Source organism: Pyrus communis, chromosome 12 (genome assembly GCF_041283825.1).
Source record: "Pyrus communis isolate YQ-2024b chromosome 12, ASM4128382v1, whole genome shotgun sequence".
In the NCBI taxonomy this organism is placed as follows: domain Eukaryota; kingdom Viridiplantae; phylum Streptophyta; class Magnoliopsida; order Rosales; family Rosaceae; genus Pyrus; species Pyrus communis.
In genome coordinates this window covers 16,123,420-16,190,773 of record NC_142576.1, presented here as the reverse complement: position 1 = coordinate 16,190,773, position 67,354 = coordinate 16,123,420, and the positions used below count along the sequence as shown (strand labels likewise).

Here is a 67,354-nt window from a genome sequence, read left to right as displayed (position 1 = left end):
GAAGGCAGTTTTCCTGGTGTCAAACCTCACAATAACCATCAAGTCTCTCAGTCACATGTTGCTTCTCCTATAGTTCATCACAACACCTTCACTCATTCAGTCATACCTATCCCTCTTCCTCAAGTCTTTGAGCACAATTCCACTGTAACCTCTCTAATTACTCAATCTCAGTCCTTGCTCAGATGGTGACCTTGTCCCTTCTTCCACAAGTACAACTACTTCTTGAAGGCCAGCTTCTATGTCTCCAACAGATATTGAACTACATCCATCTACTGTCACTTCTCAAGCTAATGATCTGAAACTTGTGCCTATTGCATCTCATAATTTACATCTTAAGCAGACACGTTCCAAGTTTGGGGTTTTTAAGAAGAATAAGACTTTTAAGGCTCAAGTTAAGAGTGATAGTATCACAGAACCTCAATCTTTTAGTGTTGCTTCTAAATCTGGTGAATGGCAACAAGTTATGAATGAAGAAATGGCAACCCTTATTCAACAACAAACTTGGACTCTTGTTCCCCTTCCACCAAACAAAAATCTAGTGGGTTGCAAATGGGTTTATAAGGTCAAAAGGCATCATGATGGTTCTATGGCCAAGTATAAGGCCAAACTTGTAGCAAAAGGGTTCTTTCAAGCTGCAGGTTCGGATTACTATGAAATCTTTAGGCTAGTTGGCACACCTACTACAAGCTGGAGGTTCGGATTACAATGAAATCTTTAGGCTAGTTGTCAAACCTAATACAGTTCAATTGATATTATCCTTGGCTACTACTCATGGTTGGAAGTTTAAACAATTGGATGTTAAAAATGCATTTTTGCATGGTTTTTTTGGACGAAGAAGTGTACATGAGTCAACCATAAGGATTCATTGATAAAGCTCATCCAGAGTTTGTGTGTAAACTTCAAAAGTCTCTTTATGGTTTGAAACAAGCCCCAAGGGCTTGGAATGACATGTTTACTAAGTTCTTATTCACTTTGGGGTTCAAGTCTTCTTATGCAAATTCCTCTTTGTTCATCAAACATGATGGGAAATCTACTGTTGTGTTGTTACTCTATGTGGATGATATCATCCTCACTGATGATAGTGATATTGGTGTTCAATCTGTGATTCAACTGTTAACTACATAATTTGATATGAAATACTTGGGGCATCTACGTTATTTCCTTGGCTTGGAAATTGAGTACCAATTGTAGGGTCTTTTTGTTCATCAGTCAAAGTATGTGAAGGACTTACTGCACAAAACATCCATGCTCGAATGTAAGCCTTGTGTCACCCCTTGTCACCCCATTCACAAATTGCTGAATCATAGTAGTCCTCCTTATGTGGACCCGAAAACATATAGAAGTATTGTTAGTGCCTTACAATACTTGACTTTCACTCTGCCTGATATTGCCTACTCTATTAATCAAGTTTGTTAGTTTATGCAAGCTCCTTTGGAATCACATTTTGGTGTGGTTAAGCGGATTCTCAAGTATCTCAAGGGCACTATAGTTTGGGATCTCTATTTTAGACATGGTTTTTTGGATTTGAGAGCCTATACGGATGTCGATTAAGCTGGAGATCCCAAGGATAAGAGGTCTACAACTGGTTTTGTTATCTTTCTTGGACATAATCCAATTTCATGGAGTTCTAAAAAACAACACACTATTAATCGATCTTCTACTGAAGCTGAATATAGGGCAACGGCTACCACAACTGCAAAAGTGGTTTGGCTACAACATCTACTCAAGGACCTCCATATTTCTTGATCTCTTGCACCTATCCTTCATTATGATAACATCTCAGCAATGGCTATTACAACAAATCTGGTTTTACACTCTAAAGCCAAACACATTGAGATTGATTGTCACTTTGTGCAAGAACGAGTTCAACAAGGCACAATTACTTTGCAATTTGTTGCTTTTGAACATCAATATGCATATATCTTCATGAAAGGGCTATGTTCTTCTCTGTTTAGTGATCATTGTTCCAATCTTATGTTAGGGAATTCCCAACATAAGCTTGAGGGGAAATGTTAGGAAGACAAGTTGAAGTATACTGTTAGCCTTGTATTGAGTGATAGGTGTCATTAGGAGATTGGTTGTATTATATCCTAAGGTAGTTACACTGTGAGTATTTATACAGTAGGGAAAAGCCTTGTATTAATCAAGTTGTGAAAAGAAAAGTTTTCCCTCCAAGATTCTCTCTCTCTCTCTCTCCTCGTTGAACATTTCCCCTCTCATTTCTTCTGCATTCTTTTTTTGTTTGGTTTTGTTTTGTAACAAGCTACAGCCGTAGAATATGGATCATGGATCATGGATGGCTCTCGCAGTTTGGCGCTCTTGGTACGACTTTGGATGTCGAAGGAGATAGCATCTCCCGGCCTACTCGAAAAGGAATAGCGAAATGTTATTACAAGAAAGAAAAAAGGGTAAAGTATGATGCGAGATTTATACGCACACAAATTAAACCCTCTTTTTGTCAAATTGTAGTAAGTATGTAAGTAGGGATCGTTCTGGACCGGGGATTAGGAGGGAGTGTTAATCACTTGGATTTGACTCAAAAACGTAAAAACATAATATAAAACACTATACTAGACTCAAAGAATTCAAAAATACTTTAAAACATAAACTAAACAGATTCTAAGCATTAAAGAACAAGAAAGTAAAGGGGGGTTTAGGATTTGACGAAAATTGAAATAACGAAACAAGTTAATAAACTAGACAGAATGTGAATATGAATATGATGAAAGTATGGATGAATGGATGCTAGCCAAGGGGTTCATCTCCACACATGTTACACTTGCATAATAAAACGATTTCCAATTGCATTTCAATAAACCATGAATTCTCAACACCCAGGGTTAATTAGGTCCGCTTAAATTAACCGTCAAGTTTTCCTTAAGTTAATGAATTGGATGATTGCATACGACAACCCAAAGCATTCCCCACAAGTTCCCTACATGAATTGCATAATAGAGATACAAGCAAGAATCATTAAGTTCTTTGAAAACTATAAGTGTTGACGAGGCATTCGTTACTATGATTGCATGAAACTTATGCCAAGAATTTATTTAACGCGATTGTTTAAAAGCAACCTCCACTACTTGTGAATATAAGTTCATAACTATTAGGTGAAACTCACTTATATTCTAGCGTCATATTCATGCATGAAAATTAAGCGTGCACTCTTAATAAACATACATAAATAGGTTATCAATCAAACAGTTAAACAAATTGAATTCACAACTTATGAAACGTAATTAGAAGTAATCAAATCAAAATGCAAGTATAAACATATATTTCGAATCACCCCCTAGCTAAGGGGGGTTTAGTTCTTCATAACATTGAAATCAAAGAAACACCTAAACATTCCAACAACTCAAACTTGAATTGTATGAACGTTTAAGCACTCTTTTCTTCCATTCCTCAAACATACAAAACAAAGAGAATTGAATTTAAACATTGAAATCAAAGAAACACCTAAACATTCCAACAACTCAAACTTGAATTGTATGAACGTTTAGGCCCTCTTCTCTTCCTCTTTATTGTAGCACAAGGTCTAAGGATAGTTTGATGGTGTGAATGGTTTGGGGAGTGATGGAAATGGAAGAGGAGTGGTGTTTGGATTATAAGGGAATGGGAGCTCACGGCAATGAGGGAAGATTGGATGTGTTTGTGGTGTGTTGTGTATGAAAATGAGATGTATATTGAATGGGAATGCAAGGGTTTTTATAGGAGGAATGGAGGGGTATATGGCTGTTTGTTTAAGCATGCATGTGGCTGGAATGTGGTGGAAAAACAGCTAGGAAAGTTGGTGGAAAGCTGGAATTGCACAAGGGAAAAGCTGGAAAGGAAATGGGAACTCACGGCAATGGAGAATGTTATTTGGTGATGAATGCAATGATGAAGAGTGAATGAATAATGCATGTAGGGTTAGCTAGGTTGGAAAGGTGTGGAGGATGGCTGGAATTTAGGGAAAGGAAATAGGTTTAATGCAGAAATAAAAGGGCAAAGTGGCTGCAATGATGAAGAAAAGCTGGAATTGGTGTGGAAGGCACGACAATGGTTGTGTTTGGTGTTGGAAATGCATGTGAATGCATGGCATTGAGTTGGGAATTGAATGATTAAATGTGCATGGCTGGAATGATGAAGAATAAAGGGTGCATGTGGGTTAATGTGAAGGGAATGCATGTGATTGACAACTAGGTTAGTTGGTGGAAATCTGAAAATGGCATAAGGGATGCATGGCACAAGGCTAGTGTTTGGTGATTGGTGCGAGAATTATATGCGCACAAATTAAACCCTCTTTTTGACAATTGTAGTATAAGTATAAGTAAGGATCGTTCTGGACCGGGGATTAGGAGGGATTGCAAATCTCTTGGAAACTGACTCAAAAACGTAAAATAAAGTTTAAAACACTAAACTAGACTCAAAGAATGCAAAATTAAAGTTTAAAACACTAAGACAAACCAAAAACTCAAAATGCTTTAAAAACACAAACTAAATTGAATTCTAACTAAAATGAACATTAAAGCAAAAGGGGGATTGAGGTTTTTACGAAAATTGAAATAACAAAACAAGTTAATAAACTAGACAGAATGTAAATATGAAATTTATGGATGAATGCTAGCTAAGGGGTTCATCTCCATACATGTTACACTTGCATACTGATAGGAGCATATTCATGCGACTTAAATGGCTTGTTCTCGTGCATTTACGTTATGTTTCTCTCGTTATTTTAGTCCTTTATGCTTCTTTTGTGTGTTTTCAGGTTCTAAGGGCCTAGGGAGCAAGAAAGTGCATTTTGAGGCCATTTGGAGCATTTTTGGGCATGGATTGGATAGCTTATCCATGGAGCCAAGAGGATGGACGAATTTGAAGGCCTTGTATGCACTTGAAGACACAAAACAATGGCTCTAGCCCAATCAAACACATTATGCCATACAAACCAACCTATTTTAGGCCCATTCTATGTACTTAAACCCTAGCCCTTTAAACTAATTCATTTATCACTTATCAAACCATTCACTTATCACTCACCACATATCATTCACTTATCACTTAACATATCATTCATTTATTTCACTTCCATACTCCTCTTAATTCCACATGCATTCTCACACATGCACATCATTCACTCACATTTCCACCATTCATTCTTTATTCCTTTCCAAACATCTCACATGCATTTCCACCTTCCTACTTCATCATTTCACCACATTCTCCCTCTTTAACTCACATGCATTCATCATAATTCACAACACAAAACAACTTCATTGCCGTGGGTTCCCATTTCCTTTCCAAACATCTCACATGCATTTCTTCATTATTTCCTAACCCTACATGCATTATTTATTGCATCTTCACATGCATTCACACACACTTTACACATTCAAACCGTGAGCTCCCATTCCTATATGCCATTTTCAGATTTCCACCCACTAACCTAGTCATCAACACATGCACTTCCACCTTTCATCCACAATGATTCATGATTCATTCACTTTGCATCCTTTAAATCACATAATTTTCCATCATTAATTAGCCACTTGCATCTTAAACAAACAACCATATGTTCCCTCCACTACTCCTATAAATACCCTTGCATTCATTCATTCAATTCATATCTCATATTTCCATTCACAATACTTCACACAACACAAATACACATCCATTGCCGCAATTCCCCTTCCATTTTCTGTGCAGTTTTTCTCCTTCATTGCAGCCACTATCCAACCACTTCCCATCCCTCCAAAACACTTCACATAATCCCCAAAGCTCACCTTAGACCTTGTGCTACAACAACGAGGAAGAAAAGAGTGCTTAAACGTTCATACAATTCAAGTTTGAGTTGTTGGAATGTTTAAGTGTTTCTTTGATTTCAAAGTTTAAATTTAATTCTCTTTGTTTTGTACGTATGAGAAGGGAAGAGAAGAGTGCCTAAACGTTCATACAATTCACGTTTGAGTTGTTGGAATGTTTAGGTGTTTCTTTGATTTCAAAGTTATGAGGAACTAAACCCCCCTTTAGCTAGGGGGTGATTCGAAACTATGTTTATATTTGCATTTTGAATTGATTACGTTTGGTTGGAATTTCATAAGTTGTGGATTCAATTCGTTTAACTGTTTGATTGATAACTTATTTATGTATGTTCATTGAGATTGCAAGCTTAATTTTCATGCATAAATATGACGCTAGAATATAAGTGAATTTCACCTAATCGTTATGAACTTATATTCACAAGTAGTAGAGGTTGCTTATAAACAATCTCGTTAAACGAATTCTTGGCATAAGTTTCATGCGTATTCCATAGTAACGAATGCCTCGTCGATGTTTATGATTTCCGTTGAACTTAATGATCTTGGTTAAATGTCTCTATCATGCGTATTCCATAGTTAGGGACTTTGATTAAGAATAATTTGGTTGTAATGCGTATTCCATTCAATCCAACGAATTTAGGGAAATCTGAAAGTTAATCTAAGCGGATCTAATTAACTTGGAGCATTGAGTTTCACAACTTATCGAAAGACCAACTGAGAATCAATTTTGTTTGCAAGTGTAACATGTGTGGAGAAGAACCCCTTGGCTATTCCATCATCCATATTTTCATCACATTCATATTTACATTTTGCCTTTAATTATATTCTGTCTTTTTAATTTAATATCGTCCAAACACAATTCCCCCCCTCTATTTTGTTAAGTTTTAATCATTCGTATGTGTTTTAGTTTTGTATCTTTAAGCTTTTGGAGTCATAAACAATTGCAAATTCGTCTAAATCAAGTTCTAGCTTCTATTTGAGTCAATTTGATTGTTTTAGACAATTTGAGTTTTTCAAAGCCTTTCTGAGTCATAGTAGTCTTGTTAAGAGTATTTTAATTTAGTTTTTATGTTTTTAAGTCAATTTAGAAGGTTTTAGCAAGCCCTCCTAATCCCCGGTCTAGAACGATCCCTCACTTATCCATTCTACTACAATTGTCAAACGAGGGTTTAATTTGAGTGTCAAGTAAATCTCGCATCAAATTTTGGCGCCGTTGCCGGGGATTAGCAACTTTGCTAATCCTTTGTCTTTATTTTTATATTTTGTTTTTCGTGCATTCTTATTTCAAATTCTTAGTTTGTTTGTTTCCTTGTTTTTTTTTAGGTACTGTGTATGACTCGTAGCTCTCGGCCTATTATAGAGAACATCTCCGACTTTGACGGTGATTTTGAACGCACTTTGAGGAGAACGAGGAGTCAACAAGAGCCACCACAACCTCCACCACAACCTGGGCTTGAAGAAGACGAAGTAGGTGTAGAAGAAAAGCCCACGGATCAGATTTTTGAAGAAGAACAAGCCATGGCAGCAGATAATAGAACCATCAAGGAGCTTTCGGCCTCGGGTTTGGATAATGCATTGCCTCTTTGTATCCAATACCCCACGGCTGCAGAGGGGAAGACTGAGGAATTTGAACTCAAATCCAGTTTGTTACACCATATTCCGAAGTTCCATGGCTTGTCTATGGAAGACCCCAACAAACACTTGAAGGAGTTCGAGGTGGTTTGTTCGAGCATGACCCCCGTCAATGTGGATGGGAGTATATTGAAGATGAAGGCCTTTCCATTTTCACTTATGGACAAGGCCAAAGATTGGCTCTACGAACTAGCCCCGGGAACTGTGACTTCGTGGGAGAGTATGAAGCGTGCTTTCTTGGAGAAATTCTTCCCTACTTCGAGAGTGATTCTCCTACGGAAGAAAATTAGTGGTATTCAACAGAATCATGGTGAGACATTCCCGGCTTATTATGAGCGCTTCAAGGGCCTTGTAGCTTCATGTCCTCAACATCAAATGAAGGAGGAACTTCTCCTTCAATATTTCTATGAGGGCCTCCTTCCTATCGAACGTCAAATGCTTGATGCATCAGCGGGAGGAGCATTGGTGGACAAAACACCAAGGGATGCCAAGATTCTCATAGCCAACCGAGCGCTCAACGCTCAACAATATGAAGGAGTGGGCCAAAGGGAAGCCTCACGGCAACAAAGTGTAAATGAGGTGAGTGCTATTTCTGAAATTCAATCACAACTTGCTAATCTTACTTCTCTTGTTTCTCAGGTTGTGATTGGTCCAAAAGCACAAGAACACCAAGTTTGTGGCGTGTGCTCAATTCAAGGGCATCCATCCGACAAGTGCCCTCAACTAATCGATAATGGTGGGTGGGAATCTGCCAATGCAATTGGTTTCCAAGGACAAAATCAAAACAACCCATACTCGAACACTTACAATGCCGGATGGAGGGACCATCCAAACTTCAAATGGAGGGAGCCACAACAAGCTGCCCAACAAGGAGGATTTAGGCCAAACCCCCCTGGTTTTTATTCCAAGCCGTATGCACCCCAACAATCCCAACAACCTTCGGCATCATCTCATTCAGGTACGTCTTTGGAAAGTAATCAAGCTATGCAATTACTAACCTCTATTTCGCAGGGGTTGAAAAATCAAAACAACCGAATAGAAAATAACGAGAAGGAGATGATGGATATGAAGAAACAAATAGGGCAGATTTCTGAGTTCCTTGGACAGATTAGAGAGCAAGGAAAGCTTCCTAGCTCAACCACAGTCAATCCAAAGGGAGGATTCGAATCCGCCAAGGCCATCACCCTAAGGGGTGGAAAAGAAGTTGGGACCGAGCCAAACAATCCCAAATCTGCCCAGAAAGTAGATGAAGAGACGACACAACCTGAGGCAGATCACCCTAACTCGGCCAAATCAGGTAATTTAAGTTCAAATTCATGTACTTCACGTCCTAATCTGCGCAATGTACCTTTTCCTCGCAGGTTTATGCAAGAAAAAAAGGAAGAAAGCGAGAAGGACATTCTTGAAACGTTCCGGAAGGTGCAAGTGAACATACCACTTCTCGATGCAATCAAACAGGTTCCAAAGTATGCTAAATTCCTCAAGGACCTATGCAATACAAAGAGAAGAAGGGCAAACAAAGAGGTAGTGAAGGTAAGCGAGAATGTGTCCGCTGTTTTGCAACGTAAACTGCCTACCAAGTGCAAAGACCCCGGTAGTTTCACGATTCCTTGTGTGATTGGACATAATCGTTTTGAACATGCCATGCTTGATTTAGGTGCATCCATAAATGTCATGCCTTATTCTATTTATGCATCTATGAATTTGGGTGAATTAAAACAAGATGGTGTAATTATACAATTGGCGGATCGTTCTAACGCGTATCCAAAAGGAGTTTTGGAGGATGTGCTTGTGCAGGTGAACCATTTAATTTTTCCGGCTGATTTCTACGTCCTAGACATGGAGGATTCAGCCCATTCTACATCTTTGCCGATTCTCCTTGGTAGGCCATTCATGAAGACGGCCCGAACGAAGATTGATGTATACAAAGGCACCTTGACAATGGAATTCGATGGGGAAGTGATTGATTTTAATATTTCTGAAACTATGAGATATCCCGTTGATGACCATTCTTGTTTTTCCATTGATGTTATCGATTCTTTGGCGCAGGTATACCTTGAAGAATTGAACGAGGACGCCCTGGAAACAACCATCACTAAGGCCATAGAGCGCAAAAATGAAGGATTTGGGCCAATGCAAGGCCACGGCAAGGAGGAGGAATTCTTTGCAATGGGTTCTAGTGAAGAAATAATTGAGGTTGTGGCAGCCCTTGAGTCATTGCCACAACAATATGGTAAGGTTCCACTCTCACTTTCAAATTCAGTTTCCACTAAGATGCTACCTTCTGTTGTTCAGGCACCATCGCTTGAACTTAAGCCGTTGCCAGACCATTTGAAGTATGTGTTTTTGGGAAAAGGCGAAACATTGCCCGTCATCATTTCATCAAGTCTCACGGCAATGGAGGAGGAGAAGCTTGTGAGGGTGCTGCGAGAGCACAAAACGGCCATAGGGTGGACTTTGGCCGACATTAAAGGAATAAGCCCTACCACATGCATGCACCGTATACTTCTTGAGGAGGGGGCTAAACCAACTCGAGAGGCTCAACGCCGTCTCAACCCTCCGATGATGGAAGTGGTGAAGAAAGAAATAATCAAGCTTTTGGATTGCGGAGTGATCTACCCTATCTCCGATAGCCGTTGGGTCTCTCCAGTTCAAGTCGTTCCCAAGAAGTCCGGAGTAACTGTTATCAAGAATGATGAGAATGAGCTCGTTCCTACACGCATTCAGACTGGATGGCGAGTATGTATCGATTACCGGAAGCTAAATGCCATGACTAGGAAAGATCACTTTCCTTTGCCATTCATCGACCAGATGCTCGAAAGGTTAGCCGATCATGCTTTTTACTGTTTTCTTGATGGATACTCTGGATATAACCAAATTGTGATAGCCCCGGATGATCAAGAGAAGACCACATTCACATGTCCCTTTGGAACATTTGCTTATCGTCGCATGCCATTTGGCTTATGCAACGCACCGGCCACTTTCCAAAGGTGTATGGTAAGTATATTTTCCGATTTTGTTGAAAAGATCATTGAGGTTTTCATGGATGATTTCAGTGTATTTGGGAGTTCATTTGATAATTGCTTGGATAATCTAACCTTAATTTTGAAACGATGTGTTGAAACTAACCTTGTCTTGAATTGGGAGAAATGTCACTTTATGGTGAAACAAGGTATAGTTTTAGGACATATTGTTTCAGAAAAAGGAATTGAAGTAGATAAATCGAAAATAGACCTTGTACGTCACTTACCCTCTCCTACTTCGGTTAGAGAGGTACGTTCGTTTCTTGGCCATGCAGGGTTCTATAGGCGTTTTATCAAGGACTTCTCCAAGATGTCCAACCCTCTTTGCCGATTGCTTCAAAAAGATGTGCCATTCAAGTTTGATGAAGAGTGTAATTCGGCATTTAACCAACTCAAGGAGAAGCTAGTCTCGGCCCCCATTATTGTACCTCCAGATTGGAGCCTCCCGTTCGAGCTCATGTGCGATGCATCCGACTATGCATTAGGAGCTGTTCTAGGACAAAGAAGAGACAAGCGGCCGCATGTCATATACTATGCCTCTCGGACTCTCAATGATGCCCAATTGAACTACTCCACGACGGAAAAAGAACTTCTAGCTGTGGTTTTTGCTTTAGATAAATTCCGTTCATATTTAATTGGTACTAAAGTAATCGTTTATTCTGATCATGCAGCTTTGAGGTACTTGCTCACGAAAAAGGAAGCAAAGCCGAGGCTTATCCGTTGGATTCTTCTTCTTCAAGAATTTGATATTGAAATCTGGGATAAGAAAGGAAGCGAGAATGTAGTGGCTGACCATTTAAGCCGAATGATCCACGAGGAGCATGAACATGCCGTACCTATCCCTGAAACTTTTCCCGATGAGCAGCTACTTTCCATTGAGGTAAGTGAACCATGGTATGCAGATTTAGTGAATTACTTGGTGGCTAAACAAATTCCAAATGAACTAAACAAGCACCAACGTGATAAGCTTAAAAATGATGCACGTTTCTATGTTTGGGATGACCCTTATTTGTGGAAGTATTGCTCAGATCAAATTATACGTAGATGTGTGCATGATTCTGAATTTCACTCAATTCTAAGCTTTTGTCACACATATGCATGTGGTGGTCATTTTGGCACACAACGCACTGCCCTCAAGGTTTTAGAGTGTGGTTTTTATTGGCCGACTATATTTAGGGATGCTAGAACCTTTTGTATGTCTTGTGATCGTTGCCAACGAATGGGTAACATAGGTACCAAGGACCAAATGCCGCAAACCCCTGTCTTTAATGTTGAAATTTTTGATGTTTGGGGCATTGATTTCATGGGCCCTTTCCCTCCATCTTATGGTTTCACTTATATCTTGCTTGCCGTTGATTATGTTTCTAAATGGGTGGAAGCAAAAGCCACCCGTACTAACGATTCTAAGGTGGTTGCAGATTTCGTGAAAACTAACATTTTTGCTAGGTTTGGAATGCCGAGAGTAATCATAAGTGATGGAGGGTCTCACTTTTGCAATCGGACCATTGAGGCGTTGCTAAGAAAGTACCATGTCAACCATAAGGTCTCCACACCTTACCATCCTCAAACAAATGGCCAAGCCGAGGTGTCTAACCGAGAAATCAAACAAATTTTGGAGAAGACCGTTGGACCAACAAGGAGGGATTGGAGCTTACGTTTAGATGATGCACTGTGGGCATATCGTACGGCATACAAAACACCCATTGGGATGTCACCTTTTCGGCTCGTCTATGGTAAGCCATGTCATTTGCCCGTAGAGTTAGAGCACAAGGCACATTGGGCCGTGAAGATTTTCAACATGGACATAGATGCAGCGGGAGTTCATAGGAAGCTCCAATTGAATGAACTTGAGGAGATTCGGAATGAAGCCTATGAGAATGCCCGGATGTACAAAGCCAAGACCAAAGCATTCCATGATAAAATGATTCGAACCAAGACCTTCACAGTTGGGCAGAAAGTGTTACTTTTCAACTCTCGCCTACGTTTGTTTCCTGGTAAGTTGCGTTCTAAATGGATTGGCCCATTTGTTGTTACTAATGTTTTCCCTCATGGTGCAGTGCAAATCAAAAGTTCAAAGACGCAGCAAGAATTCAAAGTGAATGGGCATCGATTGAAGCCCTATTACGAGATGTTTGAGGAGCATGTCGTGGAGGAGGTACCCCTCCATGCCGTGGAACCTAGTCAAGCTTAAACGGAGGTACCGTCCGGCTGCAAGACGTAAAAGAAAGCGCTTCGTGGGAGGCAACCCATGCATCCGAATAGAGAAGAACTTGGAAACCCCTTTAAGAGACTTATTTTTATTCCTTTCTTTTTCTTTACTGCCTTTACTTTGCTTTCTTTCTCGTATTTGTTTATTTGCTTGCTCTGTTGTGACTTTCTGCTTAAAACATTGAGGACAAAGTTTGATTTAAGTGTGGGGGGGGGGGGTAAACAATTTGTATTTGCATGAATTTCGTGGGATTTATTCACCTTTCACTTAGAATGTTGTTTCTTGCTGTTTTAAGCGTTTTTAGAGTGTTTTAGTGTGTTTTATAGTGTCTTGGTATAAAACTCCGAAAATTTGATAAAAATTTAAAAAAAATAATAATAATTCTTTTGAAAAACCCAAAAATATGTGTTTTTAGAGTCATTTGAGTCATTTTGGTGTCTGCCTTGTTAGGTTGTTTAGTTGTTATTGTTTGTTTGTTTATTAATTGTGTGAGTCTATGATTGTAACATTGAGAAAATGTTTGATTTATTGATAGGCACTGCTAAACAAAGAAAGATGGTGCTTCACAAAGGGTGTTTGCTTGAGGCCCCACTACGTGGCTTTACTCTTGAAGCGGAAGGCGTAGGAATAGAAGGCATCGGAGCGGAAGGCGTAGGAGCAGAAGGCGTAGGAGCAGAAGGCATCGAAGATAGAGCATTCCAGGCCTCAATACTTGGCCAAGCGCTGGATGAGCCAGGAAAAAGGTGCCTCTGGAGGAAAGACGAGAACCTTTGACGGTCACTGTGAATCCGACCTTCAGACTCTTGCAGCTCATCAAGCTTCCTCTTCATGCCCGTCGAATAGTTGTTTGCAAGCACGTGCAAACTTCTATTCTCATACTTCAGCTGCTGGATCTCCTGCTTGAGACTTTCCACCTCTGCCATCAATGATTCCACCTGACGGGAGCGGGCAAGCAGGCGTTGGCCCATGTTGGACACAGAACTCGCACACTGAACACTAAGTGCGAGGGACTCTTGAACGGCCAGCTCATCGGACCGTCCTGACAGCAGCCTACTATCTTTCGGAGTGAGGAGGTTCCTAGCTACTATTGTAGCTGTTGTGGCGTCCTGCATCACGGAGTCTTCACCTGTGAGAGGACCGTTAGAAGAAAAGAAAGAAGGGCGCCATACGTTACCTTGACGCGGCGCGCCCGTATCACTGCTAAGGCTCAATTCCAAGCTAAGGTTCGATGAGTTTGCCATTTTTCAAAAGTGTTCAAAGAGAAGGGATGGAGTTAAATTTCAAAGGGCCGGAGTCGATTTTCTTCAGAGTGTGTTTGTTGTGGTGATCGATAGCTCAATAAAAAAGCCAAGGCGACGCGTCCACCAATTCAAAAAGCCGGAATTTCCGGCGTAAGTTCGGCGACGCTTTCTCGACTTTTCAGAAGGCGCGTTCAACTTTGTCAAAAGATTTCTTCTTTTCAGACAACACGTGGAGGCCATCACCGCAACTACACATCTTTAGCCGACAAGCGCAAAGTTCGGCGACGCTTTCTCTGCTTTTCAGAAGACGCGTGCAGCTTTGTCAAAAGGAGCCGCATCTGCACTACCACGTGTCGTTCAGAAAGCGAAGGGGCACCTGCTCAGAAATCGAAGAGGCGTGTTCAGAGATCGAAGAGGCGCCATTATTTCAAAAAGCCGGATTTGCGGGATCAAAACGTTTGTCGACAAAGGTAAAAAAATACCACCACTTGATATTATCTCTATATATGTCGACCTTCGTCTTTGATGGCAGGGCAAACCTGAAGAAAATGCACAACTCTCCCTCACCTCTGAGGGCGCACTCCCAGCAAAGCCTTTTGAAATACTCAATTCTTTCTTCTTCCCCAAAGATGATACCAGATGCCTGGAGTACATATGACCCAGGAGGAAACGGCGGATTGAAACATGTGCTGATTCATTCACCGCTTCTTCAAAAGCAAAGGTATCTCATATCATCAAGGTCAAAAGCAAAAGTATCTCATATCATGCTCTTTCCCTGTCTTTTTCTTTGTCCTTGTTCTTACTCGCATGGCAAAGTAAACGAAGCAATCAGCCGGCACTTGGAGTCAGTCTTCCGATCTGGAGCCAACTGCCTGGAATCTATTCCTGATTGCTTACCTAGCGTTGCTCTCGAGTAGTCATCTTCAACGGTTGATACACTTCCGGAGAAGGGACCACTTCTGCAAAGGGGAGCGAGTAAGGCAAGTGAAAATGATACATTGAAGCATGTGGAGACAAACATAGGCTGAGTTATCCTCCAACCCTTTTCAATACGAATTGGAAAGATTGAACAAAGAAACAGACCAAAGGGGTAAGCTCAGACCTTCGGGGGAGACCAAAAGAACCATCCTGCTGCCCAGTTCAAGAAGTAGCACAAAGGAAAATCAACGATGGGCAGAAACCAGTTCAAGAGTAAGCCTGTGGAATCACAAAGATCAAAAGCCTCAATGCAATTACCAAGGAGAAGATGGAATTTACACTCTATAACCAGATTTGCGTCTCTAAACTCTTCTCTTTGTTAATTACATTATGCCATGTTTAGTATGTTTAAGTGCTTTTTATGTATTTACTTATGCTTTGTGTGAATCTATGCTTAAAACATTGAGGACAATGTTTGATTTAAGTGTGGGGGGGTAACTAAGTTTATTTGATGCAAATTCGTTGGATTTTATCACCTATCACTTCACATGTTGTTTCTTCACTGTTTTAAAACTGTTTTAGTGTGTTTTGTCTTAAAAATTTGAAAATCCCATAAAAATTTGAAAAATTGTTTTGAAAAACCCAAAAAGAGTTGTTTTAAAGTTGTTTTTGTGTGTGTGTTTGTGTCTTAGGATACCTTCCAACACAATGATAAGGATTTGGTTTGTAATTGCATGACTGTTAAAAAGAGTTATTAACATAGAGAAAAGTTTGATTTACTCTTGGTATATGCTTGGTTATGGTTATAATGTATAACTTCACATGCAATCAAAAAAAAAAAAAAAAAAAAAAAATTTAGTTTTTGTAACATGCCTGAAGGAAGGAACTCAAACAAATGCTACAACCCTGAGAGACTTGAGCCTATAACGTTCTTTGGAGAGTATAATCTGTGATTTCTTGTTTTCTAAAATCGTTGCATGATCTCATTATTCTTTGCTTGGTTACTACTTAGAAGGCGTTTCATCATATAGTTCCAAATGCTAGAACTCATGCCCATTTCATTCAAAGCATGTTATTGATTTGCATAACATATATCAAGATGAAGTTGTGTAGTTGCCACCATAGCCAAATAGCCTCGCTTCCCATATTTCGTATATGTTGTAAGTTTTACCCCCGTTGAGCCATGTTAACCCATGTTCTTTGTTTACCCACTTTATCTTCACCTAACCTAGAATATGACCGTCCTTACCCTTGTTCTTAAAAGATAAAAGATAGTGAGCATGACTTAATTAAATTCCTTTTGAGTTACATTATGAAAGAAAATAAGTGTGGGGGAGAGAATGTTTAAGTGTTTTTGTTTTGAGATTCAAAAGAAAAAAAAAAAAAAAAAAAAAAAAAAAAAGAAAAAAAAGAGAGAAAAGAATAAGTTATTGAAGAAAGGTTCCAAAACACCAATTCTGGGCGTAAATTGTCTAAATTCTCCCTTTTTGTTCAAAAGTTGAGTTTTCATTCAAAAGTGAATTCTAAGTTGATTAAAATGCTTTGCTCACTATTTCTTTAAGAACCTTTGTTTTCCATATCCCTTCTTTATCCACATACCCCAAGCCCCGTTACAACCCTTGACTTCTATCTTGAGTGTTGTGTATTTCAATTTGTGGAGTTTGAACTTGGTATGAGCTTATGGTGTCACTGGTTCTCGCGTCTAAGTAGTAGCATTCCATTCATGAGATCATATCTAAACTTGATTATTAACTCCAGAATTTGCGTTCTTTGTGATACATATATGTGAGTGTCGTTTTCATGTTTACATCAATCTTCTCACATATGACTAGATTAGGGTGTGTAGTTAGAAAATCTGAGTAAAAATTGAGTGCATATCTTGAAAGGAATTGAGCAAATTCTCTAAGGCATGTTACTACATTCAAAACATGGTTTTAAATGCTTAATTGTGAACTTGTATATGGTGAATATGATTAAGAATTTACTTAAATGTGAAGATGACTAAAATCTGTGAGAATGATGATTTTTAACTTGTCATGTGCATTGGAAATCCCTAAGACGGTTGTTGGAAGGTTTAGGTTGTGTTTTACGTGTTTAGTGTCGTTTTGTTTATTTGTTTTTATTCTGTTTTGCTCGAGGACTAGCAAAAGCTAAGTGTGGGGGTATTTGATAGGAGCATATTCATGCGACTTAAATGGCTTGTTCTCGTGCATTTACGTTATGTTTCTCTCGTTATTTTAGTCCTTTATGCTTCTTTTGTGTGTTTTCAGGTTCTAAGGGCCTAGGGAGCAAGAAAGTGCATTTTGAGGCCATTTGGAGCATTTTTGGGCATGGATTGGATAGCTTATCCATGGAGCCAAGAGGATGGACGAATTTGAAGGCCTTGTATGCACTTGAAGACACAAAACAATGGCTCTAGCCCAATCAAACACATTATGCCATACAAACCAACCTATTTTAGGCCCATTCAATGTACTTAAACCCTAGCCCTTTAAACTAATTCATTTATCACTTATCAAACCATTCACTTATCACTCACCACATATCATTCACTTATCACTTAACATATCATTCATTTATTTCACTTCCATACTCCTCTTAATTCCACATGCATTCTCACACATGCACATCATTCACTCACATTTCCACCATTCATTCTTTATTCCTTTCCAAACATCTCACATGCATTTCCACCTTCCTACTTCATCATTTCACCACATTCTCCCTCTTTAACTCACATGCATTCATCATAATTCACAACACAAAACAACTTCATTGCCGTGGGTTCCCATTTCCTTTCCAAACATCTCACATGCATTTCTTCATTATTTCCTAACCCTACATGCATTATTTATTGCATCTTCACATGCATTCACACACACTTTACACATTCAAACCGTGAGCTCCCATTCCTATATGCCATTTTCAGATTTCCACCCACTAACCTAGTCATCAACACATGCACTTCCACCTTTCATCCACAATGATTCATGATTCATTCACTTTGCATCCTTTAAATCACATAATTTTCCATCATTAATTAGCCACTTGCATCTTAAACAAACAACCATATGTTCCCTCCACTACTCCTATAAATACCCTTGCATTCATTCATTCAATTCATATCTCATATTTCCATTCACAACACTTCACACAACACAAATACACATCCATTGCCGCAATTCCCCTTCCATTTTCTGTGCAGTTTTTCTCCTTCATTGCAGCCACTATCCAACCACTTCCCATCCCTCCAAAACACTTCACATAATCCCCAAAGCTCACCTTAGACCTTGTGCTACAACAACGAGGAAGAAAAGAGTGCTTAAACGTTCATACAATTCAAGTTTGAGTTGTTGGAATGTTTAAGTGTTTCTTTGATTTCAAAGTTTAAATTTAATTCTCTTTGTTTTGTACGTATGAGAAGGGAAGAGAAGAGTGCCTAAACGTTCATACAATTCACGTTTGAGTTGTTGGAATGTTTAGGTGTTTCTTTGATTTCAAAGTTATGAGGAACTAAACCCCCCTTTAGCTAGGGGGTGATTCGAAACTATGTTTATATTTGCATTTTGAATTGATTACGTTTGGTTGGAATTTCATAAGTTGTGGATTCAATTCGTTTAACTGTTTGATTGATAACTTATTTATGTATGTTCATTGAGATTGCAAGCTTAATTTTCATGCATAAATATGACGCTAGAATATAAGTGAATTTCACCTAATCGTTATGAACTTATATTCACAAGTAGTAGAGGTTGCTTATAAACAATCTCGTTAAACGAATTCTTGGCATAAGTTTCATGCGTATTCCATAGTAACGAATGCCTCGTCGATGTTTATGATTTCCGTTGAACTTAATGATCTTGGTTAAATGTCTCTATCATGCGTATTCCATAGTTAGGGACTTTGATTAAGAATAATTTGGTTGTAATGCGTATTCCATTCAATCCAACGAATTGAGGGAAATCTGAAAGTTAATCCAAGCGGATCTAATTAACTTGGAGCATTGAGTTTCACAACTTATCGAAAGACCAACTGAGAATCAATTTTGTTTGCAAGTGTAACATGTGTGGAGAAGAACCCCTTGGCTATTCCATCATCCATATTTTCATCACATTCATATTTACATTTTGCCTTTAATTATATTCTGTCTTTTTAATTTAATATCGTCCAAACACAATTCCCCCCCTCTATTTTGTTAAGTTTTAATCATTCGTATGTGTTTTAGTTTTGTATCTTTAAGCTTTTGGAGTCATAAACAATTGCAAATTCGTCTAAATCAAGTTCTAGCTTCTATTTGAGTCAATTTGATTGTTTTAGACAATTTGAGTTTTTCAAAGCCTTTCTGAGTCATAGTAGTCTTGTTAAGAGTATTTTAATTTAGTTTTTATGTTTTTAAGTCAATTTAGAAGGTTTTAGCAAGCCCTCCTAATCCCCGGTCTAGAACGATCCCTCACTTATCCATTCTACTACAATTGTCAAACGAGGGTTTAATTTGAGTGTCAAGTAAATCTCGCATCACATACAAGATTGATTCTCAGTTGGTCTTTCGATAAATTATGAAACTCAACACTCCGGGTTAATTAGGTCCGCTTAAATTAACCGTCAAGTTTTCCTTAAGTTAATGAATTGGATGGGTTAGCGCAACGCAATTCACAACATTCTCCAAAAGTCCTTTACGTGAACAGCACAATAAAGATACAATCAAAGATCATTAAGCATCATGAAAACTATAAGTGTTGACGAGGCATTCGTTACTATGATGAGCATGAAACTCGTGCCAAGAATTCATTTAACGCGATTGTTTATAAGCAACCTCCACTACTTGTGAATATAAGTTCATAACGATTAGGTGAAACTCACTTATATTCTAACGTCATATTCATGCATGAAAATTAAGCGCGCATTCTTAATAAACATACATAAATAAGTTATCAATCAAACGGTTAAACAAATTGAATCAACAACTTATGAAATTCCAACGAAAGTTAATCAATTCATATTGCAAATATAAACATAGTTTCGAATCACCCCCTAGCTAAAGGGGGATTAGTTCCTCATAACTTTGAAATCAAAGAAACACCTAAACATTCCAACAACTCAAACTTGAATTGTATGAACGTTTAGGCACTCTTCTCTTCCATTCCTCATACGTACAAAACAAAGAGAATTGAATTTAAACTTTGAAATCAAAGAAACACCTAAACATTCCAACAACTCAAACTTGAATTGTATGAACGTTTAGGCCCTCTTATCTTCCTCGTTGTTGTAGCACAAGGTCTAAGGTGAGGTTTGGGGGATTATGGAAATGGATGAGGAGTGGTGTAGAAGTGGAAGGGGAATGGAAAAATGGTGTTTGGATTATAAGGGGAGAGATGGGAAGCTCACGGCTAGGGAAGGGAGAATGTGTTTGTAATGTGTTGTGTATGAAATGAGATGATATTGAATGAATGAATGCAAGGGTATTTATAGGAGTAATGGAGGGAACATGACAGCTAAGAGGTGGGTGGAAATGTGGCTGCAAGTTTGGTGAATGATTATGAGTGAATGCATGTGAATGTGGCTAGGTTGGAAAGCTCGAAATCTGAAAATGCAAATGGGAATGCTGAAATGCAAAGGTGGCCACGGTTTTGAGTGTGTTTTGTGTTGGAAATGCATGTGAATGCATGTGAATGTTGTTTGTGTGAAGTGTGTGTGGGTTAAAGAGTGAATGGTGGTGTAATGATGAAGTGTGATGGCTGAAAATGTCAAGGGAAATGCATGTGATTTCACGGCAAAGAATTTCAGGATGCATGTGTGTTGGTGTGTTGTGTGATTGTTTTGTGGTTGAATGATTAAGTGGCTGAATTAAAGAATGGGAGTGCATGTGGCTTAGGTGGTGTAATGATGAAGTGGGAATTGAAAGAATGTGGTTGGAAAGTGGAAGGGAAGGCACGGCACAAAGGGGGAAGTGTTGGAAATGCATGTGATGCATGCCAATGTTGTCTTTTGGTGCATGTGTGTGTTGAATGGTGTCCTTTAATTATGCACGGTTTAGGGCTGTTAAGGGGAGAGAAATGGGAGTGAATGTGGCTTAATGATGAAGGGGGAAAGCTTGGAAAGCATGTGGCAAGGTTGGTTGCATGATGATGATGCATGTGAGTTGAAATGCATATGTTTAAATGGTTGAAATGTGTAGATGATTATGAGTATGATAAGTGATAAGTGAATGATGTATTAAGTGATAAATGAATGATATGTTAAGTGATAAATGAATGATATGTGATGAGTGATAAGTGAATGGAAGTGATAAGTGATAAGTGAATGGAAGTGATAAGTGAATGGTTTGATAAGTGAATGATATGATAAGTGAATGCTTATAATAAGTGAATGATATGATAAGTGAATGATATGATAAGTGAATGCTTTAAGTGTTTAAAATAGGGAACAAAGCCCTTCCTTGCATGGCAAGGAAGGGAGACACAAGGAAACACACGACAATGTCCTAAGGTTGCAAGGAATGTTGTTTTTGTGTTCTAAAATGCGTAGGAGTCTTCAATGATGCTTAAACATGAGGTCTTTTAGGATTTAACTTTCCTACTTCAAGTCTTTAATTTCGTCCATCCTCTTGGCTCCAAGCATATGATATCCATTCCAATCTCTAATTTGCTCCAAAAGGCTCCAAAAGGCATCCTTTTGCATACCTTGCCCTTAGAACCTGAAAACACACAAAAGAAGCATAAAGGACTAAAATAACTAGAGAAACATAACGTAAATGCACGAGAACAAGCCATTTAAGTCGCATGAATATGCTCCTATCAAATACCCCCACACTTATCTTTTGCTAGTCCTCGAGCAAAACAGAAAGAAAAACAAAACAAAACCAAACGAAACAAAACAAGTAAAACACAACCTAAACCTTCCAACAACCGTCTTAGGGATTTCCAATGCACATGACACGTTAAAAATCATCATTCCCACAGATTTTAGTCATCTTCACACTTAAGTACATTCTTAATCATAGTCACCATATACTAGTTCACAATTAAGCATTTAAAACCATGTTTTGAATGTAGTAACATGCCTTAGAGAATTTGCTCAATTCCTTACAAGATATGCACTCGATTTTCACTCAGATTTTCTAACTACACACCCTAATCTAGTCATATGTGAGAAGATTGATGTAAACATGAAAACGAACACTCACATATATGTATCACAAAGAACGCAATTTCTGGAGTTAATAAGCATGTTTAGATATGATCTCATGAATGGAATGCTACTACTTAGATGCGAGAACCAGTGACACCATATGCTCATACCAAGTTCAAACTCCACAAATTGAAACACATAACACTCAAGATAGAAGTCAAGGGTTGTAACGGGGCTAGGGTATTGGCTAACAATGAAAGGTGAAGGATAAACAAACATTCTTAAAGCAATAGTGAGCAAAGTATTGAATCAGGCACTTAGAATTCCCTTAAGAACGCAGAAGTCAACTTTGAACACCCAAGGGAAAGTCACACAAAACTTAGGGCCATATTCACTTTTTGGACCCTTTCTTCAATCACTCATTCTTTCATTTTTTTTTTCAAGCTCTTTTTTTTTTCTTTCTATCTTTCTTTTCTTTTGAATCTCAAACATACTTAAGAACAAGCATTCCTTCCCCCACACTCATTTTCTTGCATAATGTAACTCAAAAGGAATTCATTTAAGTCATGCTCACTATCTTTTAAGAACAAGGGTGTGGATTGTCCTAAACTAGGCTAGGTGAGGAAAATATGGGTAAACAAAGAATAGAGGCTAAACAAGGCTCAACGGGGTTAAAACTTACAACAAATACGAAATATGGGAAGTGAGGCTATTTGGCTATGGTGGCAACTACACAACTTCATCTTGATATATGTTATGCAAATCAATAACATGCTTTGAATGAAATGGGCATGAGTTCTAGCATTTGGAACTATATGATGAAACGCCTTCTAAGTAGTAACCAAGCAAAGAATAATGAGATCATGCAACGACTTTAGAAAACAAGAAATCACAGATTATACTCTCCAAAGAACGTTATAGGCTCAAGTCTCTCAGGGTTGTAGCGTTTGTTTGAGTTCCTTCCTTCAAGCATGTTACAAAAACGAATTTTTTTCTTTTATGATTGCATGTGAAGTCATACATTATAACCATAACCAAGCATATACCAAGAGTAAATCAAACTTTTCTCTATGTTTATAACTCTTTTTAACAGTCATGCAATTAGAAACCAAATCCTTATCATTGTGTTAGAAGGTGACCTACGACACAAAAACGACTCAAAACACTCTTTTTAGGCTTTTCAAAACATTTTTTTCAAATTTTTATGTGTTTTTCGGAGTTATAAAACAACACACACTAAAACACTCTAAAACAATTTACAAACACCTTAAAACAGCAAGGAACAACATTTGAAGTTATGGGTGATAAAATCCCACGAATTTGCATTAACAACATTAGTTACCCCCCCCCCCCCCCCCCCACACTTAAATCAAACATTGTCCTCAATGGTTTAAGCATAGATTCACACAAAACATAAGTAAACACACAAAAAGCACTTAAACATACTAAACATGGCAAAATGTAATTAACAAAGAGAAGAGTTTAGGGACGCAAATCTGGTTATGGAGTGTAAATTCCATCTTCTCTTTGTTGATTGCATTGAGGCTTGATCTTGATGATTCCACAGGCTTACTCTCGAACTGGTTGCCGCCCATCGTTGATTTTCCTTTGTGCTACTCTTGATCTGGGCAGCAGGATTCTTTTGGTCTCCCCCGAAGGTCTGAGCTTACTCCTTTGGTCTGTTTCTTTGTTCAATCTTTCCAATTCGTATTGAAAAGGGTTGGAGGATAACTCAGCCTAAGTTTGTCTCCACATGCTTCAATGTATCATTTTCACTTGCCTTACTCGCTCCCCTTTGCAGAAGTGGTCCCTTCTCTGGAAGTGTATCAACCGTTGAAGATGACTACTCGAGAGCAACGCTAGGTAAGCAATCAGGAATAGATTCCAGGCAGTTGGCTCCAGATCGGAAGACTGACTCCAAGTGCCGGCTGATTGCTTCTTTTACTTTGCCATGCGAGTAAGAACAAGGACAAAGAAAAAGACAGGGAAAGAGCATGATATGAGATACTTTTGCTTTTGACCTTGATGATATGAGATACCTTTGCTTTTGAAGAAGCGGTGAATGAATCAGCACACTTCAATCTAGCGTTTCCTCCTGGGTCATCTGTACTCCACGCATCTGGTATCATCTTTGGGGAAGAAGAATAATTTGAGTATTTCGAAAGGCTTTGCTGGGAGTGCGCCCTCAGAGGCGAGAGAGAGTTGGGCATTTTCTTCAGGTTTGCCTTGCCATAAAAGACGAAGGTCGACATATATAGAAATAATATCAAGTGGTGGTACTGTTCTTTTACCCTTGTCGACAAATGTCTCTTCGATATCTGAACGACGCCTCTTCGATTTCTGAGCAGGCGCCCTTTCGATTTCTGAACGACGCCCCTTTGCTTTCTGAACGACACGTAGTAGTGCGGATGCGGCTCCTTTTGACAAAGCTGCACGTGTTTTCTGAAAAGCAGAGAAAGCGTCGCCGAACTTTGCGCTTGTCGGCTAAAGATATGTAGTTGCGGTGATGGCCTCCACGTGTTGTCTAAAAAGAAGAAATCTTTTGACAAAGTTGAACGCGTCTTCTGAAAAGCCGAGAAAGCGTCGCCAAAATTACGCTGGAAATTCCGGCTTTTTGAATCGGTGGACGCGTCGCCTTGGCTTTTTTTATTGAGCTATCGATCACCACAACAAACACACTCTGAAGATTTCCCATTCTTGAAAATCGACTCCGGCCCTTTGAAATTTAACTCCATCCCTTTTCTTTGAACACTTTTGAAAAATGGCAAACTCATCGAACCTTAGCTTGGAATTGAGCCTTAGCAGTGATACGGGCGCGCCGCGTCAAGGTAACGTATGGCGCCCTTCTTTCTTATCTTCTAACGGTCTTCTTACAGGTGAAGACTCCGTGATGCAGGACGCCACAACAGCTACAATAGTAGCTAGGAACCTCCTCACTCCAAAAGATAGTAGGCTGCTGTCAGGACGGTCCGATGAGTTGGCCGTTCAAGAGTCCCTCGCACTTAGTGTTCAGTGTGCGAGTTATGTGTCCAACATGGGCCAACGCCTGCTTGCCCGCTCCCGTCAGGTGGAATCATTGATGGCAGAGGTGGAAAGTCTTAAGCAAGAGATCCAGCAGCTTAAGTACGAGAATAGAAGTTTGCATGTGCTTGCAAATAACTATTCGTCGGGCATGAAGAGGAAGCTTGATGAACTGCAAGAGTCTGAAGGTCGGATTCAAAGTGACCGTCAAAGGTTTTCGTCTTTCCTCCAGAGGCACCTTTTTCCTGGATCATCGAGCGCTTGGCCAAGTATTGAGGCCTGGAATGCTCTAGCTCCGATGCCTCCCGCTTCTCTGCCTTCCGCTTCGATGCCTCCCGCTTCTATGCCTTCCGCTTCTATGCCCTCCGCTTCGACGCCTCGTAGTGGGGCTTCACGTAAACAACCTTTGTGAAGCTCCATCATTCTGCCATGTTTTATTATTATTATTATTATTATTATTTTTTTTTTTTTTTTTTTTTTTTACATAAATAAAATCAAACGGCATGGAATTGGTCCTTGAATGGAAGGTGATACTTGAAGTGAACCGGCATTGGTTTGAATTCTAATGTAGGTGCCTGATTCAAAAAAAAACAACAAGTTAGTATAAAATGTAATGGAATTTGGAAAAAATGACTTACTTGTTTTGTCTGACAAGAACTCAATGACAAACACCACTCCTTTGAAAGTTTCAGGGATATTGGACTTGGCCAGATTGCATGTGATGGTTATGACTTGTCCAATGTCATCAAATTCAACTTCTTTGGGCATTGTTGTCTCGAGTATATCCCCTTTGATGAATTCATGAAATTCCCTACTCTGCACCTTTGGAAGGTCTTCCAAGATGTCTTTTTCACTTTCTTCTTCCTTGGAATTCATGAACCTGCAAGGAATAGGGATATTAGGTGGAATGGGGTTAGAACTAATTGGAACAACCTTACTTGAATTAGATGGCGTAGGAGCAATAAGTGCTTCCGGCAAAGGTGCTTCAAATCCTCCCTTCGGATTTACAATGGTTGAACTAGGGAGTTTGCCTTGGTCGCAAAATTGTCCTACGAACTCCGCTATCTGCCCAATTTGCTTTTCCAAGTGGTCCAACCTTTTGTCTTCTTGTCGAGCCTCATTGTCTTGATTTTGTGAGCCCTGCACCAAACAAATTAATTCGTTAAGCTTTTGATTATAATCTATTGACGAACTTAAATTTGGTTGGGCATATTGAATATGAGGTTGTGGTGGGTGCATAGGTCTTGAATAGAACTCCTCATATGGCTGCCAATATCCTTCTTCTTGAACATGTTGAGGTTCCCACCACATAGAGTTTGAATGATCACTCCAATCTGAACTGTAAGTATTGGAAAACACGTTATTCCTTGATTGAAGATCAAATATATCAACACTTTGCATTTGAGACCTTTCCATGAGCTGTGACAAAAGAGAAGCATTATCTAGTGCCATGTTGTTCTTCTCTAGTATTTGAATTCAACAAACAAAACACAAATCAAAAACTAAAACTAAATTACATAACAGAAACAAACAATCCAAGAGATTAGCAAATTTGCTAATCCCCGGCAACGGCGCCAAAATTTGGTGCGAGAATTATATGCGCACAAATTAAACCCTCTTTTTGACAATTGTAGTATAAGTATAAGTAGGGATCGTTCTGGACCGGGGATTAGGAGGGATTGCAAATCTCTTGGAAACTGACTCAAAAACGTAAAATAAAGTTTAAAACACTAAACTAGACTCAAAGAATGCAAAATTAAAGTTTAAAACACTAAGACAAACCAAAAACTCAAAATGCTTTAAAAACACAAACTAAATTGAATTCTAACTAAAATGAACATTAAAGCAAAAGGGGGATTGAGGTTTTTACGAAAATTGAAATAACGAAACAAGTTAATAAACTAGACAGAATGTAAATATGAAATTTATGGATGAATGCTAGCTAAGGGGTTCATCTCCATACATGTTACACTTGCATACAAGATTGATTCTCAGTTGGTCTTTCGATAAATTATGAAACTCAACACTCCGGGTTAATTAGGTCCGCTTAAATTAACCGTCAAGTTTTCCTTAAGTTAATGAATTGGATGGGTTAGCGCAACGCAATTCACAACATTCTCCAAAAGTCCTTTACGTGAACAGCACAATAAAGATACAATCAAAGATCATTAAGCATCATGAAAACTATAAGTGTTGACGAGGCATTCGTTACTATGATGAGCATGAAACTCGTGCCAAGAATTCATTTAACGCGATTGTTTATAAGCAACCTCCACTACTTGTGAATATAAGTTCATAACGATTAGGTGAAACTCACTTATATTCTAGCGTCATATTCATGCATGAAAATTAAGCGCGCATTCTTAATAAACATACATAAATAAGTTATCAATCAAACGGTTAAACAAATTGAATCAACAACTTATGAAATTCCAACGAAAGTTAATCAATTCATATTGCAAATATAAACATAGTTTCGAATCACCCCCTAGCTAAAGGGGGATTAGTTCCTCATAACTTTGAAATCAAAGAAACACCTAAACATTCCAACAACTCAAACTTGAATTGTATGAACGTTTAGGCACTCTTCTCTTCCATTCCTCATACGTACAAAACAAAGAGAATTGAATTTAAACTTTGAAATCAAAGAAACACCTAAACATTCCAACAACTCAAACTTGAATTGTATGAACGTTTAGGCCCTCTTATCTTCCTCGTTGTTGTAGCACAAGGTCTAAGGTGAGGTTTGGGGGATTATGGAAATGGATGAGGAGTGGTGTAGAAGTCGAAGGGGAATGGAAAAATGGTGTTTGGATTATAAGGGGAGAGATGGGAAGCTCACGGCTAGGGAAGGGAGAATGTGTTTGTAATGTGTTGTGTATGAAATGAGATGATATTGAATGAATGAATGCAAGGGTATTTATAGGAGTAATGGAGGGAACATGACAGCTAGGAGGTGGGTGGAAATGTGGCTGCAAGTTTGGTGAATGATTATGAGTGAATGCATGTGAATGTGGCTAGGTTGGAAAGCTCGAAATCTGAAAATGCAAATGGGAATGCTGAAATGCAAAGGTGGCCACGGTTTTGAGTGTGTTTTGTGTTGGAAATGCATGTGAATGCATGTGAATGTTGTTTGTGTGAAGTGTGTGTGGGTTAAAGAGTGAATGGTGGTGTAATGATGAAGTGTGATGGCTGAAAATGTCAAGGGAAATGCATGTGATTGCACGGCAAAGAATTTCAGGATGCATGTGTGTTGGTGTGTTGTGTGATTGTTTTGTGGTTGAATGATTAAGTGGCTGAATTAAAGAATGGGAGTGCATGTGGCTTAGGTGGTGTAATGATGAAGTGGGAATTGAAAGAATGTGGTTGGAAAGTGGAAGGGAAGGCACGGCACAAAGGGGGAAGTGTTGGAAATGCATGTGATGCATGCCAATGTTGTCTTTTGGTGCATGTGTGTGTTGAATGGTGTCCTTTAATTATGCACGGTTTAGGGCTGTTAAGGGGAGAGAAATGGGAGTGAATGTGGCTTAATGATGAAGGGGGAAAGCTTGGAAAGCATGTGGCAAGGTTGGTTGCATGATGATGATGCATGTGAGTTGAAATGCATATGTTTAAATGGTTGAAATGTGTAGATGATTATGAGTATGATAAGTGATAAGTGAATGATGTATTAAGTGATAAATGAATGATATGTTAAGTGATAAATGAATGATATGTGGTGAGTGATAAGTGAATGGAAGTGATAAGTGATAAGTGAATGGAAGTGATAAGTGAATGGTTTGATAAGTGAATGATATGATAAGTGAATGCTTATAATAAGTGAATGATATGATAAGTGAATGATATGATAAGTGAATGCTTTAAGTGTTTAAAATAGGGAACAAAGCCCTTCCTTGCATGGCAAGGAAGGGAGACACAAGGAAACACACGACAATGTCCTAAGGTTGCAAGGAATGTTATTTTTGTGTTCTAAAATGCGTAGGAGTCTTCAATGATGCTTAAACATGAGGTCTTTTAGGATTTAACTTTCCTACTTCAAGTCTTTAATTTCGTCCATCCTCTTGGCTCCAAGCATATGATATCCATTCCAATCTCTAATTTGCTCCAAAAGGCTCCAAAAGGCATCCTTTTGCATACCTTGCCCTTAGAACCTGAAAACACACAAAAGAAGTATAAAGGACTAAAATAACTAGAGAAACATAACGTAAATGCACGAGAACAGGCCATTTAAGTCGCATGAATATGCTCCTATCAGTGATGGGTGCATGTGTTGGTGGTTTTGCATAGCTTTGATGGATTGTTTGATTGGGCTAGAGGTTTTCCATGGCTCAAAGGATTTGTTTGATTGGGCTAGGCCCTTTGTTTTATGTCCCAAAGAGCATACAAGGCTTCAATTTCGTCCATCCTCTTTGCTCCATGATTAAGCTATCCAATCCATGCCCAAAAATGCTCCAAATAGCCTCAAAATGCACTTTCTTGCTCCCTAAGCCCTTAGAACCTGAAAACACACAAAAGAAGCATAAAGGACTAAAATAACTAGAGAAACATAACGTAAATGCACGAGAACAAGCCATTTAAGTCGCATAAATATGCTCCTATCAAAGTACAAAAAACTACCTCAACTATGGGTCAAATGACACTTTCATACCTCATCTTTTAAAATTGACAATGTCATACCTCATCTTACGAATTTGTGTCAATGTTATACCTTCCGTTAGCTTGGCTGTTTATTTCTCAGTTAAATGCTGACGTGGCTTGATCCGGGACCCATTTTTATTAAAAAATTAATAAAAAAATTATTAAAAACAAAAAAAATCATTTAAATATTATTTAAATATTAAAATAATAATAAAAAAAGTACATAAAAAAATAAAAAACAAACCTCTCCTTTCGTGCATCTCCCCTCTCTATCTTCCCCATCATCTTCCTGCAACCCAGAAAAGAAGAAGGAGAAAGAAGAAGAGAAAAAGAAAAAAAAAAAAAAAAAAAACCCAAACCAAACCAAACCCAGTTCATCCCCCCTCCCCCCACCACAAACCCAACCCCCTGCAACCTAGAAAGGAGGAGGAAGAAGAAGGAAACAAAAAAAAAAAAAAAAAAAAAAAAAAGGACAACAATGGGAAACCCAGTTCGTCCCCCCTGCAGAAGAAGAAGAAGAAGAAGAAGAAGAGAGAAGGTGGGGAGGTTGGGTGCAGAGGGTGGGGTGCGAAGGTGGGGAGGTTGGGTGTGTGGGTGTGGGGAGAAGAGGGGGTGAGGAGCAGGGAAAACAAATTGGTTTTTTTTTTTTTTTTTTCCTCTTCTGTTTTTCTGGGTTGCAGTTGCAGAAAGGGGAAGAAGATGAAGACGGGGAGAAGGGAAAGAGGGGGGAAAGGACGAATTGATGTTGGTTTTTTTTTTTTTTTTTTTTAAATAACTTTTCTTTATTATTTTAATATTTAAATAATATTAAATGATTTTTTTTGTTTTTAATAATTTTTTATTAATTTTTTAATAAAAATGGGTCCCGGATCAAGCCACGTCAGCATTTAACTGAGAAATAAACGGCCAAGCTAACGGAAGGTATAACATTGACACAAATTCATAAGATGAGATATGACATTGTCAATTTTAAAAGATGAAGTATGAAAGTGTCATTTGACCCATAGTTGAGGTAGTTTTTTGTACTTTACCCAAGAAAAAATACATCTTCAAACGCCACTCCACATCTGCTTCTGAGCGCACCGTCGTCGGAACCTATAACAAAGCAAACATTTCCACCATCCATCGCTGCGTTTGCCGTGTCATAAGTATCCGATAGGCAGCTATGCCCCAAAAGCGTTCTCCTCCTCCGTTGAATTGACATATAATCTTCTTTTTACAGCTAAATTAAGGCGTGTGCAAAGGTCGAAAAAGGGTATGCAAAAATCACTCTTGTAATTCAAAACTCGATTCTTGCCATTCATACGGCATCATAATCCAACAAGTTTCATAACACAGCAGCTAATTCGTTCAAAGATTCCGACTCCATCCCACAAACACCCAGAATGGCAGACCAGTGAAATAATATAGCCAATAATATTGAGACAACATATGTACATGTCAAAGCTAAAGAAAATGCAAACCATTTTCACTCTGACATCATCTGATTTTTAGTATACAAATTGACAATCTGTAACCTATAATAATAGCACTATTCTATTCCCTCACTTCTATTACATAACTACCATTTCCAGATTATTCATACTACAGTTTTGGATAGAATACATCATCTACGCAAACATATGTGACAACCACCGATAACTTTGATGGACACTATGAACAATAATTTGACTTCCGCGCACCTTAACCAGGTTTGGGAGGATATTGATGCCCAGATAGCTGAAGTCCATCTATCATCTAATCATATGGCCCTCGGTTAATGGTGCTAATTTGAGTTCTGAGACTAGCCAACCTTACTGATGAACTTCAGATAAAGGAATCTAATGCCTATCACTCCCTAGGCCTGGCAAGCCATAGAGAACTGAGGGCTCGAAGACGTGAAAAATAATCGTTTATTGCAAGGAGTGCACGAGCTGATTGCCGAGTCGTCAGTATACGATGCATTTGTTGCAATGTTTGTTGTCGAAGATTATCAGCCTGGTAATTGACAAAACGAGAATGAAACAAATAAGGCGCAGAAATACTGAACACTGACAAACTACAAAAATAAGGTATTAATTACATTCATAGAAGGACAAGGTTATTTTAGCATATAGCCCGGGTGCCCTAGATGCATGTACATAAAGAAACAAAAATAACAATTAACGTTTCAGATGTTTTAGGCAAGACTAAAAGGAAGTCCTTTGAGACGGACATTGCAACCTATCTTAGGCCAAATCACCAAGTTTGTGAACAAATCTTGTTAAACATGCCTTCCGTGCAACAAACTTCTTGTAAGACAAAGATGGTATAATTGCGTTTAAAAGGAGAACCGAGTTTTTTCGTCTCAAGGGACAACAGTTCATTTCGTATTTGAAAACAATCAATAAGGACTATATATTGTATGGGTGAAATTTAGGGCCAACAAAACAAAATGAAGAATAGAAATGTAGAATACCAGCTTATCTTTTTAGTATAATACTAAAAGCAATGTGGTTCCATTCAACCTACAGGTTCCAACACCAAAGCGATATCATTTCTCCAGATATGTCACTCAGCAATACCGGCCTATTCGTGATTCAGTTTTTATTTTTAACTATTTGTAATTGAAGCAATTAATTGTCGTCACACCGGAAAAGCAAGCTGGTGGAATTAACTATTAAGGAAATTCACCTGGCGGAGGAACCCATCAAGGGTTCCTAGCTTTCCCATGGCCATGGCCATTTGACCCATATAGTTTGCTACATTCCCAGATGATCCTGATGGCGCAGGTGAGCCACTTGCCAAGGTCTCAGACAGGGATTGCTGCAATGCCTCCATCCCTTGTGACAGAGCATCTTCAGCCTGCTGGGATGATTGCTGCAGGTTATAAATACCTACCAATTGCTGCTCCGTTAAGGGTTCCAATTGACTCACCAGAAGCTGCACCAATGTCAAAACAGATTAACGGGACGCAGAGATCTAATCGAGAAGATAGGACAGAATAAATGTATTATGTCCACGTATATATGAAATGAATTTTGACAGCTCATTAATTACTTTCTTAACAGGAAAAGAAACATCAATTGTGCTGACTCATTAATTTCAAAGTTGGGCACTAAGAATTTCCATTAATAGCAATCGTGCCATAGAAATACTCGTTTCCATGTACATGATTTTGTGAGCATATATGACACGGCTATGTTTGGTGTGGGTGATTCATAAACTAGTAGACGTAGAATTGAAGCCATAGATCCAACATTGCCTCATTTCCGTCATATCAAAACATAACGTTAGGCTGATAGCCCCAACTCAAAATGTCATAAACAATAGTTTCATGTCAATAGGTTAACACATTGGGAGAAAACAAGGGAACAAAATGTTAAAAATAACATATCATACACCAGGAGGTGGAATTGTGCAGAAACTAAAATGGTCTAAATTTTTTTTTATATAGATTTGTAAGCTTCGGAAGATTAATGTTGATAGGGGGATTATCACCATATCAAATATCAACAGAGTAGGGAGCACAAATTTTCACCTTAAGGAGCTCAGATGAGCGGAAGCCGCCAATCCACATGAAACACCTTTCAGCTGGTGTTTTCCACATTCCTGATAAGATGTGGAAAACATCAGCTTTTGCTGCAGTTCCCTTTAGTCTAAAAATGTCATCGTAGTGCGCAATGACGTTATCAATAACAGTACGAAGTTCAGTGTCACCCGCATGTGAATTAACAGCAGCCCTCAACTCATTTATTTGCCTGTTGTGCTCTTCTAGCCACCTTGCATATTCCACATCAAATGCCAAAGCACCTATGAAATAAAAATACAAATAAAACAACAATATTTTACCATCAAATATCAGTTAAGTGGGAAACATATGTTCTCATGCCAGACAGTTCAGCAACGTAATGCCATCTTGCCAGATTGTCAACCTGGTGTGTGGTCCAGATCATAATCTAACAGCATAAGAATCTTATGTTTCCAAACTGTCTAGGAATAGAATATTGCCTTGTGATCACACAACATAAGAACAACATCATCCAACATGCTAGCAACTACACCGTTATTAACGTGAAAAACAGACCCATAATTTAAATGTTCATGACATGCTTGGAACCAATTGCAAAAGACTGGGTACCAAAATTATAGAACAATTGAAAGCAAAGAAGCTGTAGAAGTATCCACCCAAAATATTTGACTTACTACATCACAATGTTAATGCAGAGAAGACCTAACCCCATCTTTACACTAAATTTCTTTAACATACATATGCATATTAAGGCACGCTGATTTACACCTCTGCGATCAATTTCAAAATTTCAAGTCCAGGAAAAATTAACCAGTGAAAACATGAGATTAAGAGGTTCAAATACCATTTCCATTCATTGAATGTGATTGATCTCCAGAGCTTGAAATGAATATTCCCTGTAAAAATAAAGCCATTAATATGATACAGGACACCCATGCCCTTCCATTTCAGGATTGAAAAATTTATGATATATTAGATGCAAGTATATACAGACAACAAAACCCAACCTGCTGACGGGCTCGCTGAAGCTCTTGCTCGAGCTGAGTTAATTTCAGCCGACTACTCTCAAGTTGTTGTACATATGCCTGAGAGAAGAAACATAACATAATATTACTTCCCCACAAAGAACAGTAAGTATGATTCTTACTAGATAGGGAACACTAACAACGAATAAAGGGGAAAATAATAAACTCCTAACAAATACTTGAATAGTAACCTACTTTTTTCCGTAATCTGCTTTTCCTGGCAGCTTCACGATTTTGAGCAAGTCTACGCAATGTCTGTAGAGAATGGTTGCACGGTAAAAGGTAATCCAATAATCATGCAAGATGATAATTTAACGGTATATTTAGTTTAAGTTACCAAACCTTTTGATCCCCAGATTTTTCTTTTGACCTGTCACTGGAATCAGAAGCTAGAAGAGCAGTCATTTGATTCCCTTCAATCTGCACAAGAACACTGAATTTAATTTCACCATAAAAAAATAAATAAAAAGCAGCCAAAATCAAATGAAGAACGAATATTCTCAGCTGCAAAATGAAGGATATGTCACTTTGAATCTTGGATACAGGAATGAAAAAATAAGTAGCAAAAGTGGAAGCAGGAGATGTTACCTTCTGATTTTTATCTTCTGTGTCATCAGTTGAAGTATCAGTCCTGGGGCTTCCATCTGCCATATTGGACTCCCCCCAGTTCTCATGATTGCTACGTGACACAGAGAGCAAATTTGGCTGTGGCTCTTTTTGCAGTGGCATAAGCTGAGATCCCACAAAAGAAACAAAAAGGTTTATTTCCAAAGATGCAAGCGACTGAATTCCAGAATGCTTGTAAGTTTAATCTTTTTAATCCTGTTTTCATTTTCATTTCTCATTTTTCTTGTTCTTTTGTGAGGGGGAGGGAGAAGATACAAAATTACCTTGTTTAAACCACCAAATTGGGCATCACTACTTCCCACTGCCTGGCGATTTAACTTGTTTTGACTAAACATTGGACCTAAAAAATCAACAATAATCAAGTGATTACAAGTCAAAATCAAAGAGATACCATAATACAACAAAAGTAAATATTATCTGACAGTACGTGCGTATATACATATTACATACGCCCCCTTTTACTTAAAAAACAGAATCAGAATCACTTTCTCTTCATCATACTCCAAAACTGCCAGAAATTACTTGTGCTTCTGAAGTCACACTTCAGAAAGCCCATGAAGAATAGGATCTGTTTTAAGGTAAGAATTGAACAACAGGACTAGAACAGTAGCTTCCAAGAATGTAGGAGTATATCTCGGCTGACAGGTCATTCAAGTAAACACCTACAACCAGGCACTAGGAAACTAAACATGGAAGCTGACTAGAACACTAAGAAAACCTTATCCATAAGCTCATTTACCGAGTATGAAAATCATAAGACAATTTATATGTTCAACCACATTAAAATTCGAAGAACTGTCATAATAACAACTTAAAGAAACAAGAATAGGAAAATTGCTAGTATTGAATTTTGCTTCTGATAAACACCAAGATATTTGTTACATACTTCTCCCGATGTCAACGGCATCCTCTATGCGAAATCCAAGAGTTTGCTCAAGAGTTCTAAAGTCTGAAATCCGAGATGAACGAATGGAGCTCCCCTCTGTGCCACTGAAAGCACAAATCATCAGAATCATGACTACCAAAATGACAAATGCAATCAACAAAAAAGGAACTAAATCCATATACCTTGGCCAGAATGATAAGGCCAAAAAGGTACCATCAGAAATCATAATTCAATTACCAAACCACCCCCCCCCCCCCCCCCCCCCTCCTCACATAAAAAAAAAGAGTCAAACGTAAACATGTTAAGAAGCTTCTTCAATCATGATGTAAACAGATGAAGAAATGGTTACCAAATTAAAGGTCATGGAAACATCTCAACTAGCATATGTCCTGTTCCTTAATTTTAGGATCACTATTATCATATTCTTGTATGAAAATAAGCAAAACGGAACAGACTTTAATAATTAATACTAGATACAACAATAATACAGCTACTCTGTTTGTTTCAATGAACAGTCGCATAATTTCAAATCAAATTGGGAAAAACAATTCCTACAATAGTATCCAGTTGCAATTTTCTTTTGTCCTGTTTGTTGGCTCTATTTTTTGTTATCATTTCAGTCATACAAAAACTGAAAAAACAAAGCTATAACTCCCTTGCCTCAAATCATTGGCAAACATTGTTTATACCGTGGAAAGACGTTATGCCATATTAAATCCCCATACTGTTTACACAAATTTGAGCTGTTGATGCATCAATCTGATAAATTTCCAATGGTTACTTGTAACTTAGCACTCTATTTAACTTCAAGCATATGGTAAGAATAAACTTCAGATACTAACATTTATATGCTGTTTGGGTTACAATATAAAAGAGTAGTAGACAAAGGGCCTAGTCGTTTTAAGTGGTGGTTATTCCATTCCACCTGTTAGACTGTAGGATTCTAAGTTCTAATTTATGTTCCTTTTGCGGATATTGTCCAACCACCGGACAAAGCATGAGATTTTAATATCAGCAGCATATGGCAACAACAATTCTACCAAAATTATATTCATGTTCTAGCAGCACAGAGGCCGCTGCCAGACCACAGCTTCTAAACTAACTGAACGCCCAAGGAAACATATTAAAAAATCAAGGATCTATACTACTGCCAATTAAACTTAAAAGATAACAACAATATAATACAATAAATATGTAAAAATTTAGGACTGTAAGCGAATACTGACCTGGGATTGGGTGTGGGTACTGGAGGAACAAAGCTCGGCATGTCGGTCACAACTTTATTACCATCATTTGCATCAACTTTCACTCTTCTACTGCCCATGGATCAACATCATTATCACTGCCGCCGCAGCGCCACCAATCCCAAAACCAAAGAAACCCACCTTCAACAACCCCTCCACTGAAATAACCAAAAACCCAATATTCAGAAACTCCTAAAATTCAAAACACAAGAGACTTTTCGAACCAAAATTCAAAATTCAAAGTCCTAGCTACGCAATTTACCAGAAAGATTTTAGCTCTAAATACATATACACAAAATAGAAATCCAATCAAAAGCTACCTACCGACTGAAGAAATGAAAGTTCACAAAAACCAGAAGCAGTAGCATAAGATAGCTTACTTACCAATAGTAAAAGCTGTATAAACAAACAAACCCTAAAGTTTGAAGTCCAGCAAAGAAGATGAAGAATCAGAGCTCAAAGGCAGTGAATTTCCAGAAATTAAGCAAAACCCAGAAGCTGAAATTGGAAGCCGAGCTAAAACAAAACCCTAACCCTGTGAAGCTTTGTGAGGATAAATACCGAGTCCCTTTGACCTTTTGATCCTCTCCCCAAATAATATTATTATTCTTTATTTATATATGCCATCAAAGGACTGGAAACTTCGGTCCAAGAGGCCCACCTTGAATTTTGAGCACTTTAACTTTGTTTATTTTCTTCAAGAGGTTGAGAGCGAGAGAGAGAGAGAATAGGAGGATGACGTCCTGATCATACCATCTCCTTTCCAGAGCTCACCTTTCAAAGCTCACCTCCATTTTTATTTTATGAGTTTCCTTGTTTCCTTTTTTGTCTTTATTTTACTGCCTTCTTCTTTTCCCCAATTTTATGTTAATTTATAAAAAATTTCCCCTATTTTATGTTAATATAAGAATTTTCCTTTTTTGTTTTAATGAATATAATACTGCCCCCCATTTCCTTTAATTTCGCGTTCTTAACCATAAAATACACTTTTGCTTTTTTCGAATGGGAAGGAAGTAAACCTTCTTTTTTTTTTTGGATAATGTTAGTGATATTAAAATTTTTAAATTAATTTTATAAATCAAATAATTAGGTTGTTGATGATTGGATTATTACTTAAGCATTGATTAACATGCTTAATTCTTATTGACAACACATTATTTGGTTTGTAAATTTAGTTAAAATTTTGGTCTCCTTGTTAGGGTGATATTATATGCATGTTTTATACCTCTTTTACTTATTATTTGGTCATGATTTTATATTAAATTGGTGAGTTTGATGTGTTTTGTGTGAGTTTTGTAGAAATAATAGTCGGAGATAAGTGTGAATTTTTAGGAAGAACTATAAAGAAAGTATGAAGGAATAACGAAATGGACTACTGCTATGTGAGAGTTGTGTTGGAATTTGAACTTTATCAAATTAAATCCAATTGGGCTTCAAAAAAAGTGACGTTTGTTGAAAATGCTAGTGGGTAATGAATGCCCATAGTAACCTTGGCACAGTAATATTGAAATCCTTGGTAGATGAACGAAAACCTTGGCATATGAATGTGGAATTTGGAAATGCATGGAGGTTGTGTTGTCAAAGGAAGTACTGTAAACTTTCAATGTATAATTAATGCATCAGTATTAGAGTTGCTCTATAAATAGAGCACTCCATATGCTTTCAATACACAGAAAAACATACAGACTGAAAGAAAGAAAGATCAATAACATCATCTATTCCTCCGTCTTTTATTTGTCATCCACTTAAGTTATATTTATGGTGTGGTACTTTATATCTACCTCGCACCTATCACTAAAAAAGTTATCTCTCTAACTTTTACATATTTACAACACGTTATCAGTACGAGTTTCTAAAATATAATCATTCTCTCATTTCTCTTTGCCGAACGAAAGAAAGAAAAAATGTTTCCTTTAAGGTTTTTACTGTTCATCTTCTTCCTCTGCCTCAACTGCGCTGTATACCCTCGTGACGAACTATTTGCTCCATGTCTGCTTCTAGTTCTCAAACTAACAGTTACATATATCTTTGATTTCTTGTTTGGTGTAGATATTGATTACTAACCCAATATTTATTTATGTTAATTTTACTGCAATCCAAGATGAGGCGGTACAATCGCCCATCTTGAACTGCAAATTTATTCTTACTGCGATCCAAGATGGTGTGGTATCATTGCCTATCTTGGACTACAGATCTAATTTTACTGCAAATTTTAGGTGAAGCGGTATAATCGTCCACCCTACCCTGCATATTTAAATTTGTCTGCAGTTTAATTTCATTGCAATTTTAGGTGGAGCAGTATAATCACCCACACTGCTCTGCGTATTTAAATTTTCCTGCTACTTAAGTGGTGCGGAATAATCGCCCATTCTATGTTATATTATTTCAATGAGAATGGTGCGGTACAATTGCCCTCCTCATTCACCTTGAAAATCTCGAGCCAGAAGTTTCAACTGCTTATCATTTTGGCTTGAAGATCAAAATGAAAAAAATTCGTAAGAATCAGAAGTTCTAATACTATATTCCTCCAAGAATACATATTATTGCAAGTTCTTAAATATCTCATTTTTCTTTCAAAAAAGAAAATGGCGAACTTAGCAAAACTTGATTATGCTGCCCTAGACATTACTGAGAAGAATTACCTTACCTAGGTACTGGACACCAAGATCCATCTAGAAGCAGGAAATCTTGGAGATACCATCAGGGAAGAGAACAACTCATCCTCTAAAGAGCGGGCGAAGGCCATGATCTTTATTCGTCATCATCTTGATGAGGGACTAAAGAGTGAGTACTTAACGGTTGAAAATCCGTTAGCTCTCTGGAAGGCCTTGAGAATTAGATACAATCACCAGTCAACAGTGATTCTTCCAAGAGCTCGCTATGAGTGGACTCACCTAAGGATTCAGGATTTCAAGTCAGTGGTTGAGTACAATTCTGCGTTGTTCAAAATTACCTCTCAGATGAAGCTCTGTAGGGATACCATTATTGAGGAAGATATGCTGGAAAAGACTTTCAGCACATTTCATGCCTTTAACGTGCACCTCCAGCGGTAGTATAGAGCGCGATGCTACACTGAATACAACCAGCTGATCTCTGTACTCCTGGTTGCTGAACAAAACAATGAGCTCCTAATAAAAAATCATCATTCTCGACCTACTGGATCTGCACCATTCCCAAAAGTGAATGTTGCTTCCCTCGAGGTGAACGCCACATCCTATGGTGGTGATAATCATAAACGAGGACATGGCCACAAGCGAGATCGGTGGAACAGGAAAGGCAATAACCATGGAGTTCAGTTTCACAACCAGGTTCTAAGGCATAATTCAGGTACGAGCTTCAAAAATGTGAATCGCTACAAAAGCAAAGCTCATATGAATAATGCTCCCAGGAACTCTGAAGGAGCCTGTCATAGGTGTGGTGGCAATGGGCCTCTCACAAAACATTTGGTGGATCTGTATCAAGCCTCCCACAAGGAGAAGGGCGTCGAGACTAATTTCCTCGACCAAACTAGACTAATGGATACACCTAATCCAGTGTGCGACTTATCAGGGTAGTTGAACACAACCCACCTAAATGTTTTAGATTTTATTGTGGAAAAGGGAAATGAAGTATATTGATCCAACTGAATCATTTATGTATTTTTATTATGTTGAACTTGTAGTTTAAAACTAGTATTTCAGATTCAATAAAAGTGGCATGTAAATTTCCTGTTATAACTTGCTTTTAACTCTGATTCTCTTACTCAGAGAGCATGGATAAAAACTATGGTCATTCTCAAAACATGAGAAATGGCAAAGATATTTGTCTTGCAGACTGCGCAACTACGCATACAATACTTTGAGATCGAAGGTATTTCTCAAGATTGATGCTTACAAAAGTAAGGGCAACAATATCAAGACCTTCAGATGTAATTGAGGGCTTAGGGAAAGCCCAGATTATGTTACCAAATGGAACAATATTGTCCATACAGAATGCATTGTACGCTACTCGATCCACTCAAAATTTGTTGAGTTTCAAAGACATACGTTTAAATGGATACCACATTGAAATGAAATGTGCAGAAAATGTGGAGTATCTATGCATTACCTCCAATGATACCCAGAAGCGTATATTGGAGAAGTTGCATGGTTTGTCGAGTGGATTATATTATACATACATAAAGACAATTGAATCACATAATGTCATGAACCAGAAGTTCATTGATTCAAAAGTTTACATGATTTGGCATGACTGTCTAGGTCACCCAGGATCTACCATGATGCGTAGGATCATTACCAACTCTAATGGACATCCATTATTAAGCAGACACATTGCTATCTCAAATGATAACCCTTGCAAGGCTTGTTCTCAAGGGAAGTTGGTAATTAGACCATCACAACTAAAGGTTGATGCTGAATCCCTATCATTTCTGCAAAGAATTCAAGGGGATATTTGTGGGCCTATTCAACCATCTTGTGGACCATTTCGATATTTTATGGTTTTGGTTGATGCATCTACCAGATGGTCACATGTTTATCTCTTGTCTACTCGGAATGTAGCTTTTGCGAGACTTCTTGCTTAGATAACTAAATTACGAGCACAGTTCCCAGATTACCCTATTAAGTCAATCCGACTTGATAACGGTGGTGAATTTACGTCTTAAACCTTGATGATTACTGCATGACATTGGGCATCGATGTTGAACACCCTATTCCTCATGTCTAAACTCAAAATGGTTTAGCAAAAACATTGATTAAGCGGTGTTAGTTAATAGTCCGCACTCTGCTTATGAAAACAAAATTGCCAATTTCTGCATGGGGACATGCCATTTTACATGCTACATCATTGGTTCGATTGAGACCTATAGTCAACCACCAATACTCCTCAGTACAACTCATGTTTGGACATCAGCCAAACATTTCACATTTACGAGTTTTTGGTTGTGCTGTTTATGTACCTATTGCACCATCGCAACGCACTAAAATGGGAACCCAGCACCAACTGGGAATTTACGTGGGTTTTGATTCGCCATTTATCATTAGATATTTGGAACCCTTGACAGGTGATATGTTTACAGCTCGTTTTGCTGATTGTCACTTTGATGAAACAATCTTCTCGTCGTTAGGGGGGAGAAAAGATTGTTCCAGAAGAACGGAAAGAGCTAACATGGGTTGTTCCCACCTTGTGTCATTTTGATCCTCGAAATTTGAAAATGAAGTGAAAAGGATCGGTCATCTTCAAAGTATTGCCAATCAAATGTCAGATGCATTTAATGATACTATGAAAGTGACAAAATCACATATACCAGCTGCAAACGCACCTGCAAGAATTGATGTCCCTGTTGGACAAAATAAAGTGGCAGCGAATGATTCATCTGGTGCACGCCTGAAGCGTGGTAGACCTCCAGGTTCAAAAGATTTAGCCCCTCAAAAGAGAAAGACAAGGGCACAACTAAATCCAAATGAAATCATTCAAGAAGAGTATGACAAATCCACAATTCATGATTCTGTACTTTCAGAAAAAGAAATTGTCCCTAATGAGACACATGTCCCTGAAGAAACAGAGGTACATGAAAGTAAAGAAATCTCCATAAATTATGCATGTACAAATGAATTGTGGGATCGGAATGAAATAATCATCGATGATATGTTCGCATTCACAGTAGCCACTGAAATCATATTAAGTGATGATATTGAGCCCCGCTCTGTTGATGAATGCAAACAGAGACAAGATTGGCCTAAGTGGAAAGATGCAATCTAGGCAAAATTAAATTCCTTGGAAAGGCGGAATGTTTTTGGACCAGTAGTCCAAACTCCGCTTGGTGTAAACCCCGTGGGTTACAAATGGGTAGTCACAAGAAAACGCAATAAGAAAAACGAGATTGCAAGATATAAAGCACGACTCGTTGCACAAGGTTTTTCTCAAAGACCTAGAATTGATTATCAGGAGTTACATCATATATTAGGAAAGAAAAATACACTTGTGAGGAGTGTAGAATGAGATTTTTGGAGTGTCAATAACACTTCTCCAAAAATAAGGGAAATTTTATTTAAACCTATGTAACCTCTTTCTACACCCAACTTAAAATTTAAATGTGAGTTGTCTTTTTAATCCTATTACATAATTACCATCAAGTGTAAGATGAAATTAACAATAAAAATAAAAGTTATCAACAAATCCACACTCAATATCTAAGAGCTAAAAACAAGCTTTTTATTGATGGATAATAGTGATTTTGAAGTTTTAAATCCTCCAACTAAGGTATGAATCGATTTATGCAAAATATAAATAAATAAATAAATAAATAAATATTCGTTTGATTTCAATTTTTTTATGAGTTGAACAGATAAGTTTTTGGGTTTCAATTCACGGCCATTAACATTGAAAGTTGAGAAGATGGGTTTTTGGGTTTGCTATGCTTTGTGTGTGGTCATTACCCTTAAGAGTCTAATTGGTTATGATTTGATAGAGTAAAAATAGGGGTAAAATTACTAAAAAGGGAAAAGATGATGATTGTGTAGCTCTCTGCGATCATAACAGTAACACTCACAAAAGTAATGAGCATATTGTTGGCTGATTGTAGCGATTAGTGTTGCAGGATTTATCCCGGACTCTATAATCTGCTACTTTTTTTTTTTTTTTTTAATCTTTATTAATACAAACTCATGCCTTTGCTTTTAAAAAAAAAAATAAAGAAGAAAAAAAAAGGAATGACATAGGTACTGAAAATTGGTTCATTAGGAAGCCAAAAGTGATGAGGCCTGTTGTTAGATTGGAATGTTTAGCGCATTTTTTGTTATCGTAATTTGTGGTGGTCTCACAAGATTCATAAACAAGTAGAAAATTCACCTAATTATTTGACTTGTCCACACAAATCGAACTCTAGAAAACTTTCATTCCCTTAAACAAGTAGAAACTTCACCAAACAATTCAATTTCGAATTTTATTTTCTAAATGGGTGTAAAGATAAATTTACATTTTGAATTGAGTTTGTGAGGGTAGTTTTGGTAGTAAGTTTGGGATTAAAGAGATATTAATTTTTTAATTAAAAATAATATGGGTATAGAGAATAAGTTAGGAGCAGAAAAATGTTATATGGGTTCAAATAAAATTTCCCAATAACAAAAGCCCAACACAAAGGTCATGGGAATTAACGAAATTAAGAAAACAAGTCCAATTCCAATTACAATATGCAAAAATGGCAAAAACCACGTCAGGGTTCAAGGGATCAATGCAAGAAACCCAACCTTTCTCCAGAGATCGCGTTGGAATTTGGCGTAACCGTCCTCAATTAGGCTGACGGAGGAAGAGCCTAAGACCTTAAAGGAAGGAGGAGCAGTATGTCCATCCAGTCGTGGATTAGTACGTGACCGAAAACGTCAATCCAGCCGTTGAGCGAGGTGACGTGTGGTTGTCGTAGTCGCGGGCATGGATGCCATACTCAAAGTCATGGGCGTCGTCTGGAGAGAGAGCTTGCCTTCCCGCTTAGGGTCTTGGGTTGAAGTGCGAGACTTGAAGAATTTGAGAATTGGATCATCTGGGTCTTTTTCTTCTTCAAACTAGCCTTTCTGCAGTTGCCCTGTATGTGCGAGAGGCTTTTTTAATGTTACAACACACTACGCGCTGTATACAAAATTTTAAGGAAGCTAATAATTTTGAACACACTAAATACCCTAGGCCAGATTTCCACACGCAACATATGTTAACATAGCGCATTCTATCAATGAATTATAGAGAACTTTCCCATTGTAACAACTCAATATAAAATTCATTAAGCGGTTACCACAGATTGATTCTGGACTGCATTGTCTCCGAAATTTGATGGTTGTATAGTAACCGTGAAAACTGAAATGCATGGAAACTCATCAACCAAAACCAGGAGGCACATCGAGGTCCTCATCACTATCATCACATGCTTGCTTGTGCTCCATTTCCGTAGACATGCCAGGTGCCAGTCTGTTATCATCGGGAGCCAGCCAATCCTGCAGCTGACGTGAACTTTCCTTCCGTCCGTCCATGGCTCCCTTCACATGAGGTAGTTAATGGATATTAGGACAAAAAAAAAAAAAATCATCAAACAAAGAAAGCGAACAATGGCTAAGGGGATGTAATTAAAAGTGGCTTCCAGAACTGCAGGATCAATAACATTTGGAAAGATGTTAGGGTAGATGAACTATAATGTTGGCATCAAATGAAACCTTTCTCATCTGACCAACAAAGTACATTACACGTCATATGCCATCATCATGGCTGCAAAAACCTTTTCGGTTAACACTCATAAACATGAAACAAACTCCAGAAAAAAGAAACGAACTCCATCGTCAAAATTAAATCGTACCTTTACATCGCCTACTTATCCACGGGATCAGTCCATAGAAACCTCGCATTGGAATTTTCAGAAGGCATCCTCATCCACTGGAACAACACATAGAACCCTCGCCCTGGAATTTCCTTAAGGCATACGAATTAATAAAGTTTAAGTTTCTCAAACAAATTGCTTAAACAATCACTTTATTAATAAAACTGGGTCTTCATATGTTGTACATAAACATTTACTTGCATTTGCAATTTAAAATAAATAAATAAAAAAGGGATAGAGTTTACCTGGGATAAGGGAACATATCAAGAAGATAGTATTTGGGCTTCGAGATATCAATCTCATCAGGGGTTCGAAAAAGTTCGATTTCCTCCCAAAGACGCAACCATTTGAGCGCGATTTTGTGGAAAGGATAGGGCCTCACCACCGGTTGCTGCTGGGCTTCTGCTCCGCCAATTTGCTCCACCACCCCATTGGCTTTCTCGGCCATCGAGTTTATGAAAACAGAACAATGGAAAAATTGGATTAACATTAGATCTGGCATTCGTGTTGTGTTTTTTGTGACAACCCGTTCCAAATTTTACGTTTTTATTTTATTTAAAAAGCGTGAATTTACGAAATTGCCCTAGAGGCAAGGACTTTGACTTCTGTTGACCATCGTCTAGAGAGACGTATGACTTATTCTTTTAACATATTCTCGTAATACTCGTGGATGTGAACGCATAGACGAAAGCCGTTTGCGAGTCCGGATTATAACGGTATAGTTACGGACGTTCGAAATTGGTTATTCAAGGTTTCGCGTTTATTTAAATTAAATTCCCCCTTCTGGGGAAAAGCCCAATCAGAATTGGAAGAAAGTATAGAAAAAAAAAAAAAAAAAAAAAAAAAAAAAGGGAAGTGGGTTTTCGTCCACCCGCACCCACCGCGGGTGCCCATTTTCCAAGGCCGATTCCGGCCAACTCCGGTGGAGTTTTTCGATGCCACCACCACCATCTTGAAGCTCTCATTCCCCTCTCCAAAACTCACCCAAGAACCCCCTTTATTAACCATGGCATGTGGAGGTTTGAGACCACGAAAGTTGACGAAAATCAATGGTGCTCTGGCTCGATTTTCCGGCAAATCAGCAAAGCAATGGCCGATGCCACCACTTGGGCTTTGTAGCCCATCATCCCAGGAGCAAAACCCAACCAACCTTGACCCCGTTGAACCACCGTAGACGACGAATCGACGTCGGGAAGTTTTAGGCACCTGCCGGCTTCGTGGGCAAAATTGACCATCTTCCATCCACTTTTGGACTTCGTGGCAGGTATGAAAGTTGCTCCACTCACTGAGATCTTCATTTCTGTGAAGTTTGAGAATTTTTGGAAATAGTTGAATTTTCCGGCGAGTCGGGGCGGCCGACCGCCACCCGCGGCGGCGCGTGGCCAGTGGGCCGCCAATGCTATTTTTAGGCTATGTCAAATGTCTTGAATTCAGTTTTGTCATTTGAATGACGTAGGTTGATAGTTGGAACCTAAATTCGTTACAATACGTTACTTGATAAAATGTGAATCGATGATCCGACCGTTGGATCGTCACCAAAATTGGATACATTATATTACGTAATATTTAAAGATTATAGGAATTTACGGATCGGGAATCCGACTTACGGATCTTCCTGAATTGGATTTGTAAGTCAGTAAAATAAATGTTCACGGCCACTTGTTTTAGGCAATTGGCGGAGATTTGACCGTTGGATCGTAATGAAATTTTAATATGTTATTCTAGAAACATATTGTGGATCGTTGGGAGTTGCGGATTGGAAATCTGATATGCGGATCTTCCGGGTCAAGTTATACAGGGTTGTAAACCCTACCGTCGATCTTTGATTGACGGTTGACTTGTGGTCAATGGGTATCAAACTATTTTAGAATGTTGTTGAGGTTGTGTTTTATGTGAATTACATATTCTACGGATAAGAGTTCTGAGATGTGATTTGATAATTGGTCACAGGGACCAATCATTCAGGACGCCTCGATGCGTGCGCTATAGAATCATAGCGTGGACTCCAGGTGAGTGCATCTTTTCCTTTTTATCGTACATATTATTGAGAGTTCAATCGACACTTTTAAATTGATTAGGCATATTACTTTCATACATATTTATTATGAATGCTTGAAGTACTATATGAACTACGAATGGCTTGATCCCTGTTTAGGGTACGTAGGCAGTCTAACGAGACGTTAGATGCAACCGTAAAATATTTGAGACAAAAGCCTTGCTTGGGAAATTGAGTAATGCGAAGGAAATTGGTAAAGGCAAGTTTTAGTTTTATGAATTAGTTAGCTAAATTAGTGTTAATTGGGTCGTCATGGATAATTATCCCTGAAAATATGTAGTTCGGGAGTAGGACGTTATTGATTGTACACTTCACACCGTATTGTTTATAATTGAGAATGTTTCGACATGGTTGAGTAGTAGATTGCATCATGATATATTCATATGTATATTACTTGCATATAATTATTGGGAATGCTTTCAAGTGCAAAGGTGAACTCAGGACACCCAGGTAAGTTCAGGTGAGTTTATGGTAATAGTTGAATCGATTGCGTTATAGCATGACTACAGTTATGAGTTAGGCAACTTCGATACTGTCGTACTGGTTGCCATGAGTTGCACATGTTATATTGAGATGCATTGAGAGCTCATAAACCTGCACCCCGGTGTTAGTGCTCCCGCCCATGGCCAGGGCACAGTCCTTCACGTGATGTTCACCTCCCGCACCTTACGCTCACCTTGGATTCAAGGTAGGTGCACAGTCCTGTCGTACAGACCACTTTAGGTGGTTCCGACTCGTAGGTGACCCGCGATCATTCGCCCAGTCTTCACGTGATCGTAGCACTTGAGCATATTTATTTACACCCAGTCCTGTCGTACAGACCACTTTAGGTGGTTCCGACTCGTGTGCAGGTATACTTATTGAGCTATTGGCTAGCCAGGATTGATGAGATATGGATAAGTCGTACAGGTCACTATAGGTGACTCCGACTTATATGCTAGTCGTACAGGTCACTATAGGTGACTCCGACTTATAAGTTAGCCGTGATTGATGAGATATGGATAAGATGTACAAGTCATTTTAGATGACTCTGACTGATATATCACTTTGTATTGATTTAGTTCATTTGGCCTACTTATTAATGTATGGTGGAGTTGATGACAAACCGTGGTTTTGGTCATTTCTGAGTATGGTTTGGATATATGTATATATGTTGTACTGTCTTATGGAAAACGATACGGGTTTTACATTTAGGGGCATTACTTTTTTAGAGGTAGTAACTTTGGGAAGCTTGGTTTTATTGCTTACTCACACCTTCTGTTTGGTGCCCTCCAGGTTTTAACTGCTGAGTTTGTATCGACAAGAATCTGTGGCGAATCTTAGTATTGATGGATATTTTTTAGGGTATGATTCTTACCCACACTACTGTACCTTACTTATGCTCTGACATCACGTGTGAAATGAGTTCGCTCCCACTCGTAGCGCACTCTGGTATTGAGACACTTTAGATTCAAATTCATTCACTTTTTATACACTATCACATTTTATGGCTTCGTCACCTTCCAGGTGTCAGCCAGCACAGCTCGATTCAGGGTCCAAGTGGACTTTCTGGGTCGGGGTGTGTCATTTTTCGTATTCGTGTTTTTTTCGTGTCATACCCGATATTTTAACGGATCGTATTGTGTAACACCCGTTAAAATAAACGGGTAAAATGACCCGATAATATTAACAAGTAATATAATCCGACCCGTTACCCGTTAAGAAAAATATATTTTAAACCAACAAATAATCAAATGAAAAATATAATACTAAATAAGTATATACATACCATATTGTCACATCCAAAACATAAAAACACATTTTTCTTTTAAGTATATTTTTGCTTATCTAAATTGATTAAATGGTAAAATCGTAAAATATTGGAATAGAGAAGGGGTTTTTTTTGTCCAAAAAAGTTCTAATAATATAAATGAAATAGAATCCAACGATACAGATTTACTCTCATTTATCTTACGGCTGTTATTTAAATAAAGTATTCAATAGTTTTTTAATTAATGTAGAAGTGTAAAAAATATATAAACGCTCGTAATGACAAGCTTTACAACTTTCATGAAGAGCTTAACTTCGAAATTCACCACTATAGTCATATAAGTCATAGATCAAAATTTAACGGTTGATTGTTGTTTATATTTACGCTTCATTGTTCTCATCAAATTTTGTTTTTTCAGATTTTCTTTTTGGAAACATGATCTATTAGAGGATACAAGAAGATGAACGGTTTGGATTGTTGATATTATATTCAGAGTTTTATGGTTAGTGAAAATATTGCTTGATGTTTATAAAGTTTCTACAACCTATATGACATCGACTCATATTTCAGTTAACCATAAATATCGAAATGTGATATCAAAGATCTGAACCATTCATCTTCTTACATCTGCCATATGATCATGTTTTCAAAAAAGAAAATTTAAAAAATGAAATTCAGTAAGAAGAATAAAGCGTAAATGATAATCGATGGTTAAATATAAATTTAAGGTTTATGGATTATAGTGTTAGATTTCGAAGCTGACCCCCTCATAAAAGTTGTAAAGCTTATCACTATGAGTGATTGTATATTTTTTTTAACATTTTTTACACTTCTACAATAATTATTATTAATTTTTCCCTCAAATAAAAAACATTATTCATGAGAGTTTGGAGGATTTTAAAAATCTAAACGATAATGTAAGTGTAACCATTATTTACTCTTGGAGGAATAATGACGAATCACGAGTATTTATATATTCTTTCATATTTTTCATATTTGTCTGCATGTCTTCTTACTTCTTGCCTATACAAATACTATACTAGTTTATTTTAATTTTGGACAACATGTTAAGTAAAATTTATCCTAGTAATCATAATAAGGAACTCTCATAATAAAAGTAAATAATTACTAAATTTTTTTTTTTAAAACTTTTATAGAATAATAATACAAAACTGTGTATTTAATATAGAATATATTGTATATATTAATAGGGCTATTGTATTTTATAATAAATCTTTTAGTAATTAAACTTTAAAATTATCAAAATAATTTTTTTTTCTTAACGGGTCGAAACGGGTATGTCACATCCTGGCCCGGGCCCCCACTACATCCCGGGGTTGACTTCGCTGTAGCACGATATTGTCCGCTTTGGGCCCCTACCACACTCTCACGGTTTTGTTTTTGGGAACTCACATCAAACTTCCCAGTGGGTCACCCATCATGGGATTGCTCTTGCGCGCTACTCGCTTGACTTCGGAGTTCCGATGGAAGGCGAAGTCAATGAACTCCCAAAAGGCCTTGTGCTAGGTAGATATGGGAATATACATATAAGTTTTACATGATCCATTCCCCTGGGCGATGTGGGATGTAACAATCCACCCCCTTAGGGGCCTGACGTCATTGTCGACACACTTCCGGCCAAGGATTGGCTCTGATACCAAATTGTCACATCCTGGCCTGAGCTCCCCTACATCCTGGGCTCGACTCCGATGTAGCACAATATTGTCTGCTTTAGGCCCCTACCACACCCTCACGGTTTTGTTTCTGGGAACTCACATGAGAACTTCCCAGTGGGTCACCCATCATGGGATTGCTCTCGCACGCTACTCGTTTAACTTCAGAGTTCCAATGGAAGCCGAAGCCAGTGAGCTTCCAAAAGGCCTCGTACTAGGTAGAGATGAGAATATACAAATAAGGTTTATAGGATCCACTCCCCTGGGTGATGTGGGATGTTACAGGTTACCCACGTGTTACCCATGTGTATACCTGTTAAGAACCCATTATTAACGGGTTCTTAACGGATCACCCGATAATGACCCGATTAGTTATCGTATTGACTTGAAACCCGTTATTTTCGTGTCGTGTCAGAAACTGTCGGGTCTAATTAACATAATCAATAGTTCCTTGGAAGCTAAAATTAAAGCTCATGATAGAGAAAAAAAAATTAAACACCAAAAAAATACCAAAGAAGAGAGAGAAAAGTGAAGAAAAATACCTGAGAAACCAACGAATCAGTTTTTGCGTGACGGAAGAAAGAGATAAACCATGGGGTCGTTTGATATGGGTCCAAAGTAACTAAAAATTGAACATATTTCAAAGTCAAAAGTCACTAAAAATTAGACCTATTTCAAAAGGTGGTCTATAAAATTGGACCTATTTCAAATTTTCCCATAAACCAAACGCAACTGCTCAGAGCAGTTTCAAAGAACACAACGTTCTTTTCTCTCTTGTGAAGTCGTAGGTTTTTATCTTCTATTTATTTATTTTATCTTTTTTCCTTTAATTATCTAATACGTTTTTGTACCAAAATGCCCTTTCAAATTATAACCCTTTGGATGTTGGTAGTTGTAATTTTCTTTGTTTGGGGGGCTTTTTAGTCCAAATATTTTTGATGAAGCCTTGAGACACCAAACTTAACTTCTGGCTTTCTAATATTAGAGATTAGAGATACCTGTAACTCTTATGGTTGAAGAGAAGTAGAGAGAAGCCGAGAGAGAGCAGTGAAAGTGGGTGGCTGAATTAACAGGTGATTCATAACCCGGTTCTATTGTAAGCTCGTTTTGATACTTTCCCTCTTTTGTTTCTCTCCCACAATAGAAACCTCTACCTCCTCCATTTCTTCCCTCCCCTTTTTATTTATCACGCAACAATTCGAGTCCACTTGCAATGATATAGATATTGTTCTTTCTGTCTCTTGTATCCAATGGTGCCTTTGATCCACCATTGTCCTTCCCATTTAACTCTACCAATTAAGTTCTTCTCATTCAACTTATTTTTGTCAGCAACTGCCTTTCCCATATCCACTTCCGACTTTTGTGCTGCATCGCATGCTGGCTGTCCCATTGATTTCGAGGTCTTCTCTTCCTCTTCCCTTCTCTTTCTTAAAACTTCTGCCAATTTCTCTTTATTAAATCTGCCATCTGAAATAATTAAACTTTCATCCGTCGCAATCCTTTTTTGTTTCTTTCAGCTTCGCAGGTGATGAAGCGGTATCCTTTAACTTCTCAATCGCCTCCCTATTAGCCTGCGAGATACACGTACCTTGACGAGCATCACAAACCCTCATTTACCAAATTTTTCCTTTCGATACCGGCCCGTATCATAGCGTTACCCTCCTTTGCTTTGGAAGCTCTTCTTGGTTTCTTTCTTTTCACCAAAACGCTTCGGACTCTTGTTATGACTCTTTCCCCGTCATACTTAGGTTTCATTTTCATAAAACGTCTCAAGGATTTCACCACGTCTAGTGGCACCCTTACCCTCGAGATATTATCCAATACAGTCCCCGTCTAATCCCTCTGCAACCACTAAATTGCCTTAAAGACTATTCCCAACCATTCTCCCTGTTTTAGCGTTCATATAATTAAGTGGCAATTTATGGATTTGCACCCAAAAAACTCTACGAATTTTCCAAACCTTGACTCCGACCTCTCCATCTTACCCCATGATTTAAACATGGTTTGTTTGAAGGCTTGCAAGTTACACCCACCCTTGGTTTGTGAACACCTCACCTCTTCTTGTTCCTCCTAGGTCAAACAAAAAGACTTCATCAAAAGAACTCATAAAATTTTGCCATCTCCCGTTCCTCACTCATTTTCCACCACAATCTATATAAAATTCACACTCCCAAGCATTTGACTAGAATCTCATACAGAGAAAACCCCACATTTCCAAAGATAAAAACCCAAGCCGCGATAGTGTTTAAGAAAAAACCTAAAATTTTGATGGTTATGTAACTATTTTTTTATGGTATAGAATGTTGAATTATAAGCAATTATTAAATTAGCATTAGTAAAATAAGCCTTATGTTTAATTGTGTATTCACTTGAGTTTAAGAATGACAAGTGTAAGCCTCAAACATGTAAGGCTATGAATGTCATGTGTCATCCTAGAATATAGCTAGACATGCAGCTGAGATCAATTTGATGTAAAAGAAGGAATCCCAACTGTGTAACTAACTCTTGTACAGTATTGCAACATGAAAGAAACAATGTATTGAGAACATTCCTCTGTGATTTGTAGAGAGAGAAAGCATTCATTTCTATCTGATTTCCTTTAAATACTTCATCTTCTTCGATTTCCTTTCTTACTGAGATACATAGCTCAATTTTAGGAAACACTAGCATAGCCTCAGAGCCATGTTCAGTCATTGAATCTGGGTGTGAACTATGAAATTGAAACGTCATTGGCGTTGGATCAATTGAGCTATATTTAAGCTCATCTGAAACCTGGTGAAGTTCGTTAGAGATCAATTATCATTGAAACGAGTTGTTTCCAATACATCTGAGCTTGTAATGGCTGGATCTATAAGTTTAGAAGTTAGAACATGGATTTTCTCAGGTGAGAACTACAAGTTATAGAGAATTAAGATGGTGACCATATTCAAATCTCATGGACTATGAAAATTGGTGGAGAAAAGGATTAGGCCCCTAACTCGTAGAAGAAAAAGAAGATAGAAGAAAGTGAAGAAGAGGAGGATGATGATGAAGAAACCACCTCGATGTATATGAAGGATGCAAAAGCTCTGGGTATCATTCAAAGCGTCTCAACAGCAAGGTGGATATAGACAGCCACCTCTTGGGCTTTATCAAAGGCCATTTGCACCACCATCGCCGCCCCCACAACCTTCCCAACCAAATTCAGGTTCGTCACTGGATAATGATAAAATTCTTCAAGCACTAACTTTTTTGACTCAGGGTTTACAAAATCAAGCCAAAGAGATGGGCAAAATGAAGAATCAAATGGGGCAGATGGCAGAATTCATGGGACAATTTAGAGAACAAGGAAAGCTTCCTAGTACCAACAGGTTTTGAAACTGCTAAGGCTATTACCTTGAGAAATGGCAAAGAGATTGGAACCAATCCAAAGACGTCCAAACGAAGCCACAAAGTGGACAAACAGTTACTGCCCGAAGAAGAATAGTTGAATAAGGCCACGGCAAAGGAAGAACAATCATTGCTGCAACCTTCTAAGGCTCATACACCACCCTAATTATTTAAGGTTGGTTCGAATTTGATAGGAGCATATTTATGTGACTTTGTTAGCTTGTTTCTTTGCATTTAGTAAGTTAGTTTCTATTTATTAGAGTGTTTTAAGCCATTTTCGTGTGTTTGTAGGTCATTTTGGAGCGTTTTAGAGCAGTTTTGGACTTGAAATGGATAACACATGCATGTAGTGATATGGATGGACGTTTTTGAAGTTCAAATGAGGCTAGGAATGTGCTAAAGAGCTGGAGAAACTAATTCAAGACATAGAAGATAAGGAATTAGCTAAAGGGAAGGAACATTATCCAAACTAACTTTATCTTATCTTACCACATCCTAATCTTATTCTACCTAAATTCCAGCTGCATGGGGGAATTATTTTCAGATTAGGACATCTAAAAACTTGGTTCTAGAAGCCACACTGGTGTTGCATAGGCCTTTATCCTCTATGCTAGGAACCTGCCGAATATTCTAGTCCTTATCCTCCCTGGTTTCTGCCTTATAATTAGTCTTTTCCTTGTGGGATTGGAGTGCCAAATCCTTCTCCAAAACAACTTTTGTGCCGTGCCCTTGATGTGATATAAGATAGCACAACCCTTTTTTTGATAGTTGTAGTACACGTAAGTAGGGATTGTTCTAGGCCGGGGATTAGGAGGGCTGCTAATCTGCACTAATTAGACTCAAACAACTCAAAACAAGCTAAACTAACTCAAATAACACAAAATTGACTCAAATAACCCAAAACAAGCACTAAGGAGTAATTTGGACGAAAATCTAACTAAATTGACTCAAAACATGAACTAAAGAGAAGTTTGCACAAAATTTAAACTAAACAGACTCAGATTACAAAATGGGGGTTGTTTTGACGAATTTAACTAAAACTAAGTAAATTGCAGAAACAAAGTAAAGAGTACTAAATTGGGTGAATTAAAGGGTGAAAGGCTAGCTAGAGGGTCATTCTCCACACATGACACATATGCATATAAATCGATTTCCAGTTATTATTCCAATAAACCATGAATGACAATGCCCCAAATTAATTGTGAACTGCACAAATTAACTCTTAGATATTCCTAATTTCATTGAATTGGACTCAGTGACGCAATCAAATTATTTTTATCAAGTTCCCTATATGAACTGCCTGATAGAGATACATATCAAAGATCATTAAGTTCTATGAAAATCATAAGCATTGACAAGACATTCGTAACTATGAACTACATGATACTCCTGCCATGGATTTACTTAACACAATCATGACTAGGGATTTCCACTACTTATAAATATAAGTTCATAATGATTAGGTGAAATTCCCTTATATTTTAGCATTAAATTCATGCATGCAAACTAAGTAGGCCTCCTTAATCAACATACAAGAATAAGTTATCAATCAAACAGATAAGTACATCGCATACATGTTTTACGAAACAATAACTGGAGGAAATCATTTCATATCACATATATGTTCATGGCTTTGAATTCACCTCTAACTAAAACGAAATTAGTTCCACATGTTCATCATAATTGAAAACCAAATTAAAACAAACATTGGACTAAAACTAAGGATATAATACACCTAGAAACACTCCAGCAATCCAAAGGTCTTGGGTAGTAGGCATGGCTCTATGCTTTTCTTCTCCTTCCATCCTTGCAAAGCTGCGACATATGTGTATTTTTCTCTCTGAAATTCTCTCTAAAAATCTCTATTTATGCGGCAGATATGTTATGTATTTATAAGGCTAGGTTTTACGCACCACTCCTTGGAAGACAAAGATAGGACATGACATAGTTGTAGGGGAAAAAAGATTAGTTACATGGTTGAAACCAGGAAGAATAAGCAGAGGGTGCGGCATATTCTACGGCTTCTAGAAAGGGGTGTTGTGGCATGTTTCTAGAAGGACAAGGGATAAGGCATGCAACACCAATCTAGGCCAGAGAATAGAGATTCTAGAACCAGATATTTAGATGATTTAATGTGAAAAGGAGTCCTCTTTGCAGCTAGAATTAAGGTAGGAAAAGATTAGGATAGGATAAGATAAGATAAGGTTTGGATAACATTTGGATAATGTTTTTTCTTTTTAGCTGATTCCTTATCTTCAATGTCTTGAATCAATTCTTCCAGATGTTAAACACATTCCTAGCCTCTTTTGACCTTCAAAAACATCCATCCACCTTGCTCCATGCATGTGCTATCCTTTCCAAGCCCAAAATTGCTCTAAAATACTCCAAATTGCCTTTTCTTGCCAACTTTGCCATTTGGACCTACAAACACACGAAAATAGCTTAAATCACGATAATTATTTGAAACTAACTCACTAAATGCAATGAAACAAGCTAACACAGTCGCATAAATATGCTCCTATATAAATACAATCAAAGGTGCCACATAATAAAAAAAAACACACCACACACAAGAGCTTGATTTTAAGAGAATAAACATATAGTGTCGCAACTTGCAAGGAAGGAGAGCTTGGAGCCGTGCCTGCTGATGTGAAAATTAACTTGACACAAATTAAACCCTATTTGTGACAATTGTAGTATATATGCAAGTAGGGATCATTCTAGACCGGGGATTAACTAGGGATGCTAATCAACACAATTAAGACTCAAAAACACTAAACTAGACTCTATACACTCAAAACTAACTTAAAACACTTAAAACAACAACAAACACTCAAAAAGACTCAATTCTAGACCTAACAAGTGATTTTGGCGAAAATAAAACTTAACTTGACTCAAAAGACTAAAAGAAAACAGATTTTGACTCAAATAACAAGACTAAATGAAAGGGGGATTGTTGTTGATGAATTTAAAACTTAAAACAAAAACTTTGTATAAAACACTTTGTAAAAACGAATTTGGTTGCATTAAATGGGTGGAAGGCTAGTTAGAGGGTCTTTCTCCACACATGATATATGCATACAAACCAATTTCCAGTTATTATGCCTTTAGACTATGAAAGACAACGCCCCAAGTTAGTTGCATCGCACAACTAACCATCAGATTTTCCTTATTCCATTGAATTGAATGAATACGCATTACAACCAAATTATCTTTCTCAAGTTCTTTATATGAAGCGCGTAATAAGGATACATATCAAAAGTCATTAAGTTTTGTGAAAATCATAAGCATCGACAAGGCATTCATCACTATGAAACGCATGAGACTCATACCAAGGATTTACTTAACACGATTGTGACTAGCAACCTCCACTACTTGTGAATATAAGTGAATAACTATTATGTGAAACTCCCTTATACTCTAGCATCAAATTCATGCATGCAAATTAAGTGTTGACCCTCAACCAACACACATAAACAAGTTTTAATAACCTAGATAAGCAAATGACATTCAAGGCTTAAGAAACAATAACTGGATGTAATCAATTCATATAAAACATATAATCATGGCTTCGAATTCACCTCTAACTAAAAAAAGAAATTAGTTCCATATGGTCATCATAATTGAAAACCAAATTAACATAAACATTGAACTAAAACTAAGGATAGAAAGAACCAAGAAACGCTCCACACTCCAATGGCATGCACAACACTCCCTTGGATGACAGATTGCACAAGTCCTCTTCTCCTTCCTTCCTTGCTTGCGACACTAGGGTGATGTGGTGTGAATTGTGGTGTTTGATGTCTGAATGAATGAGTGAATGGATGATTGAATGGTGCGGCAAACACTTGTATTTATAGGCTAGGTTTTGCACAATTTCTGTAGGAAAAAGATTGCACAACCCAATGAGAAAAGGATTAAGGTTTGGCAGAAACCAAGGGGGAAAGGGATAGGGAATACACGGCAAGGATTTGGGGTTTCTAGAAAAGATAGGTACGACACCTAATTAGGAACAGATAAGGTCTTCTAGAAAGAGTATTTAAGGCAGATTTCTGGACCTAAATGGACAAGGACTCACGACATAGGTGTAGAAATGGGATTACAACTCCTAAACCTCCAAGGAATGGCCTATATGCAGCACACAAAGGGATTAGGCTTCTAGAATCAGAATTATGTGTTTAAATGTATCATTAATCCCTTCTAAATAGCTAGAATTAAGGCACAAACTGATTTGGATAAGATAAGATAGGATAATGCTAGATTTAGGAAAGGATAAGGTTGGTTAGGATAAGATAAGATAAGGTTGGATAATGTTCCTTATTTCTTACTTTTTCCTTATCTTCTTTGTATTTGAACTTCTTTCTCCAGATTTGTAGCATTTCCTAGCCTCTCTTGACTTCAATTTCGTCCATCCATTTTGCTCCATAGTTAAGCTATCCAATCCATGCCCAAAACTGCTCCAAATGGCTCCAAAATGCACTTTCTTGCTCCTTTTGCCATTAGGACCTACAAACATATGAAAATAGCTTAAAAAACTATAGTAAGTAGTAATTAACTAACTAAATGCAAGGAAACAAAATAACTAAGTAGCTTAAATATGCTTCTATCAAATTCCCCCACACTTAGGTTTTGCTAGTCCTCGAGCAAAACGAAATAAACAAAATAAACAAAACACAATCTAAACCTTCCAACAATTGCCTCAGGGATTTCCAATGCAACATGACATATTAAAGATCACCACTCACGTGAATTTTAGTTATCCCTACCCTTAAGTGCACACTTAATCATAGTCATTACTCACTAGCTCCCATTTAATCAATTAAAACATGATTTTGAATGTAGTAACATGCCTTAGAGAATTCCCTCAATTCCTCACTGGATACACTCTATTTTCACACAGATTTTCTGACTACACTCCCTACACTAAGTATATGTGAGAAGATTGATGTCAACATGTAGACTAGTACTCACATATGTATAATCAAATAAGGCACTTTTTGGAATTATTAACATGTATATGTGTTGACCCTAAAAATTACAAAGCCTACGCGGCGCGCAGGCCGAATAACGAATAAGCTAACTAAGTTCTTCGGTTGAATGCGGGGCGTGCCAACTTGTCGACCGAGGAGTAAAATTCGTTGTTGTCGCGTTGAGTGTGTTGCTGACTTCTTTATCTTACGACTGCGACCGAGGAAGGAACACTCTCGGTCTTTGGGTTCTAGAGCCTGAAGACAAGGCTGCTGGTTCTGCGAAGTTCACAAATCGTCGATGCCCGATTTGGTCACCGTGATTATATTCGTAAGAGTATAAGTACGTCGAATCGACACCAGACTATACGGACACAAATATTCAAAGGTGATGTATGTCTTGATGGTGAATGTGGTTCGACCGTCAGAATGCCGAACTCTAAAACGCACTTGTGAATATCCAATCATAAAATCAGTCGGCGTCCGATACGCCGAATGTCGTAACTCGTAACACTTTACTTCGCTGAGAGGGCTGATAAGATGACCCCTGCCAATAAGGGTTCGAAAACCCTTCTTGGCCGAGACTTGGATAGGTAACCCAGTCGGCCTCGACGCAGTGCTGTTTATCCAAACTGAAGGTGCTCCTCGGTCGGCTGATTGTACGGCAACAGTGCTGTTTATCCAAATTGAAGGTGTTCGCTGGTTGCCTCCACGGTGCTGTTTATCCAAACTAAAGGTGTGTCAGCAGAAAAAGAAAAAGAAAAATCTCAAGGTGTTTGAGAGGTTTTGCGCAGAGCAATTGTATATTGAATTCCCGGTCCTTAATTGTTGCATGATTTCTTGTATTTATAACATCAACTCCTTGAGACTGAATTAGCCCCGTTCCAGCTTTTCTTCGAACAACCCTACTCCCATTAGGACTTTGAACTCATCCCCTTTAGGGGCTTTATTCATTGATGGTCGAGAAATCCTAGTTGAACAGGACTTCCTCGACCTTCTTTGTTTATCTGGACTACTCCTTCTTGCGATAGGACTCGACCATCCCTGCTAAATGGCCCAGGATCATCAGGCAACCTATAGTATTTGACACAGCTTTGGGCCGAGCATAAACCTACACTCAGCCCAACAATATTATTTTGGGCCCAAACATTGCCCCCTCGCTTCTGAGGTCACCGACTGCTAACCTTTGGTCGGATTTCGACCTTGAAGAAGCGGAAACATCTTTTTCTTTTTAGACTTAACTGTTCTTGATAACCATTACTATGCACACTTATGGGATATGATTTCACTGCCCTCGTTACTCCCGACGTGCAGCCACATGTCGACTCTCTGCCAATCCTAACAACTTTCAATCATGGCCCTCGAAAACGTGCACCCGTCAAAGCGTCTCTTCCTCATTAATGCATTAAAACCACCGCCACACGCAATCGTGCGTCCCAGATCCTTGAAAACTTGACTATCCTTGAAGGTTCCCAAAATATCCGAAATGATTGGCCATTTCCCGTTTAATTTTCCCCCATATTCAAACTAGTGCTTTCGAATACCAAACGATTGATCTTCCTTTTGAAACGCCTATAACTACCTGAACTCCCTTTATTTGTACTCACGTTTCCAGAAACCTTCACAAACTCTCTCAGCCATTTTGCTTTCTAAGTCCTAGAAAACAAATTCCTGCTCCCAAAATCCTCTCCAAGCATTTTCCAAATTCCAAGGTGAGTCCCAATACCTTCATTTCCAAGCTTAGCGACGAATGCAGCAAATGCAAGAGCTTCATTGATCGGAACGCCATCAAAACTCTACGTTTCGAAGGTGACCTGAGCACTACCCACCAAATCCTAGGGCCGGATGCGGTTCCTTCATCAATCACTACTCTTTTCAAGGCTCACTGCCTGACACCCTTGATGCAAGGGTTCGACTGGTCCAAATGGTACCTATCGAGGCCCCAAGGTGCCTGGCCCACGACCAACGCCAACTGGGTGGCTTAGATCGTCTGAATGGAAAACTTCTTTGGCCAAGAGTGGAAGGCCCTTGGTATCTATGACTCCCTCAAGCTCTCGATCATGGAGCTAACCAGGGATAAGGAGCTCCTTATGGCAGCGTTGAGTCTCTGGTGCGCGGCCACCAACACCATGGTCCTTCCTTTTGGCCCACTATCTTTGACGTCTAGTCTATTCTCGAGACTCATCCATCTGGGATCCCGATAGATGCGGCTATCTTTGGGAACCCGTCGAATCTCGATCTTAAGGCGCTATTCGAAGATCGAGTTGTCGAGACACTGAAACGAGATGGCCGAGAGCCCCCGAAAGAAGAAGTTCAGAAGTTACACAAGATCTTCTTCAACTACAACACCCTCATCCGCCACTTCGCTGGCCCAAGTGAGGAGAGCCTTACGAAGGAAGAACATGAAGCCTTCCTTTTCTACTGGTACAAAAAATTCATTTATTGTACTCGGTCGAACAAATGCTTAGTCGAGAACATGCCAGTGGCTGAGGCCCTGGCTAGTGGTCACACCCTGGCCTTGAGCTCGGCTGTTCTCTCCAACCTTTTCCGCTGCTTGGTTGAAACGACCATTGGAAAATCGACCCAAACCAGAATGGTCCCCTCTGGGTCTTCCAACTCTGGCTCCAAGTTTATTTTACCACCTTTCGGCCGAATGTCGCTGCCTTCCAACCCACTACTCAGCTCGACCTTTAACTAGTATCTCGGCCGCCATTTCCTCACCAGGCCGAAGAAGTCTTCAAATACCTCTTCGGCCTAGAAGTTCTCTCCGACGACGAACTCCTAGTATGTCGTCGTCGAAAGCACCCTCGCTCCATCAAGCTTCCATCATCAGCCTGGGATGATAGTGAAGATGCTACCCTCCGCCAGCATTGGGGGTCGATTGTGTTGGCACGTGACCTTCCCCTTGGCTGTGATCCTCGCCGAGCAAGCTGGGAAATCTACCACCCCCATTTCACGGCCCGCCAACTCGGATACCTTCAAGGTTGTCAAATCCCCCTACTCACTTCCCGTTCCCTCCTCAATCGAGAGTGCCTTTCCGGCTCATCAGAGAAGGAGTGTAGAGATTCCAAGAAGAAGTTTCAGGATCGGTGCAAGACATGCCGCCTGCGACCAGCTCTCCCTGAATCTCTTGGCACAGACACCTTTGGTGACTAGTGGGAAGAATACACCGGAGCCTTCTTCGGGGCTGCGATCGAAAACATCATCGACAGACTTTTCGATGATCGGCCGAAGAGAATCTCTGCCTCTCAATCCAAAGAGCTGACCCGAGGTAGACGACTACCCTTCTCTCCTATTTCTTTCCTTAATTTATCACTACTCATTTTCTAATGCGATCCTTTGTTCACAGATGGTAGGCCGTTGAAAAGGGTGGATGTGATCGCTGCAGCGGCAGCCAAGAAAAATTCGGTCCCTTCCTCGAAGGTTAAAACCACCGAGCGAGCTCTGCCAATCAAACGACCTCATCAGGGCGCCGAGACGGTAGATGACGTTCCCCGCCCTTCAAAACACGTCAAGAAAGTGGTGAAAAAGGGGAAGTGGGAGATTCACGTCATCTCCAGCCAGACCACGGGGTTAACCGCTCTTGTCGTCTCTCCTGCCGTCCTGGTTGTCCAGGCCCTGACGGGTCAACTACCCCCGACCGTACCAACGACTAGGTTTACGGTTGAAACGGCTGCTGCTCCAGCTGTGGCTTCGGAGCCGGTCGTTGTGCCCGTCTTGGGGAAGATGGCCGCACCCATCGAGGCATCCCCTATGCAGCGACCAACGATTATTCTGGAAGAGGTATGATTCCATTGCTCATGATCCTTGTTTTATCTTATTTTCGAATCGTAACAGCTTTTATTTCAGGATGATGAGGATGACGAGAGCGACGAAATTCCGCTGAAACGTCACCCCCGACCAATCAACCTTTCTCCCGTCCATCCTCCTTCTGTGGTCGAGGCAACTGTCGATCTGGATCCTCCAATGGCCGACCGTAGGAAGAGGCCTCTGGTTGAGCCTTAGGCGACGACCGAAACGCCACTTCATCCACAAGATGAAAACCTTAACATTCCTCCACAAGAAGTCATCTAGACCTTTGTAAAGCTCGTTCTTCTTCCTTTATCAATTTTATTATGATGCATCTGAACCCAGGATAATATTAAATGTCAGGTGCCCAAACGTTCATTTCATCGACAATTTTATGCGTCGAAAGGTATTGTCTACATTTCTCGGCCACCTCAGTGGCCATCAAATGTAGATAACCTTCATTGGCCGAGTGAATTGAGAAGCGGTCTTAGGCACTGGGCTCGGCCATTAAGTTCTCTAGGTTTGAGCAATGAACCAGAGGGCATGGCCGAGGTCTCATCCCGGCAGGTCTAGAAACACATTCCCTCTGTTATGCATTCCATCTAATTTTCTTTTTTCCTTACGAATTTTCCTCTATGTGCAGCCTTCGTGGGAAGTTGAGCTCGATGCTCTTCTTCAGAGCACGATTGGTGTGGCCGGCTCCTCTGCCGCCCCTGCCAAACCAATGGAGGCCGTGCCCGAGGCCCAAACTTTTGTTAAGCTACAGGAGCTCTTGTCTTTCTCTGCCTCCCAAGTCCTTCAATGCAAGGTCTTGACTCTGTTGGGGAGTGCTTGAACGACCTTGCCAACGACGGTTTTCTGAGCATGGAGAATATCGCTTATTTGACTGACCTTTTGGAGCGGACTCGGCAACACTTCACTATTTTTGAACAAGCTTTACGGGCCAAGGACGACTTAAAGGCGACCAAGATTGCGCATGATACTGGCCGGGCAGAGGTGTAGTCGATAAAAGCAAAGAAGGCGCAACTGACCGAGTTTGATCGCCGGATCTTCGAGCTTCAGCGTCAGATTGCTGAGCTTCAACAACAAAGGTCCGCTGCTGCTTCAGAGATTGAGAGGGACTTTGAGCCGAATAGAGCTCGGCTTACGGCCTTCGCTGCCGGCGTAAGGCATATCCAGCAATTGCACTTAATAAGAAAATGAGGCAGACTGAGATAATTTTGAGCGAAGTGAAGTGGCTAGAGTTGAAAGCTGCCCTCGAGACTTTCCTCCATTCGACCCTCTAGAATTTTTATTTTTATTCTTTAGGAGCCTTTTGAATGTATCTGTTCACCCCTTTTCGTGAGTTTAATACAATGGTATTCATTCTTGCATTTCCCACGTGACTGGATAGTACTTTTTTAAAAATTTTCCATTAATCGGCAATTTGTGAATTAAACCGGTCCGATCTCTAAGATGATACGCCTCCTTGCCGAGAACTTTGTGAACAATGAATGGTCCTTCCTAATTCAGCGACCATTTGCCAAACATAGGGTCTTTAATCCCAACAGGCAACACCGTTTGCCAAACTAATTCTCCTTCGCCGAACGTTTTTTGTCTGACGCGTTGGTTATAAGCTTGCTCTGCAATTTTCTTCTGTGCTATTAATAAATTACCCGCATCGATTTGATTTTCTTCCAAGTCTTCTAATTCTTGTTGCATAGCTTGACTATATTTGACACTAAACAAACTACTCTGCTCGATCATTTGTAATGAGTTTATACTTAGCTCGACTGGTAATATAGCGTCGTGTTCATAAGTTAACGCGTAAGGAGTCGTTCCGGTGGCCAACCGGGGTGAAGTTCGGTATGCCCATAATGCTTCGTTTAACTTTAAATGCCACATCCTAGGCCTCTCTCTTACCGTTTTTTTCGAGAAATCCGATCAATACTTTATTGCTTGCTTCGGCCTGCCCGTTTGCCTATGGGTAATATGGCGTAGACTGCTCAAGTCGGATATTCAGACTTGCCGTGTATTCCCTAAACCTGTCGGCCGTGAAGATTGTGCCATTGTCGGTTATGATCGTTTCTGGCACGCCGAATCTGGTCACAATACTTTGCTCTACGAAATTGCATACTTCTTTGGCTGTTAATTCGGCGTATGATTTTGCCTCGACCTACTTAGTGAAGTAGTCGGTTGCTACTATTATCCATGCGTGTTTTGCCGCCCTCGACGATGGTGTGATTTTGCCGATTACGTCCATTGCCCATCCCCTGAACGGCCATGGTTTAGTAACTGAGTGGAGTAATTCGGCCAGGGCTCTCTGTACTGGTCCATGAATCTGGCACGGTATGGATCCCCGTGCATATTCGATGCAATCCTTTAATATACTTGGCCAGAAATAACCGTGTCGTCGAAGCAACCAGTGCATTTTGCGTCCTGATTAGTGAGCTTCACAAATTCATTCATGTACCTCGGCCATCGTTTGGGCAATCTCCTGTGGGCCGAGGCATAATAATAGTAACCCATCCTCACCTTTTCAGTATAATTCATTTTGGTATGACACGTAATTCGTGGCATGGACCCTCGTTCTCCAGCCGTGTTTCCCATCGGGGTTATCGAGATATCGTAAAATCATCTTTCTCCAATCGTCTAGTAGTGTCTCGACGACACATACTTCTATGGGGTATCTTTGTTCCAGTAATGATGGTAACGACATCATCCTCGTGCGTATCACGTGATTACGCTGGAGAGTTTGTTGATTGACCAAGGCTGGGTACGATCGCAGGATTGTGGGTGTTACCCGGCTTAGCTTGCCCCCCGTGAGTTGTGCTCCGCAGGCGATTTGGGCGAGTTCGTCGGCGTCCGTGTTCTGAATACGCGAAATATGCTCAAATGTGATCCGTTCAAACAACTCGGCCAAATAGGTGGCGACCATGTGATAGGGCGCCAAAGTACAACTCATGCAACGGAACACACCATTGAGGTGGTTAATCACTAGTTAAGAATCACCGAGGACGAGAACGCGGGATGCTCGTAAATCATGTAAGACATGGAGGCCGATGATAAGAGCTTCATACTCGACTTGATTATTTGTACAGCTGAAATCTAACTTGAGAGAGAAATACCAGCGGTAGTGGTCGGGTGATTGAATGGTAATACCAACACCAACCGAGGTCGAAGTACTAGAACCATCGAAATGTATAGTCCAGTTGTTGTCGCGTGTTGTGATTAAGCCGATTTCGACGTCGTTGCCCCCAAAACCATAAGGAGAAGGGTGTTGGGCCAAAAAATCGGCTAGAGCTTGGCCTTTAACGGCCTTTTGGGGTACGTACTGTAGACTGAACTCGGATAAAGCTAATGTCCATTTCCTAATTCGGCCTTTGACGATAGGTCGAGTGAGCATGTAACGAATCACATTTGTTTGGGCAATGACTTGCATAACAGATGGGAGCATATAATGCCGAAGTTTTGATGCGGCAAAAAACAAAGCTAAGCAAAGTTTTTCGACGGGTGAATAGTTGAGCTCCGGCGAATTCAGATTACGGCTGAGATAAAAGATAGCTTGTTCACGCCCAACATCATTATCTTGCGCGAGGAGACAACCAATGGATTCAGCGGCTGCCGAAATGTACGGTTTGAGAGGTTTGCCGCGACAAGGTGGAACTAGTACGGGTGGTATGGAAAGGGACACCTTGATTTGCGTAAGCCATTCAAACTTGTTGGAATCCTTAAGTTTGAGGAGCGTAGAGAATGCTTTCATTTTGCCTGCCGAATTAGCGATGAAGCGGCGGAGAAAATTTATCTTCCCGAGCAATGACTGGAGCTGCTTCTTGGTTGTCGGGGGTGGAGTGCTAATGATTGCGCGAGCTTTATTTTTATCGACTTCAATGCCGCGATGGTGCACCAAAAACCCTAAAAAATTACCGGCCGATACACCGAAGGCGTACTTGGCGGGGTTCATTTTTAGATTATTCTTGTGCATGCGGAGGAACGCTTGTCGAAGATCATCCAGGTGCGTTCGGCGGCTTTTCGATTTCACCACCACATCATCGATATAAACTTCTACGATCGTACTGATCAAGTCGTGGAATATCGTATTCATGGCTCGTTGGTATGTGGCATCGGTGTTCTTGAGGCCGAATGGCATGACGACCCATTCGTAGGTACTGAGTGCCCCTGGGCAGCAGAAGGCGGTCTTGTGGACGTCGGCTTCAGCGATAAAGATTTGGTTGTAACTGTCATGGCCGTCCATGAAGGACAGCAGTCCATGATTGGCTGCGGCATCAATTAGCAAGTCTGAGATTGGCATTGTGTATTCATCCTTGGGAGTGGCCAGATTTAAATTACGAAAATTGATGCAAATGCGGAGGGTTCCACTTGTCTTTAACACCGGGACGATATTGGCCAACCATTCGACGTACCGAGTGGTCCGAATAAACCCGACTTTTAGAAGCCGAACTAATTCGTCCTTTATGCCAAGTTGTACTTCGGTCGAGAACCGGCGTGGGGGTTGTCGAAAAGGCTTACACCCGTCATTTATGCGTAACTCA

General features: G+C 39.1%; 1 protein-coding gene and 1 long non-coding RNA gene across 2 annotated transcripts; both read right to left on the bottom strand.

Annotated features, from left to right (window-relative positions):
- Window positions 1-30,994: 30,994 nt before the first annotated feature.
- Window positions 30,995-37,713, bottom strand: LOC137745185 (transcription factor TGA2.3). Its single transcript, XM_068485091.2, has 12 exons — window positions 37,265-37,713; window positions 36,863-37,038; window positions 35,637-35,740; window positions 35,014-35,090; window positions 34,712-34,855; window positions 34,466-34,543; window positions 34,319-34,378; window positions 34,106-34,183; window positions 33,943-33,994; window positions 33,108-33,379; window positions 32,261-32,509; window positions 30,995-31,585 (listed from the first exon to the last, which is right to left on the bottom strand). Exons 2-12 carry the CDS (start codon window positions 36,958-36,960, stop codon window positions 31,439-31,441), a joined length of 1,359 nt encoding a protein of 452 aa, XP_068341192.1. The 5' UTR covers window positions 36,961-37,038; window positions 37,265-37,713; the 3' UTR covers window positions 30,995-31,438.
- Window positions 37,714-44,570: 6,857 nt separating this feature from the next.
- On the bottom strand, window positions 44,571-45,574 carry LOC148692387 (uncharacterized). The gene is made up of 3 exons (XR_015953983.1): window positions 45,464-45,574; window positions 45,198-45,300; window positions 44,571-44,883 (listed from the first exon to the last, which is right to left on the bottom strand). It is a non-coding gene; the product is annotated as an uncharacterized LOC148692387 (long non-coding RNA).
- Window positions 45,575-67,354: the final 21,780 nt, after the last annotated feature.

Coding starts and splice junctions, on each gene's coding strand:
- LOC137745185 (XM_068485091.2), bottom strand. CDS start 36,960: ATGGGCAGTAGAAGAGTGAAAGTTGATGCAAATGATGGTAATAAAGTT. Junction 33,995..34,105: donor TTCAGCGAGCCCGTCAGCAG/GTTGGGTTTTGT, acceptor TTATTTTTACAG/GGAATATTCATTTCAAGCTC. Junction 32,510..33,107: donor GCTCATCTGAGCTCCTTAAG/GTGAAAATTTGT, acceptor ACATTGGTGCAG/CTTCTGGTGAGTCAATTGGA.